Source organism: Sinohyriopsis cumingii, chromosome 2 (assembly GCF_028554795.1).
Source record: "Sinohyriopsis cumingii isolate HCF-2022 chromosome 2, ASM2855479v2, whole genome shotgun sequence".
NCBI classification, from domain to species: domain Eukaryota; kingdom Metazoa; phylum Mollusca; class Bivalvia; order Unionida; family Unionidae; genus Sinohyriopsis; species Sinohyriopsis cumingii.
The window spans coordinates 157,097,875-157,158,822 of record NC_142962.1 but is presented as its reverse complement, the minus strand read 5'-3'; the positions used below and the strand labels follow the sequence as shown (position 1 = coordinate 157,158,822).

Below are 60,948 nucleotides of genomic sequence, written 5' to 3'. Positions count from 1 at the left end.
ATAAATCAAGATGTTCTAGTGAAAAATAATAAATCGGATATAGACCTGTAAAATCTAGTTGTGATATTTGCAACCCGGTATCTATATTTTGATCACGTCCCATGAATGACATTAAACGATGATATGCGCGCGCTACATGATTTTGTGCATAATTTAGTTGTATATCCTCGGATGGTTCTTGATGTCCATTTATCCGTAAAGAAACTTCACTAACTCCAAGGTTATCAAATATCATATGTGATTGTTGTTGATCATTTATCCGAGCATTATCTTGTAGTGCAATAAAAATATGTCGTGGTGCAGAAACACCCTGTTGTGATGCTATATGCCATGTAAATAAACCATTAATATTGCTTTGAGCAGCATCTGTGGTTACTGTTAACCATGATAGCAATGATTTGCCGCCTTGATCCATAAAAGATAGTAATTTTTGTTCCTCAGTAATAGATGGTGTCATTACTGGCATCCACAATGAAAGTTTTGATATATTTACTTTACCAGCATCAGCAACACCAACACCTCGCCAGATTGCATCATTATCATCACCTTTTCTTACGAGCACAATTGTGTGTTTAGCTCCAAAGATGACCTTTCTAACATTTCTGCAAAATCCAAAGATGTGAGATAATGGAATTGCACACGAAAAATTTCTATCACCTCCCGACAGCGCCGCCCGGCGTGTTGCAAACCCTAAGTTGAAAGTCGGGGCAATATCTTTTATAATTTCAAATTCAGCAGCTGGTCTAGCTTCACGATCGGGGTTGGCAGCTTCTGCCTGTGGATCAACTGCAGTAGCCCTTGGAGTGAATACCTTGGTATACTGATTATGGTTAGCGTTGTCGGTGATATCTTTAGCGAACATCATTGTTGGACCAGCTGATCTTGTAAAGTCGTCAGAATATCTGGCTAGACCAATTATTGTTGTAGCAACATCGACATCCTTCTGAATTGATTCAATATTTTTTCCATCAATCATGTATGTGGCGCTATCAAACAGTGCCATAATCCCGTTGTTGACAAAACCAACACGCAAATTAGCATCATATGGCGTATTAGCTACAACATTCGTTACAAGTCTACCTTCTACTTCAATAAACGCCTCAGCGGGCAAGAAATATCTACTTGTATCATGAACCTGTAATTCGATTCTCCCCCGCTGATTTGGTAGTCTTGCGTCATAAGAATAAAATTGATAATCACGTACTGACTCGTACTTAAGGACAGGTGCCTCCATATCAAATGCTGGGTCTGATTCGCGCCTGAACATTTTTATTATAGTTACCATTTTTCCAAATGATGATCATCGTCGACGAAGACCACTTCCTGCTATTAAATTTGATGTTATATTTTTTTCTGCTTCTTCAGATATCGCCGCTAGTTTTTGATTTGCAGCCTGATTTATTATTTTACTAACATCTGCAGGCATCACCTCAGTACTTGCCAGTTTCACCGGTGGTTGTTGTTTTCGTCGCAATAATCGTGCTAGTCTTTCCTTGATCGCCGAGAACGCCTTACCAGCAACATTGACAATTGCACCAGGAGCTTTATCACGAACAATATCAATAGCCTTCATCGATAATTGTTTTGCAACTGGTGCTACTTTGGGAGCTATCCTCGTGAATAATCCCCGAATGACATCACCAAGTCCATTTCCGTAAATAACACTATAGATTGGTAATCGTGAGTTTACCGCTCTAACCTGTGTGGGTTTACGATGATTATCATGCACAATCATCTTATTTTATTTACCATTTATCTAACAACTAGTCATCAACGAGCTCATCAATAAGTTCTCGGTAAACGCCGATATCCATGATGCCACCTTGAAATAGTCGCCGACAAATATCAGCTGCTTCATTGGTTATTTCTGGTGAATTATTTCCAGCACGTTTTCCTCCTATGAGAACTTCTAACCGTGACACGTCATTGATGATATTATCAGGACATAAACCAGATCCTGTTTTAGGTTCATCTTGAGGTGGTGGTTGCATTACCGGAGTAGGTACTTCAGTGGTGTCCGGGGGTGAACCTTCTCGAAATCCATGTGGTGAACCTGTCGGTGTAAATGTCATTTCCGGTGCAGGAATTTTCCTCGAGGAGGGTGATTTAAGTGACTCTTTAGCCTTTTTAATTTCCGACATCAACCTTTGCTGCGGCGAAGAAGATTGTTGTTGTTCTATTTGTCGCAGAGGTGGAGGAAGCTGATACTGGGAGGACTCTCCTTGTTCTAGTTGTTCCCGTCTCCCTCTAAGTCTTTTTACTTCTTCTTTAAGTCTTTCAAATTCTTGACCTCTAGCTTGTTTTTTGTTGTAATATACGCGATATATCCATTTAATGAAATTATCATCATTTGTTTTTTCATGACCGTGTTTTAAAGAACTAGATTTATTAGATATATTTTTTGATATCATCTCAGGTAATCTCTCTCTTTCAGTGTTTCTAATTTCCTCAACAACTCCTTCGTTAAATCTTGCAATTAATCTTAAGCTCTCTTCTGCTGTTTTGGGTTCAGATGCAAGTTTTTTTCTCACATCGGCGACTTCAGCACGAAGTTCTTCAATACCTTCAAGTATTTCCTCATCAACAGGTGGAGGCTGAGCTGCGGCTATGTCAGTTGGAAGGTCTCGTAAAATCTTTTTTGTTTGTTTGGTTCTTCTTGCTGTTTTTTCAGCCTGCACTGCAGTTTGTTCTAATACCGGAAAAATACCCTTTTTCCTCTTCTCATCTTCCTCCGCAATATCTCCCCATATAGTTTTTTCAACAGCCGATGCAGCTTTCTTAGTAGCTACAGTGACGGGTTTAAATAGTTTTTTAGTGTCTTCTTCGTACTCAACTTTTGATTCTTGCTGCGCTTGCAGATTTTTTCTAAATGAGTCTCTGACAGGAAGAAATTTTTTAATTGTTTCTAATCGTTCTCGAGCTGTTCTTGCAGTATGAGATTCTGGATGTACCATTTTTATTATAACATAATAATTTAATTAATATCAGCAGAAGAGGAGCAGCAGAGAGGGTACCTACCAACGTTGGTCGTCAAAAAAATAAACAAGAAATAAATAAACACGTAGAGTACTTTATTTTTTCAGCTACTATTTCGAACTGAGGTTTTATTAGCACAATCGGTCATTGCAAAAATAAACATCTCAAGGAAAGTTCATTTGTAAAATCTGGACCTTTCTACGAGATGATTTATTTGTTTGTTTTATTTGTTTTGTCGGAATTTTATGGTCTGTTCACCCTCTCTGCTGCTTAAACAAATAATCTAGGAAGAATTGATGTGATCGTCTATGCCACGCGACGGAGTTTAAGTCGCAATGTCGGAGAAGTGAGTAGCAGCATACTAGAAGGCATGAGACTGGATCGAAATGGACTGATGATTGTAACGCCTTGTAGAAACTTCATTTGGGAAACTCACACGGCTTGCACTCTTGTGCACAAATTTCCGTGGGATAAAATTCATTTGAGGTCTAGAAGGGATTTCGGGATTTGTAACTGTGATTGGCCGTTACATCTCACACCTGAATTATGCTATTTCTAACATGTTAAAATGTCGTTTAACGTATATAATGAAGAATGCTTCTAATTTACAATTATAACAAGTTTAGCATGTTATTTAACTATACAGAAACAATGCTCCGGAATACTGATAATGACCTGTATACCTATTTTGAATTACATTGTGAATACAATTACTATTTTTCATATTTCCTGTCCATATCACGTTTGTTTTCTTTATTCACATTAAGACCAGAAATTTGAACACAGAATATTAATGTAGTAGCATCCCAAAAATAACGTATTACTGTCAGCATTTTTAAAGTTCATTTCCACCTATAATGCATTTACAAATGTATAGCCGAGTGGTCTAAAGCGCTCTCCGTCACGAATCACTGCCATCTCACCTCTGTCTGCGTGGGTTCGAGTCGCGGGCTCGGCCAATGTGGATATGTGAGAAAGCTTGCCGGTAGCTTCTCTTGGGTCGGTGGTTCTTTCAGGGGTTTTCCCGGGTTCTTCCTCACCATTAATACTGGCCGCCATGTATAGCTTATCCTGAACTAAAAAATGGCGTTAAACCCTATAACAACAACAACAACAACTAATGTATATGTTCTGTTTGACCTTTATTCACAATATTTCTGATCCCCATTAAAGAACCTGAAATAAACTGGCATTTATTTGAAACTGAACTTGAACATTTCGGATATCATCAAGTTCATTTTTTATAATATACAATCATCTTATTTTAGAAAAGAACACATCACGATATGCAATAGAGAACAACAATTGCACAAATGTTCATAATTGTATTAAGGCTCCGCTTTAGAGTTTCGAACTTTTATGACCTTTAAAGAAAAATAATGTTAATGGATTTTGTTTTCCTGGTTATTTTAAAAGAAGCTGCATATGGTGGATATTGTTTAAATAACTGTTAATTACCACTTTTCTGTTTATGGGTGATGGATGTAAATTGGGTTATTGAGTTTGGCCACACTTCATATACGCATCTCTCAAAGCCTGCTAGCTCCTCCTGGTCATTTTCATTGTTTGGATTTCAGAAGTAAATTAGAAAAGATGTTGATATTTTATTCTCAAAAGTTTCTTATTAATATTTGTATTTGAATATATTTGAATATTTTATAATAGACTTAATGTACTTTCAAAAGTTAGCATTTTCTCCTATTGTAAAATTAATTTTCATTATTTTAATTACTAAAAGTTAGTCTACTTTGAACTTGTTCAGTTTCATTTCTCGAGCTCAGTAGGACGCAGCCAGTTCCCTTAATTATCTGCTTTAGGCAGTGCGTCATTTTCCTGGTACCAACTATAAAGAAAATTCAGTCACCGTACATGAATGGCTAATATCAGTCCCACTTGGATCGCACTTTCCAAAAATGCATCCGTTGATCGCACTTTCATTTCCGTAACAGAACTCTAAAACCATACTTACCTATACGAAACTTTGTATTTAATTTAAATCCAGCCTTTATTCACACCTTTGTTTTGGGGGAAAAACTCCAAAATTGTTTAAGGTAACTCTCCAAAATTTATTACTATCAGCGATGTAGATGTACTTTTTGCCCTCACAATTCTTCAGTGACAATATCTTTAACGTTTTTGACCATTTTGTCGCTCATCCATCTATCTTTTGCACTTTTATTTTCAGAGCATCACTAGAAAGTTGTTCAAGATAACTTAACGGAGTTTGGTAGACATACTGGACTCGATGTGTCTTTATAAATTCTCCAGTTTCAATATATTGTACCTTTTTGTCAACAAGTCTGCCGATAAGTCCATCATTCATTCGTTTTTGTTTATGGAGCCATACCCCCCCAACAAAAAACAAAAATATAAAATCGAAACAATCCATATAGTACATCCCTGTGAGATTGGGTGTTTACAGTTTATATAGTATTTGTAATCAAGGTGTGCATTTTTCGATTGAGAATCAATGCCTTTAATATGATTTTCTTGGGGTGGAAAGGACAATAGTATCTACATACAGTGTATTGTATTTTTTTACTTACCAGAACACGAGAATTTTTGGGATTATGTCATATTGAAGTACAATAGAAATAACTGAAGCTGTTAATACAATTCGACCAGTTTCATTTAAACATTTGCAATTGATCAACCACAATTTGTTTAAATATGAAACTTACAATTATCACCTACAAATAGGAGCCTTTTAAAGCATGATAGAGTTATGGCCCTTCGCAATTAACTATATTTTCACATGAAATTTCATTTATAAAGAGCATAGGTCAAGAACCTTTCGACATAATTCTGATATAATTTAGTACCTACATTGTTTCATTCATTTGAATGTACCTATATAACTTTAGTCTGTTACCATTGGGCGCATGCATAAGTACGCGGGGGCCTCCAGTGGCCGAGTGATCGAAAGTGCATACCGTTATGGATTATTGTCGTCTCACCTGTCTGCGTGGGTTTGAATCTCAGGCTCGGCCAATGTGGGTTCGTGAGAAAGCTTGCCAGTGGCTTCTCGTGGGTCGGTGGTTCTTTCCGGGGTTTTCCCGGGTTCTTTCTCAACCATTTATACTGGCCGCCATGTATAGCATATCTTGTGCTGAAAAATGACGTTAAACCCTACAACAACAAAAACAACAACATAAGAACGCTTCAAACTGAGAGTGCTGGACCATGTCCTATTTTAGTACAAGTCTACAAAAATAAGGAAACGGGAATATATCATCTGTACATGACTCTAACTTAAAAAACATAACATAGGTCTGGAATTATATGCAATTAGTATATTGGATATTTGAAAAGTCAGAGAAAATCAGCATGCAAACAATTGCCTTTTCTTTTCGCTGTTGTATTAATTAAGAGCTGTTCATATTAATAAACCTGGTCCAACAAAACTCACTTTCAGTGAACTGACCAATACAAGGTTTTTACGGGTCAGAAAAAGCCAAGGGATTTTTTAGTTTTCAGGAAAGTCTGCGAAGCGTCTAGAAATGTTATAACTCTGGGAAAATTTAAGTTTACCTTGACGTCTAGAAGAAGTCTGTTAATTTTGTACTTATATTTACGGAGATATTAATATAGCAATTGTAGAAATGAGTTGCGTAATGACCTTGGCTATTCCTATCTTTGATTTCAAATTTATTTCTGTTGAAAATTTGTGGAGTAACCTCTGAATCTATGCAAGGGTAGTATTTCTGCTTCTACCTGTCCTGTAAATTTCTGGTTACTTCGGATAACAATATTGTACAGGAATAAAAATAAAAAAACAAAAGAACATAAAGGTTATTGCTCCATGTTCTTGCTTCCAAAACATAAATTCATTGAAAAATTGGGGGGGGGGGTAGGCACTACATAGGAAACTGGTTAAGGTTTTATGTGGAGCGAAATGGACCATTGACTGTTGCCTAGCAAATATGTAGATGATGCTGCAAGATTGTGATTGGCCGTGTCTATCTGTTCATTCCCGCATTCACGTGTCCATATCTTGCTGTGCTTGCAGTTAACGCTATCTGATAGTGATCATATTTAGTATACTTTGCGAGGATCAATAGACAATATTGCAGGTTTGGAATCCTTGATGTTGATCGAAGATGTATTTAGGAGTTGATAACAGTGGATATTTGTATTTACTTCCATCTGTAGCTGTTTTACTGTACTGTCCCATCCTTAGCTTACTTTTTCATAGTCAGTGTTATGGCAAAAATATTGCAGCCACAAGTAGAACTGCAGGTACTGAGGAAAGTCAGAAGCATTTTTCCATAAACAAACATGGTCCTTGTTTAGATTGTGCAGTCTTGATAATAGTTTCTTTTTGAATGCCTTTCTCCGTGTGGAAGGAATATCTTGTACAGAATTATTGTCTGATTTGTGACCGAGTTTTATTGACAGTGCCTTGCACACGTAGTAGTCACTATGAAATGTGACAGTATATAATTGACAATCTTTCATCTCTGAGACCATAGTCCATGGTATTGAGATGGAGTTTCTTTTCAGGTTCATTTTCTGGTGATAGCATTTTATTGGGTAACATTTTCTAACAAACTTCACAAATTTAATCAGCAACTCAAAACTAATCCAGATTAAGAGTGCTGAATTGGCAAAGGCTATCAAATCTTGGTGTGCATCAAGTAAAGCCTCATGCAAAATAAGCAATCCAATATAAACTGAACACAGGACATAGAACAAGACATCCACAATATTAATTTCAAATGTTGTAAATCCTAGAATAAGGAGGAATACGTAAAAAACAATGTTACAAATATTAAGTTCAACTGGAGTAAACCCCAGTGATTCTGTCAAAACCTCCTCCATAATTTCATCTATTTGTCTTCTTATCCTTTTCTCTGGTCTTGTTATTTCTTGCCAAAGCGAAAATGACCTCCCAAATAATGAGGACTTTAGTACAGATAAAGCATCCAAGGGGGGCTTTTCTATGATATCATGTAGTCGATCAATTTCATATCTCTCTAATTCTTTGAATGAATCAGTGCCCAGGGATTCGCATGATAAAATGTTTAGAGAATTTGAATTCAGTGTGTTTGTTGCAGATAAAACGCCACTATATGCATTCTTTATATTTGAAAATTTAGAATGCTCTACAGCTGGACTCGCTTCAAATCTATCCATTACCATGAATGATTTTGGTTTATCTAACGTGTAGACAGCCACTGTGGTCCCCATATCAGAAGGTCCCACTGAATTAACAGCTTGAACTGAAAATCTGTACAATGTTCCAGCCTTTAAGTTCTTCATCGTGTATTTCCCTTTGTTTGATAAGTTAACTTTCCCACTGTTGTCCGTACAGATTATATATCCAGTTATTTGACTTCCATTGTTCCTTGGTTCTTTCCACCTCAACGAAATTGTGGTTGATGTACTGTTGGATGCTATGACCTTCACTGGGGATGGTTTATCAGCCAGCGTCACACATGATTTTGACTCACAACATTTTCCATTGCCAATCTTGTTTACTGCCTGAACCGAGAAGCTATACCTTGTTCTTGGTACAAGGTTATTAATTTCCTTTTGACATGATGAAGAACATGTGTGAATGCTATGTTTGAGCTTCAATCCCCGATAAACTGAAATAATGTATCTGGTTATTTCTGCTCCATTGCATTCTGGCTCTTTCCAGCCGAGGACGACACTAGTGGATGAAATCTCCTCAAAGGTTAAGTCTTTAGGTTCTTCTGGTGGATATGGGTCAATGATAACCTCCAGAGAATCCGACCATGGTCCACAACCGGCAGCATTTTGTGCCCTCACTGCAAACAGGTTTAACCTCCCCCAACATAAATCATCTACTTTGCAAGAAGGAATGTCTCCATTATGTACCTCATATTTGGCTTTGTCAGAGATCATTATTTTAGTGATGTAGTTTGTGATGGGAGACCCTCCATCGTCCTGTGGAATCTCCCATGACAGCTGAATAGAATTTCCACTGGGCTTTCCAATCAGGAGGGGAGGGGGACACTTCCCAGGTGTAGTGTAATGCACAGTTACAACACATCTTTTTATGAGATTACCAGATTCACAGCCAGAGAGCAAAACATTGTAGGTTTCTCCAGGTACAGGGTTTATGTGATCATGGTTAGTTGCATTTCCTACACATAGTGTCATTGCCTGTGATGGAATATCAGTGACGTAAAAGTTTGTTTGAAACCCATCAACACCATTCTCTGATATCTGAATAACTTTTCTACAAAGAGGACAATAGAAGTTTCCTGATTTTCCTGTAGATATTATAATATCTTGAAGACACTTTGCACAGAATGTGTGAAAACATTGCAGGATTTTAGGGTCTTTATACGGCTCTAGGCAAATCGTACATGTGTTTCTAAAAAGTACACTTTTGTCAGACATCATACTTCTTTTGGAACTCTCTTCTTCTTACTCTGAAAATTTAAATGAAGAAATTTCTTCAAAAATGTTTAAACGTGTTAAAATAATTCATTTAAATATTTTATGGCTATTAGATTGATGCATATCAATCCTTATCACTTGTATTAAACAGGTACAAGAAAACAGCAGACTTTAGACTAAAATACTGCATTAAACAGACACAAGTAACCGCAGACTTTAGACTACAATACTGTATTAAACAGACACAAGGAACCGCATACTTTAGACTACAATACTGTATTAAACAGACACAAGGAACCGCATACTTTAGACTAAAATACTGTATTAAACAGACACAAGGAACCGCATACTTTAGACTAAAATACTGTATTAAACAGATACAAGGAACCGCATACTTTATACTAAAGTACTGTACTAAACAGACACAATGAACCGCATACTTTAGACTAAAATACTGTATTAAACAGATACAAGGAACCGCATACTTTAGACTACAATACTGTAATAAACTGGTACAAGGAACCGCAGACTTTATACTACAATACTGTATTAAACAGACACAAGGAACCGCATACTTTAGACTAAAATACTGTATTAAACAGACACAAGGAACCGTATATATTAGACTAAAATACTGTATTAAACAGATACAAGGAACCGCATACTTTAGAATAAAATACCGTATTAAACAGACACAAGGAACCACATACTTTAGACTAAAATACTGTATTAAACAGATACAAGGAACCACATACTTTAGACTAAAATACTGTATTAAACACATACAAGGAACCGCATACTTCAGACTAAAATACTGTATTAAACAGATACAAGGAACAGCATACTTTAGACTAAAATACTGTATTAAACAGATACAAGGAACCGCATACTTTAGACTAAAATACTGTATTAAACAGACACAAGGAAACCGCAGACTTTAGACTACAATACTGTATTAAACAGATACAAGGAAACCGCAGACTTTATACTACTATACTGTATTAAACAGATACAAGGAAACCGCAGACTTTAGACTACAATACTGTATTAAACAGATGCAAGGAACCGCAGAGTCTAGACTAAAATACTGTATTAAACAGGTGCAAGGAAACCGCAGACTTTATACTACAATACTGTATTAAACAGGAACAAGGAAACTGCAGACTTTATACTATAATACTGTATTAAACGGGTACAAGGAAACCGCAGACTTTAGACTATAGTACTGTATTAAACAGGTACAAGGAAACCACAGACTTTAGACTACAATACTGTATTAAGCAAGTACAAGGAAACCGCAGACTTTATACTACAATACTGTATTAAGCAGGTACAAGGAAACCGCAGACTTTAGACTACAATATTGTATTAAGCAAGTACAAAAAAACCGCAGACTTTATACTACTATACTGTATTAAGCAAGTACAAGGAAACCGCAGACTTTATACTACTATACTGTATTAAGCAAGTACAAGGAAACCGCAGACTTTATACTACTATACTGTATTAAGCAAGTACAAGGAACCGCATACTTTATACTAAAATACTGTATTAAGCAAGTACAAGGAAACCGCAGATTTTATACTACTATACTGTATTAAGCAAGTACAAGGAAACCGCAGACTTTATACTACTATACTGTATTAAGCAAGTACAAGGAAACCGCAGACTTTATACTACTATACTGTATTAAGCAAGTACAAGGAAACCGCAGACTTTATACTACTATACTGTATTAAGCAACTACAAGGAAACTGCAGACTTTATACTACTATACTGTATTAAGCAAGTACAAGGAAACCGCAGACTTTAGACAACAATACTGTATTAAGCAAGTACAAGGAAACCGCAGACTTTATACTACTATACTGTATTAAGCAAGTACAAGGAAACCGCAGACTTTATACTACTATACTGTATTAAGCAAGTACAAGGAAACCTCAGACTTTATACTACTATACTGTATTAAGCAAGTACAAGGAAACCACAGACTTTATACTACTATACTGTATTAAACAGATGCAAGGAAACCCTAGACTTTATACTACTATACTGAAACCGCTAATGCTCATCATTATGAGGCAAATGATTATAAAGAAAGGTTAGCTCAGCTAGATAGATTTGAAACTCCTGAAATAAGTTTAACATTTGTTTTAAAATATTTGCAAAACATTAAGAAAGAGTAAATCTGCAGGACCCGAAATGCGAGTTACAACGCTTTTTAAAACAGCAGCAACTGCTATTGCAGGAACAATCACATTCATATTTTATTCAAACTCTAAAAACTGATAAATTTACCAACTGATTGACAAATGCAACAGCTACTCCGTTCCACAAGGTAGGAGCAAAATTATCAATTTCTGTTCTTCGAGCTCTTTCAAAATTAATTGACAAACACATGAACGACTCATTTATGGCTTATCCCGATGACCACAAAATTAATTGACAAACATATGAACGACTCATTTATGGATTATCACGATGACCACAAAATTAATTGACAAACACATGAACGACTCATTTATGGATTATCCCGATGACCACAAAACGAATTGACAAACACATGAACGACTCATTTATGGATTATCCCGATGACCACAAAATTAATTGACAAACACATGAACGACTCATTTATGGATTATCCCGATGACCACAAAACGAATTGACAAACACATGAACGACTCATTTATGGATTATCCCGATGACCACAAGATTCTTCGTGATAATCAGTCTGGTTTTAAGCAACAACAACAACAACCAAAAACAAAACAGCAACCTGTAAAATGGCACTCGTACCAATGGCTGATATATTGTTTCAGGCTTTAGATTAAGGAAAGTTAGCATTATGGTATATCTCATAGCAGTGTTTGATCTTGTAGATCCTAACAAAACAAAACATTGATTAGCTGAACGATACAAAGCCCAATCGTTTGCTTCATACTTAGTGACACATTTAAAAAACAGATTCTGAATAGACTCATATTTTGCAAGTAAAAATAATAAACTGTGTTCCACAATGTATATATACCAGGACCAGTACTTATATTTGTTCCATTTTTTTATACAAGCGACACTAGTCTTGAGTATCGCGATTCACTTTGTATCGCAATAACATGACCATAATTATTCATGATACAGTGATTATCACGATAGTAGCGCGCACATAGCAACAAAATATACAAGTTGGCTCAACTATCGTAAGCAACGTATCTAGTATCATTGTAAAAATCCGTATGATCATTGCCATTGTTTTTTCTTCATTCGTACCTTTCTTTTAAATATTCCCTAAGCGTTCATTAGGTACTATACAGTAAAATTATTGTGAAGCACGTGATACAAAGTATCATGCGAGTAGACGCACATGACAAGTGCCAACATGTTGAGAAAGGTGTATCTGTTTAAAGAACATTATGTATCTTGTTCTCTCAGTGTGCACTCGTAAGTTCATGTTCTTTACAGTTATCTCTTGTTGATTTGACATCCAGTTTTCAGTGTCCTTTGCTATACTGACTTTGGGAAAGAAATTACTTAAGTTTAGCAACCGATATAAAGTGTCCAAAGTAACCCAGGCTAATAATAGAGGGTTCATGCTACACTATAATACTAAGACTTTCACCTTTCAGCCACAATATTGCATTGTTGCAGAAAATACTGAGAAGCGTTTATAGAAAATATATAATTGTAATTGTTCAATCATGTCACTTTAATCTTCTATCTTTTGCACGTTTTCATCTACGATGCCTAAACCGCTGATGATCGTACTAATTACAAACTTAGTGTAGTCATATGACATAATCATTACAAACTTAGTGTGGTCATGTGACTCTTAACGCGTAATTACCAGCTTAGTCGGTGCAGTCATATGACACTGAAAAATTCAAACTTTGCCAGTGTAGTTATATGACACTGATAATTACAAGCTTTGTCAGTGTAGTCATATGACACTGATAACTACAACCTAGTCAGTGATGTCATATTACGCTCAAATCATAAACTTAGTGTAGACATATGACTTGACACACTTTCAAACCAGTATTTTTCTTCTTTTTTAATTCATTCATTATTCCTGATTATTTAATTCATTTATTACTTCTTTATTATTCCACTATTTTCTAATAAGTACCTTATTGCAGAAATCCAACTGAAAATTTTGTACTGAAACCATCTTAAACTAAAAATATATACTTGAATCGGTAGTCATTTTATCTGAAAGCAAAACAAAAACCAATCATATTGATCTGGTTAGATTCAGTTGCGCTTAACGTTTATTAAATGTCTTCATTACTTTGTATATATGTGTGCCAAAATATATATTTTCTAACAGACTTCAGTATGACAAAGAAACTCTGACACATTTGTTGGATACTGCTTTTATCCTAAATTTCGTTTTTGGGCTCAGTCTTTAATCGATTCATATATCATTTCACATACATGCTGTAAAAATACTGGTCCGAACAATATGGAATTGGTTTATTTTTCGGCAACAAATTAATTTTCCTGCTTCTTAGAATATCATTAATAAAGAATAAATCATTTTCAGACAATTTCTTCACATAACTTAATTACGCAAACGAGTTTCTCTAAGAAAATCAATACATGTCCTTGGAAAAACCTTTTCCGTACTTTTTAGATACGTGGTAAATTATATTTCTCAAAAATTATTATAAACAATTTTTTCTAATGTTTCTCTATTTGTGTATATTATACCACCAATATTTTGTTATATTGTAAAATAGTAAATGAATAAAACATTAATTTAATCCAATTAGTGTCGTTCATAGGTATCTTTAGGATCGAAGATATTTTAAGACAATATGTGATTATTTTTGGATGGGTCATTTTAAGCCCGACATCTTAATAACTTTTGATTATTACTTTTCTTTTGGTCTTACTACTAATCCATTCCACGGCAAGTTGTGCATCTATTACAATTCCATAAATTCTGTACAGTAAGCTATTTAATATATTACGGAACGTTTCTGAAGGTTAGGTATACTAATAAGTAAATAATCTATTAAGTAATCCTGTATGTAATGATTCCTTTAAAATAAAGACAAGTATATAATGATTCCTTTAAAATGAAGGCATGTAGGTAATGATTCATTTAAAAAAGATATGCATGTAATGATTCATTTAAAATAAAGGCATGTATGCAACGATTGCTTTAAAACAACGACATGTATGTAATGATTCATTTAAAAAAGACATGCATGTAATAATTCATTTAAAATAAAGGCATGTATGTAATGATTATATTAAAACAAAGACACGTATGTAATGGTTCCTTTGAAACAAAAGCATGTCAGTATTGATTTCTTTAAAATAAAGACATGTATGTAATGATTTCATTGAAATAAAGACATGTATGTAACGACTCCTTTAAAAAAAAGACATGCATGCAATGATTTCTTTAAAATAAAGGCATGTATGTGATGATTCCTTTAAAATAAAGGCATGTATGTAATGATTCCTTTAAAATAAAGACATGCATGCAATGAATCCTTTAATATAAATGCATGTTTGTAATGATTCCTTTAATATAAAGGCATGTATGTAATGATTCCTTTAAAATAAAGGCATGTATGTAATGATTCCTTTAAAATAAAGGCATGTATGTGATGATTCCTTTAAAATAAAGGCGTGTATGTAACGATTCCTTTTAAAAAAAAAGACATGCATGCAATGATTTCTTTAAAATAAAGGCATGTATGTGATGATTCCTTTAAAATAAAGGCATGTATGTAATGATTCCTTTAAAATAAAGACATGCATGCAATGAATCCTTTAATATAAATGCATGTTTGTAATGATTCCATTGAAATAAAGACATGTATGTAATGATTTCTTTAAAAAAAAAGACATGCATGCAATGATTTCTTTAAAATAAAGGCATGTATGTGATGATTCCTTTAAAATAAAGGCATGTATTTAACGATTCCTTTAAAAAAAAAGACATGCATGCAATGATTTCTTTAAAATAAAGGCATGTATGTGATGATTCCTTTAAAATAAAGGCATGTATGTAATGATTTCTTTAAAATAAAGACATGCATGCAATGAATCCTTTAAAAAAAGACATTTATGCAATGTTTCCTTTAAAACAAAGACATGTATGTAATGATTCCTTCAAAATAAAGGCTTTGAAATAAAGACGTGTATGTAATGATTCATTTAAAAGAAATACATGTATGCAATTATTCCTTTAAAATAAAGGCATGTATGTAATGATTCCTTTAAAATAAAGACATGCATGCAATGAATCCTTTAATATAAATGCATGTTTGTAATGATTCCATTGAAATAAACACATGCATCTAATGATTCCTTTAAAATAAAGACATGTATGTAATGATTCCTTTAATATAAAGGCATGTATGTAATGATTCCTTTAATATAAAGGCATGTATATAATGATTCCTTTAAAATAAAGGCTTTAAAATAAAGACATATCTGTAAGGATTATTTTAAAAAAAACATGTATGTGAGGATTCCTTTATAAAAACAAAATGTATGTAAGGATTCTTTTAAAATAAAGGCATGTATGTAATGATTCCTTTAAAAAAAGACATGTATGTATGGATTCCTTTAAAATAAGGACATGTATGTAATGATCCCTTTACAATAAAGGCATTTATGCAATGTTTCCTTTAAAACAAAGACATGTATGTAATGATTCCTTTAAAATAAAGACATATATGCAATGATTTCTTTAAAATAAAGGAATTATGTAATGATTCCTTGGAAATAAAGACATGTATGTAATGATTCATTTAAAATAAAGACATGTACGTAATGAGACCTTTAAGATAAAGACATGTTTGTAATGATTCCTTTAAAATAAAGGCATGTATGAAATGATTCCTGTAAAAGACATGTATGTAATGATTCTTTTAAAAAATACATGTATGTAATGATTCCTTCAAAATAAAGGCTTTGAAATAAAGACGAGTATGTAATGATTCATTTAAAAGAAATACATGTATGCAATGATTCCTTTAAAATAAAGATATGCATCTAATGATTCCTTTAAAATAAAGACAATTATGTAATGATTCCTTTAAAATAAAGACATGTATGTAATGATTCCTTTAAAATATAGACATGTATGTAATGAGATCTTTAAAATAAAGACATGTATGTAATGATTCCTTTAAAAACAGAATACGTTTTTGTATAGGTAGCCATTGTATATCCGCAAACATAACATTCAAGGGAGTCAAAACAGGAAGTTTCATAATTATTCGGGCGGCCCATTTCTGGAGTTTGTCAATTCTGGATACATTATAATTTGATGGCTCCCTACCCAGTACAGCCGTAGTCTATCAATGCTATTATATACCCCAAAATATAAAGTTAAAGTGACAGGGGAGGTAGAACTTTTTGAATGTGATGTTAAGAGTTATTCTTATGTGATTACTTGTGTATTCCTTATGAGATGTTGATCGATGTAAATACCGAGAAGTTTTTATTTTTAGCACTATACATGTCTTACCCATTTTAAGTTAGAAGTATATCCATGTTTCTGGATAGGATCTGCCTTGTTCTAATTGTCATAATTGTTGCGCTAGAGGCATTTATATGTATTCTGTTTTTTTGACACCAAACAGGTATATTGTTGAGGTCGATTTGAAGTTTATTTTCAATGGAGTCAAAAGATTTACCAGATAAATGCAGTGTAGAGTAGTCAGTTAAAAGATCTGTGTTAGAGTGCGCTGGATACAATGGAAAGTCGTTGATAAAAATGGAAAAAAGAAGAGGCCCAAATGGAGATCCTTGAGGAACACCACTTACAATATGAAATATATCGGAAGTAAATTCGTCTGATTTGATCGCTTTAAGTTCATCAGTTCGTAACTGTTTGAATGCTGCTGATGCAATTCAGTTCCGTAGCTTCGCAGTTCATTAAGTTCAAGTATTCTTCAACAACGTGCGATTTTCAAGAATTTGTTCTATAAAAGAAACTGGGCATTAGTATTATACAGTAGCCAAAAAAACTAATTCAAACTATGCTTATTGAGATAATAATAAACCTTGCTCTTCCTATTCAAGCCATGAATGTCATCTTTATCATTCCATACCGAAAAGAAATATTACATTTTGTTTCATTCTTTCCTTAAGGGGGTATTTTCCTCCGATTGTTTGTCAAACTTGGCAATTCTCTATCCATACTCTAATAATAATTTAGACGTAACTGTATTTTGATCAGCCATTATTATGGATTGGAAATTGTTTCAAAGAGGAGTTTAAAGTCAAAAGATTTTGTCATTCATTATTACATATATTAAAAATTTATTGGTTATTCGTTATTATATAAATCAATAACTTATTGGTCATTCGTTATTACGTGAATCAATAACTAATTGGTCATTCTTTATCACATGAATCCATAACTTATATGTCATTCATTATTACATGAATCAACCACTGACTTATTTGGTAATTCGTTAGTACATGAATCAATAACTCATCGATCATTCATTATTATGTGAATCAATAACTAATTGGTCATTCTTTATTACGTGAATCAATAACTTATTGGTCATTCATTATCAAGCGAATCAATAACTAATTGGTCATTCTTTATCACATGAACCCATAACTTCTTGGTCATTCATTATTACATGAATCAATAACTTATATGTCATTCATTATTACATGAATCAACCACTGACTTATTTGGTAATTCGTTATTACATAAACCAATAACTTATTGGTCATTCGCTATTACATGAATCAATAACTTATTGGTCATTCGTTTATACATGAATCAATAACTTATTGGTCATTCGTTATTACGTAAACCAATAACTTATTGGTCATTCTTTAATACATGAATCAATAACTTACTGGTAATTCATTATTACATGAATCAATAACTTATTGGTCATTCATTAATACATGAATCAAGAACTTATTGGTAATTCGTTATTACATGAATCAATAACTTATTGGTAATTCGTTATTACATGAATCAATAACTTATTGGTCATTCATTAATACATGAATCAAGAACTTATTGGTAATTCGTTATTACATGAATCAACAATTTATTGCTCATTCGTTTATACATGAATCAAGAACTTATTGGTAATTCGTTATTACATGAATCAATAACTTAATGGTAATTCATTAGTACACGAATCAATAATATATTGGTCATTCGTTAGCAGATGAATCAATAACTTATTGGTCATTCGTTAATACATGAATCAATAACTTATTGGACATTCGTTAGTACATAAATCAATAACCTATTGATAATTCATTATTGCATGAATCAATAACTTATTGATCATTCGTTAATACATGAATCAAAATAACTTATTGGTCATTCGTTAGTACATGAATCAATAACTTATTGGTCATTTGCTAATACATGAATCAATAACTTATTGGTTATTCGTTATTATATGAATCAATAACTTATTGGTAATTCGTTTATACATGAATCAAGAACTTATTGGTAATTCGTTATTACATGAATCAATAACTTAATGGTAATTCATTAGTACACGAATCAATAATATATTGGTCATTCGTTAGCAAATGAATCAATAACTTATTGGTCATTCGTTAGTACATAAATCAATAACCTAATGATAATTCATTATTGCATGAATCAATAACTTATTGGTCATTCGTTAATACATGAATCAAAATAACTTATTGGTCATTCGTTAGTACATGAATCAATAACTTATTGGTCATTTGCTCATACATGAATCAATAACTTATTGGTTATTCGTTATTACATGAATCAATAACTTATTGGTCATTCGTTAATACATGAATCAATAACTTATTGGTCATTCGCTATTACATGAATAAATAGCTTACTGGTCATTCTTTAGTACATGAATCAATAACTTATTGGTCATTCGTTAGTACATAAATCAATAACTTATTGGTCATTCGCTATTACATGAATCAATAACATATTGGTCATTTACTATAGAATGAATCAATAACCTACTGATAATTCATAATTGCATGAATCTACAACATATTGGTCATTCGTTATTACATGAATCAAGAACGTATTGGTCATTCGTTAGTACATGAATCAATAAATAATTGGTCATTCGTTATTACATGAATCAATAACTTATTGGTCATTCGTTTATCCATGAATCAATAACGTATTGGTCATTCGTTATTAGATGAATCAATAACTCATTTGGTCATTGGTTTATACATGAATCAATAACTTATAGGTCTTTCGTTAATACATGAATCAATAATTTATTGGTCATTCGTTTATCCATGAATCAATAACTTATTGGTCACATAGACTATCCTCATTTTTGGACCTTATTTCTCATTAATTTTAATATAAATATATATATACACACATAGACTATTATCCGCATTTTTGGACCTTATTTCTCACTAATTTTAATATAAATATACATACACACATAGACTATCCTCATTTCTGGACCTTATTTCTCACTAATTTTAATATAAATATACATACACACATAGACTATCCTCATTTCTGGACCTTATTTCTCACTAATTTTAATATAAATATACATACACACATAGACTATCCTCATTTCTGGACCTTATTTCTCACTAATTTTAATATAAATATACATACACACATAGACTATCCGCATTTTTGGACCTTATTTCTCATTAATTTTAATATAAATATACATACACACATAGACTATCCCTATTTCTGGACCTTTTTTCTCATTATTTTTAATATAAATAAACATACACACATAGACTATCCTCATTTTTGGACCTTATTTCTCACTAATTTTAATATAAATATTCATACACACATAGACTATCCCTATTACTGGACCTTTTCTCTCATTATTTTTAATATAAATAAACATACACACATAGACTATCCTCATTTTTGGACCTTATTTCTCACTAATTTTGATAAAAATATACATACACACATAGACTATCCTCATTTCTGGACCTTATTCCTCATTAATTTTAATATAAATATACATACACACATAGACTATCCTCATTTCTGGACCTTATTTCTCACTTATTTTAATATAAATATACATACACACATAGACTATCCTCATTTCTGGACCTTATTTCTCACTAATTTTGATATAAATATACATACACACATAGACTATCCTCATTTTTGGACCTTATTTCTCATTAATTTTAATATAAATATACATACACACATAGACTATCCTCATTTTTGGACCTTATTTCTCACTTATTTTAATATAAATATACATACACACATAGACTATCCTCATTTCTGGACCTTATTTCTCACTTATTTTAATATAAATATACATACACACATAGACTATCCTCATTTTTGGACCTTATTTCTCATTAATTTTAATATAAATATACATACACACATAGACTATCCTCATTTTTGGACCTTATTTCTCACTTATTTTAATATAAATATACATACACACATAGACTATCCTCATTTCTGGACCTTATTTCTCACTTATTTTAATATAAATATACATACACACATAGACTATCCTCATTTTTGGACCTTATTTCTCACTAATTTTGATATAAATATACACACACACATAGACTATCCTCATTTCTGGACCTTATTTCTCATTAATTTTAATATAAATATACATACACACATAGACTATCCGCATTTTTGGACCTTATTTCTCACTAATTTTGATATAAATATACATACACACATAGACTATCCTCATTTTTGGACCTTATTTCTCACTTATTTTAATATAAATATACATACACACATAGACTATCCGCATTTTTGGACCTTATTTCTCACTAATTTTGATATAAATATACATACACACATAGACTATCCTCATTTTTGGACCTTATTTCTCACTTATTTTAATATAAATATACATACACACATAGACTATCCTCATTTCTGGACCTTATTTCTCACTAATTTTAATATAAATATACATACACACATAGACTATCCTCATTTTTGGACCTTATTTCTCACTAATTTTAATATAAATATACATACACACATAGACTAACCTCATTCCTGGACCTTATTTCTCACTAATTTTAATATAAATATGCATACACACATAGACTATCCCTATTTCTGGACCTTTTTTCTCATTATTTTTAATATAAATATACATACACACATAGACCATCCGCATTTTTGGACCTTATTTCTCATTAATTTTAATATAAATATACATACACACATAGACTATCCCTATTTCTGGACCTTTTTTCTCATTATTTTTAATATAAATAAACATAGACACATAGACTATCCTCATTTTTGGACCTTTTTTCTTATTAATTTTAATATAAATATGCATACACACATAGACTATCCATATTTCTGGACCTTTTTTCTCATTAATTTTAATATAAGTATACATACACACATAGACTATCCGCATTTTCTGGACCTTTTTTCTCATTAATTTTAATATAAATATACATACACACATAATCTAATATATGCATTTTCTGGACTTTATTTCTCACTAATTTTAATATAGATATACACACACACATAGACTATCCGCATTTTCTGGACCTTATTTCTCATTAATTTTAATATAAATATACATACACACATAGACTATTATCTGCATTTTCTGGACCTTATTTCTCATTAATTTTAATAAGAAATATACATACACACACATATACTATCCGCATTTCAGGACCTTATTTTTATCATTAATTTTAATATAAAGTATATAAGCTAAACTGTGATTGAACGTTTTTGTTGTTTGTTTTTTTATATATAAAAACTTCAGTCAAATTATAGCTACGAAACGAAATTCTAATATTACTATACAAGTAGTACTTGATCAAAGAAATGGTATGGCATAGTCATGTGATCTCGTAACTAAGCATAGTGTATATCTCAAACCTTAATTCTTGTCACTGGTTTATGAACATGGTTAAATTCAGTCTTTAAAAAACTGGTCGTATAACAAATGTATACACAATTTATAGAAAAATAAATTGTAATTATACGAAGAGAAGACAGCACAATAACCGTAGGAGAATTATATTTACATTTCATCTTTTACTAAAATGAAGAAAGACAACCAATCAACAATATAAAGCAAATTAAATTAATAAGCAAAGTCAACTTCAAGCTGGCACAAAAACGAAAGCTTAAAAAATATTTCAAACTTTGTATCGAGCGAAGCGATTGTTTATTAGCAAAAACCTCTTGACACTAAATGAAACCGAGAATACGCGAAACTAAGGATATGTGTACATTGATGGAAAATCAGAAATTAAGAAAACGCACCCGCATGTTTTGATTTCATTATTCAAGTGTAAAAACACATCTCACCCTTTAAAATATAATTTCTCAAGCCAAAGCAGAAATGATTCTACATCATTAGCACCCTTATTAATATACTTACTATATTCCTCCTTCCGTTGCCTGTAGAGAAAAGCAGAATAGGCATATGATATTTTATGGTCATTAAGTGTATCTCGTCATTAAAAAAAGAGTTATTTTAATACACTTCGCTCGTTTGTTCATTTATTTGGCCGTCAGGGCCTCTGACCTGAAGCAAATCTCATTTATGAGTAGTTACAAAGTAAATAAAGAATGTCATTATATATGTTTTAAACAGGTAAAATAATATCCATTCCAATGTTCTGTTTTTAGTATTTATTTCACCTTTGCCTGGAAAGAAGACAAAATAGGGTTGGAAATCTAAATCAGTATGTTTATTCAGTTATAAAATTTACATACGCATGTATGTTAATGACAATACATGCATACTGTGATTGACTACTCTTATTACGACTCTGTGGTCTTAAACTAAGTAATAGACAAGAGCAAAAACCAACACGTTTTGCAAAATTCAACAAATAATTTATTTCTCTTCAATACACAGTGAAGATGTAAAAAGAACTTACGGTATTGCAAATTAAATCCCAAATAAACATATAATATCTAACACAAGTCCCAGTGATTATAGTTCTGAATAAACTTTAGTGGTATTCCACAATAAATCCAACGCTGTAAGTCTTGATGTTCCTGTGATGGTCAGTTTCGTAGTGATGTGCCAACAGCCTTTTGTTGAATCACAATAATACAATCGTTATTTGAATTTCACTATAAATCCAAGACTCTATTTCAAAGAATGTTGTTTTTTTTTTGAGCACTCTGTATTTCCAGAGAAGAATAATGACCCACTGAAAACAACAATAATACAACTGATTCTGCTCAGATCTTACACATCATCAATGAATAAATTTTAGATAAACAAGATTATATAGTCCTCTACTTGACCTCAGGTCACAATTAAGAGCTTAAAAAACCCCAAACCCCAAACTATTACCTAATGGAAAATTTCATTCTGGAAGGTTTCAAATGTTTTAAAATCTTAGTATCAGAAGGTCTGTTACTAAAATTATAATATAAAATATGATAAACAACAGGTAGACTCGGCATTTCATAGGGAATTTCCAATTTTCTGGACTGAGATAAACATGTTGTTTACAAAACCAAAATCAATGATTCAGGTCTTGTAGAAAATGAACATGATTTTGGACAACCTCAAGGCCAAAACAAAATTATCCATAGCATACAATGAGTAAAAACAAACAAAAAAGAATGCAAATTAAATATACATAACACTCTAAACAGGTTAATTTTGTATTGTACAAGCGAATGAAAATAATAATAATAATAATAATAATAATAACAACAACAACAACTTTATTTTAAAGTCATATTAACAGTATTACTACTAATTATAATGCTCTATATTAAATGGGTGACACGATTAGCTGCAGTCCTAATCTAATTTGAGATCATCAAAGGAATATATATATATATATATATATATATATATATATATATATATATATATATATATATATATATATAACCATCTATCCCTGGAAGGGAGGGACGTTATACTGGCTGGAGAGAGAGAGGAAATTAAATGCATAATCTTATATATTCTCTCAGATTAAGTCATTGAGACAACATTCAAGAGTGTGTGAAAGCATTTAAGTTTTTGAACGGTTCCAAGCAAACAATGTATTAAGTTTTGCTTACTATTCCATCGTCATAGATGCATGTACTTGCATATATGTATGTACGTGTCACACTTGTAAATAAATATCACCATCTTGAGAAGGGAAATATGATATTTCCAATTTATATTGGTGTCGTACAGCTGAGAGTGAATCACGCTGATGATTACTCCTGAAAGTTGACATATATGAGAAAGAAAGAGTTGGATTTGATTACAGCGTTATATGCGGGTATGGACGGCATGACAATATTGACAGGATTATTATTATTCACCCAATAGAAAATTATTTAATAGAGTGTATATTGTACGGGGAAGATGGTACACGTCACTTTAAAACGCATTTCATTAAGGGATACTTCGATTCTGCTAAAGGGTAGGGTTGTTTAAAAAAGGGTAAATATTCGTGTAGCAAAATCACGAGTTGATGACTAAACGTGATGGAATTACCTCCCTTAGAATGAAGTACAATGACGATGTGACATAAGTTATCAGGCTATATTTATGATTGGCTGTATTGTCTGCCAGTGATCCTAGTTATTGCATCTTAAAATGAATAGTTTCTCTCCTTGCTATACATCCCCCACCCCCAAACTCCTGTCTTATGCATGCACATCGCGACGAAAACCATCAAATTTTATTTTTCTGCCTCAGAAACCCGGAAGTCTGCTGAGTCTGTAGAACAAATCCGTTTGCTCTGTCGTTTAATGGCGTGGTAAAATATTAAATACAAAACGATCGGACTTACATCTCGAACTTTACAGTAGCACATGGTTGAGACAGAAATAACAGTGGCAGTTGTGTCCAGATTAAGTCTCTGGTACTTGGCCAAATTAATTCGCATGTTTGAGACAGAAATAACACTGGTAGTTGTATCCAGTGCAAATTTCTGATAGCAAAATTAAATTCGCTTCTTAAATGACATCAATCTCCATCAATACATCTAAAACTATTGTCAGGTCTGAGTTGTATAGCAGCAACGTGCCAGGGATGATTCTAATATGCTAATTAGAGACGCATGACGGTCCTTGTTTTTGTCCGCAGACTATTTTTTTTTATTTTTTATTTTTAAGCATCCCAAGAGAAATTAGTAAATCTTACTTTCCAAAACTTTCATAGCACAAGTCCAATTTTTATAATGATTCCTTTAAATTATTAATAGTGGACCTGGATATGTTCATTAAGTCCTAATATGTTTCCAAAAGGGCTACAAAGATTCTATGCTTCAATTGTTTTTTAAAGGATCATATGTGAGTTATGTAGATTGCAGCGTAATTTGTAGTAATTACGATCAAGAAACTAGAGCCAAAATGTAATGCAGAACATAATACTTCTTTTTCCATCTTTCCATCTTCATGTTTTAAGTGAAAACTGACACAAAAAGACGACATTTAACCTTGGTTATTAATGCATTGTATCAAAGTGCGACGTGGTACGGGTGAGTCGGTAATGTCATGAAATCAATGCAAAGTGAACTTCGCCTTTTGGGACTTTATAGGTGAAATGTCAGACTCTAAGGTGACTATTTCGCACCAATCACTCCTAACGAGGGCCATGTAAGTATTTTGTTCTTGAATACTTGACATGTGTAATGGCTGATACACACATTTTGTGGCTTGATTAGCTGACACTGGTAAAGGTTGATACACACATTTTGTGCAACGATACACTACAATATACAATGCAACTTCTCTACAAAACATGAATACAATTAAATAACTCATTGTGAGTTATAATATTAATGTTTTAATCTGCTATAAATGAACAATTGAAAAGAAAATGCAACAAGAAGTGATGAGGTTAAGAGGTTAGAAACCATAAGCCTATGTGTTAAAAATTTCCAAAAATACTCGTATAACGATGAAATATTCCGATGTCAGGGGATACGGCCCAAAATTTTATTGCAATAATCATCATTGTACGCCGACTTGGCATCTTTGTACCCATAGTGTCCATTCCAGAATGGCGGAGATTGCACTAGTGAACTACTGATCTGTTTAATTTCTGCCATTATTAAAGTTTCTTTCAACAAAAACGACCACGTTATGAGTCTATGACAACAAATATGTTGTTGAAGGTACTAGATATATGCAGGGGACGACAATCACCCAGCCCCACCAATTACTAGACATATGCAGGGGACGACAATCACCAAGCCCCACCAAGTACTATACATATGCAGGGGACAACAATCACCAAGTCCCACCAAGTACTAGACATATTACTAGACATATGCAGGGGACGATAGTCACCAAGCCCCACCAAGTACTACACATATGCAGGGGACGACAATCACCCAGCCCCACCAAGTACTAGACATATGCAGGGCACGACGATCACCCAGCCCCACCAACCTGGATCCGTATGATTCATTGTGGGGCACATTACATCTCATGTCATTACCATAAAGTGACATGTAAACATAACATGCTAGTTTCTATATCGTTTCTTGTTCACCTTTGCCATGTTAGTAGATTAATATTTATACTGGTGAGTGGTGACCCATGTAGACCCCCAGTTGCACTATATCGCCTTCTCCTATCTTGCCTTCTAAAAGGAGTCCATGTATTTGCAAATTACTATACTGTGCAACAATACAAACTACTTTATCCAGAACTCAAATGCCATACTAAACATTATCAATAACTATGTATCACAAATACCGAAAAATGTCGCTAAACGAACACCAATATTATATAACTAATGGCACAAAAGGTGTCAACTCTTGTCATATATACATGGCGGCCAGTATTAATGGTGGAGGAAGAACCCGGGAAAACCCCGGAAAGAACCACCGACACACGAGAAGCTACTGGCAAGCTTTCTCACATACCCACACTGGCCGAATCCGAGACTCGAACCCATGCAAACAGAGGTGAGATGGCAATAGATCCGTAACAGAGCGCTTTAGACCACTCGGGGGCTCCTCTCTCTCTGTTTGTGTGTGTGTGTGTGTGTGTGTAAGTGAGCTATTCGATACACTTTATAAATCCACTGTTGAAAAATACGTATACACAGTGGTAGCGCGAGGATCTGAGAAGCCCGGGGAAATGTACTTTGCTGGTGCCCATACTTTACCACAAGGAACAGTTTTTATGTGAGTTGCTAACCTTCTCACCACCCCAATCCTAAATATAATTTTTGTCAAGACTTGCCCCGGTACGGCAATGTGCGGTAAAACACTAGGAAAATTTCAGCTTAATAAAAAAACACTTCCAACTGCGTCCCACCTATGTCTTATGCCCAGGGGCAATTGCATCCCCCCCCCCACGACCTCCGCACCGCCACTGTGTATACGTGTCATATTCACCGCGACAATGCATAATGCGCCATGCTATGTTTAACATTAACGATTAGTGCCAATCGTAACATACAACAAAACTAAAGGAAGTCCTTTCTTCTAAAGTATGCAGCTACAAATTAATTCTTACCTGATTAGTTTGTAAATTTCTTAAAATTTGTGTTTTCTTATTTTGATTCACACTCTCACCTACGGAAGTTTCTTCCCACACCCTCGCGCATGCACACACTACGGTATTTCTCATAAACAAAGAGCTTCCTCACACACTAGCGGATACAATAGTCTACAATCTGCAACAGTTCTCATAATTCTAGAAAAAAATCAATGTCCTATTTATGCATAAATATTAGCTACATTTTAAGTACTTTCATGATCTTTAAACGGGTATTGAGAACTGATATACCGGAATATATAAACTTGGACGGATTATAATAATCAGAACGGTGAAATAAAGGGAGGACAGGAAGTGAAGTGTAAATAAGGAAATTATGTCGTTTAAATAGTATTTATTTCAGAATGTTTAGGAATTTTCTTATCTATTCACAGTACCGACCACAGCTGTACGTTTTAATATGACTGTCAGTCATGGGGACTGCTTGACTAGGAGAAGACAATATGGTAACCCCCAATTACATTGGCATAGTGATATTTGCAACCGGCAATATACGCACTTCCCAGCTTACGTGTGCATGCAAAATGTAAGGCTTGTTAGGCCTGGCTTGGTCTTTGTGCATCATGATAATTACAACGTAATAGTTCACTACGATCTTACTGCCGTTATCTATTGCGCGTATAATAATAATTTCTAATTTTCATTTATTACATACTGTACGTGATGTTTGGCTGTACTACACCAACCCACCAGATGAAACCTATTTCCAATTCATATTACCAATAACCCTTAAATGTGCTGTAAAACAGCAAAAGAAACAACAAAAGAAAATACCTTTGAACCCAACCACCAGATTAAGCCATTTAAAACCACTCGACTTAGAAATCCTTTGATCCGCTATTGCTATGTGTCGCTTTAAGCTTCTTAGGCTGTTGATATCTAATCTGCAGGAAAATAGGCTAATAATTAAACATACATGTACAACCAACGTGAACTAGCATATATTATCTGTGTGGCTGAGGTGTTAATAACATTAAATACCGTATCTCCTTTTCTTAAGGCATACTTGCAATGGACACTTCGTAAAGCATCACTGTTAAACAGATTTCATCCAGCTGAATGAACTCCATCACGCATACTTTCATAAAACAGTATCACTATGTATGACTAGATCATTTTAGCGGTTTAGATGAGGCGGAGCGAGCGACAACGAGCGATCCCTTTCGTATCTTCAAAAATTCACTTATATAAACTGACATAGAACATGACCTAATCTGCCATTGGTTGTTGTCTGTGTGCGTTATTCGAAACTCACGAATCTCGATATTCTGATTTTTTTTTAACCTTTATTTAGACATTTTGAATGAAGATTTTTAAAATAAAAAAGGTCTGACACTTTTAGAAATTCATACACAGCAGAATCTGTAAAACCCAGAATAGCGTAGCAGACAGCTTGTTTGCCTTTTGAGTGTCAGTTGCAGAAATACAGGTACATTACCTATGTTTGATTATAGAGGTTTGCGCTCGGAATACGCTCTTCCGAGCGCAAACCTCTATAATCCAAAATAGATACCTCTGATTTGTGTCCACATGGTAGGCTATTCCTATAGGAAGGAATTGGAGCCAGGCATTTATGTGCTCAGGGAGCACTTTTTAATTGAAGCCGTCAGGCAGTGGACCTAATAGAGGTCCTAACTGTCTGAATGGAGGGCTTGAAAGCGAGTGGGAATAGACCCAGCATACACTCAATTTATTCAGTCGGTACTACTTAGCTGCATTTAGGTATGTATGAGTGGGAATGGACCCATCACACACTCATGCTTGGTACTGAGTTTTCAGTGGCATTATGGGCATGCACTGCACGCTGGTTGTTTTTGATGTCCGGCCGTGGTAAGGGAGGACAGGGCGGAAAGGCGGATCCAAGGTCACATGTCGGTGCTCCTAGACTTCAGAGTATCGGGTCTAAATTGTCGTCCTACACAATTTTGAAAAAACTATGTGCTGTTTTGAACTAGAGTTTTGCTAAGTTGAGGTATTTTAGGTGACAGATTTTAGTAAAGTTTGCCACCTTGTGTTGCTGATCCTGATGGTCTTGGACTTTTGAGACCACCTTATATGTTGGATTCGGTTTTTAGGGTCTTGCGTGTCTAAGTTATCGTGGCTTTATTTACGGCATTGTGCTGCTGGTGTGTTGATGTTTTAGACCACATTATTTAAGCTAATTTGAGGTCTTTCTTTCCTAAAGTTATTTATTGGTTGGCCATTTTGTGCGGTGGGCGGTGATGGTCTTGGGTGTTGGACCACCTTATATTCTCTAATTATAGTGACCTAGAATTTTTCGTGCTGTAGATATTACTGTCACCTTCGGCTAGAATGTTAGATTGTCAGAGGTATTAATGGTGTTACGTAGATGCTGGACAGTCAGGTAGAGTTTAGATAAAGGGGGTAAAGAAGGGGTTTGTTTGGTGGTATAAGAGAGAAGTAACTATAAGAATTGTGTTTTGGTATAAAATAAAACGAAAAGTTTTCTTTCTCTTCCCTTCTTCGAAGAAAAAGGGAGAAAAACAACAAGTTCCCCCTTTTCCCCCTTCCCCCATTTATGTTCCTAGTTGCGTTATTTATCAGGTGTTATTTTATGTCAGGTTAAATTAGTTTGGTGTTATTTTATTTTCAAGGTAAGTGTTTTTGTTTAAGACAGATATCTTTGTCGAATACTCGGGTCGCTAAGACATGTCATAGACATCTGATCTTATTTATTCCCTAATTTTAAGTTTGTTAACCTGTCTACTATTAATGGTAAATTTGGACACATTTTGCTTTGATTTTTTTCTAGCTTGTGGATAGAGTTTTTCTTAATGTGATGTTATTTTTAGGCTAAATCTATTTTAATAAGACAGATATCTTTGCCGAATACTCGGGTCGCTGAGATGTGTCAAAGACATCTGATCTTATTGCTCTTTACATTTAGTTTGTTAGCCTGTCTCCTTGTTGTTGTGGGGTTTAACGCCATTTTTCAGCACACGATATGCTATGCATGGCGGCCAGTATTAATGGTGGAGGAAGAACCCGGGAAGAACCACCAACCCACGAGAAGCTACTGGTAAGTTTTCTCACATACCCACATTGGCCAAATCCTAGACTCGAACCGACGCAGACAGAGGTGAGATGGCAGTGATCCGTAACGGAGAGCGCTTTAGACCACTCTGCCACTCAGGGCCCCTTGTAATTAATTGAATGATATTTATTTATTGTTTAGCGGGTCATACATCTGGATACCCCAGAGTGCTGCAGTGGGTGATAGCTGCAGGTGCAGCATCAACCCGTGCTTGGCGGTACACACCCCTGCTTGGGTGGTAAACCGTATGCTACCCCCAAACCAAATTCCCACCCAGTTACACTAGGAGGGGATTCCGGTGGTGGATGACCCACTGTATTTCGGGTTGTTTAATAATGGAATTTTAGTTTTATATTTTGTTTTGTATCCCACATTCTTGTGTAAAGTTAATTATATTTATATATGTAAGATTAATGTTGGGGTTGTTATTCGTTGAAAACTCTTGGCATGTTTCCAGGAATCCAATCTTATTTTTCTCCATTCTTAGTTTGGTTCGTTCATTCTTTAGTTTGTGGCAGGTGTTGAATATATGTGTTAGGCCTTCTGGAACCCGGCAGTGGTAGCAGTTTTGGTTGTACGGTTGAGGTCCTATGTACTGCCCAAAGCTGCTGGAAAATTTAGTTTTTCCGATATAGATTCTAGTTATGTTTTTTTAATCAGTGTTGTTGATTCTGGGTGGTTTCTTTTTCCTGTTAATATCTTTTAGAATGGAATATTTTTTCCTGTCTTTGGTGTTTTGTTTCCAGGATTCCTGCCGTTTGCTATCAATAAAGTTTTTCGTTATGCTTTCGAGTTCGCTGACACTGTAATTAATGGCTATATGAGTTGGTTCATTTAGTTTTTGTTTCGCTCTTTGGTCAGCTAACTCATTTCCTTGAATGTCAATGTGAGATGGTATTCACATGAATTCGATTTATTTCTTGTTATATAATTCTTTAGTTAGTAAATATGTTTGCCTGAGGAAATTTTCTCTTGATTTAATATTTTTATTTAGTATAGTTGATATGACCCTCAGCGAGTCACTTATAATCACTGCCTTAGGTATGTTGTTGTCCTTAATCCATTTGATGGCTTCTAGGATGGCCCAGAATTATGCTGTGCAAATAGAGCAGTGGTTAGGAAGCCTTCTGCCCGTTTTAATGTTCAGTCCGGGTATTACCACTGCTGCTGCTGTTCGGGGGGGGGGGGAGCTCTCTGATATTTTGGATCCATCAGTGCATATTTTAATTGGATTAGGGTATTTTGTCATAATTTATGTTGTGATAATTGTTTTAAGTTTGAGTACCTAATCTTTTTTATTGCCAAATTCCATGTGTTGTGTGTAGCTTCACGGATGGTGTGTGTGTTAAGGTAATCTTCAGTTGGTAGTTGGTTAATCAATTGATACATGTTTTCCTGCAGGGATGGTAGTTACTAGTTTGTTATTGATGGTGTGTTGCATTTATTGATGGCTATACGGATGGTGTGTGTGTGTCAAGGTGGATAGTTACTCTAACTGCATATCTTAAGGTTAACTCCTGCCTTCTTAGGTGTAGGGGTAGTTCTCCAGTTAGTATTTGGAATTCAGCTAGGGATACAGACGGCAGAGCACCGGTACAGGTGATTAGCGCTTTTCATTGAATCAGGTTTAATTATTTAAGTGTCTGTGTGGAGCTGAATTATATATTTGACACCCATAGTACAATTTTGACCTTAATGAATACCCTGTATAATGTTAAGAGTGTTTCTTGATTGGATCCCCATGTGGTCCCTTTAAGTATCCTTAATAGGTTTATGTCTTTATTGCATCTATTTACTAGGTCGTTTATGTGGTGTCCCCAGTTAAGATGTTCACCATAATACATGCCTGGGAATCGTGCTAATTTTACGAATTTGATGATTTTATTTTTTATGGTGAGTTCTGGGTACTTGAATTTATAACTACGTTTGGTTGTAAAGAGGACTGCAATAGTTTTTCATGTGATAGTTTAAATCTCCATTTATCTGCCCATCTCCCTATATTGTTTAAGCTATCTTGGACTTCACTGATGATTTTGTGACTTTTAAGGTTACCTGCTCTCCATATTCCACTGTCATTTGCAAATTGTGACATTTTTACTAGGTTTGAAGTTATGTTTTGATCCAAGTCATTAATCATAATGTTAAAGAGTGTGGGGCCGAGTACGCTTCCTTGTGGGGTACCATTCTCGAGTGAGTATATATCAGAGTAAGTATCCCAGACTCTAGTTATTATTTTGCGGTCAGTTAAGAAGTTCTCGATGAAGCTGAATATTCGTCCATTGATTCCGAAGTGGTTAAGTGTGGCTAATAAGCTTTTTGTCCAAACGAGGTCGAATGCTTCTTCAAAGTCTATGAATACTGCAATTAGGTTTCTGTCTATCTTTCGTTTGGAGTTAAATACCAGTTTAGTTGTTGATTCCAATCGTATGAGTTGATCCGTAGTGGACCCTTTTGTTTCTAAATCCGCATTGGTTTTCGTATATTAAGTTGTTACTTTCCAAGTGGTTTTAAGTCGATTAGTTATTATTGTTTCCATAATTTTGGGTCTATAAGAATGTATGTCATTGGGGTCTTTACCTTGTCTGGTTATTGGGATTACTATTGCATGTTTCCATTTGTCAGGTAGTTTGCCTACATCCCAGATCTTGTTAAGCAGCTTTATTATGGTATACGTAATGTTTTCAGGCAAGCTTTTGTATATTGTATAGCCTATTTGATCTGCACCTGGGGATGTTTCCGTTTATGATGTCATTGCTTTCTCCCTTTCAGATAATGTTATTTCGCTTTTTATGTTGGATTCTTTAGGACCTAGATCATTAAAGAGGTGTATATGTGTATTTTTCCACATTATCCCTGTGTTGTTGAAAGACTGGGGTGTGTTTTAGATTGCTACTCATAGCTAAGAAATGTTTGGCTAGTTGGTCTGCCTTTTCCTTATTTGTGAGTGCACCTGCTATTTTGGGAGTGGTATTAACTGTTTTTACTCTAATTGATTTGATCTTATCCCAAACTTGTTTAGAACTGATCCTAATATTGATTTTTTACCAGTAATATTGCCAAGTTTTTTCTTTAGCTTGCTTAATTGTACTTTTTAAAGTTTCTTTCCTTTTCCGTATAAGTTGTAAAGTCTGTGGAATTGCCTGATCGTTTAAATTTTTCAAGTGCCTGGCTTTTTTCTTTATGAACCTGTTTGCATAGATGGTTCCAGCAGGGTACTGTTTGTTTAGTTTTTGTGCCACTAGTTTTGGGTATGTAGGTAGTTGCTGCTGTTTGTATAGCATTAATTTATTTTCATAGAAATTATTAATATCCTCATTTTCTAAGCTTTTGGTGTTTATTTTTATTATTTGTTCCCTAAATGTTCCCCAATCAGCACTGTCGTATTTCCATAGTGGATGTTTTTTGATGTAGTTTTGTTGGACTGTCATTTGCAGAGTGATAACGATTGGAAAGTGGTCATTGCCAAGCGAGTCAGTTTGATCCACCCCCAGTCGATCAGCTGTTCTAAATTTGGCGAGCATATGGTTAGGTCGATGGCAGACAGAGTTCCATCCACCGGACTGAAATTTGTTTTTGTCCCATTTTTGAGGATGGTCCTGTTGGATTCGGCAATCCGCCTCTTTTGTCTGTCCTACTCCTCCACAGTTCGTTGTGAGCATTAAAGTCTCCGAAGATGACAATATGATCTAATTTGTGTTTAGTTATTTGTCTATAGGTGGTCAGATTGGATACCTTAGTGTTTCCCCCCGGTTCGTATATATTAAAGATTTGAATATTACCCCTTTCCGTTTGAACTATTAAGGACTGAATTTCAAATGCCTCATTGCTGCCTGGTGTTGGTGTTATATCAACTAGTATTATATTTTGGCAGGCAATAATAGCGGAGTGTTCACAAATACAACGCCTCCATGTGAATAATTGGATGCATTCGCCATGGAAGGGATGCATTAAGTTTTGGTTAGACTGTTTGTGAGACACCACACGTCGTACGGCGACGAAAAATGGCATTGGTAGAGAAATGGATGACTCGTTAGTGCCGAGTTTCTGTTGTAATAACTCTGATATAGCAGCCAGTATAACTGGTAGAGGAAAAACACGAGAAACCCCGGTAATAACCACCGACCCAATGGAAGCTACTGGCAAGCTTTCTCACAGACCCACATGGGCTAATGGCGAAACTCTAACCCACGTAGACCGAGGCGAGATGTCAGTGATCGATAAGGCTCTTTACACCGCTCCACCACTCAGTGAGCTCCGCTGTATACCTAATGGTAGGATACATGTTATTGTTTGTAAAGAAAATGTTTTTGCGTTTGTTGAAAATAGAAGAAGAAAAAAATTGACGACAACGTGAGTAACTTGTTACTTGAAACAAAATGACATCGTTACATCATCCGATGAGAAAAGATTTGTGTGGAAAATACTGTTTCGGTTTTTACATGAACTTCTAAGGAATCAAGTAATGCTATATTCTTTTTCAATGAGAAATCATTTACTTTTCGAGGCATGGAAAAACATAGGCAACATCAGGCAGAACAGTTCGAAGCTGGATACTCTCAGATCGTAAGTACATGAAAGTTACATCTAGCGTAACAAAAACGTGCAGATGAATTTTAAACACAGGAAATTCAGTTTGTATTTCTGAGGCGTTTGATGAAGCCGCATGAAAATACTTTTCAATTATTACCTTTAAATGATATATTTACAGTAAACCACTTGAACGTCTTTTCAAATCCTATCCAAGGCCTAGAGCTAACATTATTCCCGCACACCATGCTAGCCAACTTGTTTAAAATCTTTTATTTTCGTGCAGGGATGGACACACAAGGTCGAAATATATCCAACTATTCTAACCGTATGACTTGTTGCGTCACATTGTAGCATGGAGGATTTTGTGAGGAAGCAGAAGCTAACACAGGAACATTAAGTCCTTTTATATCAAAGACAGCAATCTAAAACCTTCAATACATCAGCAATGTGCTCGGCCCCACTTGCAGACGCAAACGACGAACAAAACGGAAAAGAATACAATTTATGGATAATATAACCGACATAGGCCGAAAACAGAGAAATCAGATGTCTATAAAGACACGTATGCAGTCAAACAGACACATGTAGTTGGGAAAGGTTGTCTTGATAAAACTGAAAACAAAGTTGTTCTCTCTCTCTCTCATATTTTCGGTACATTTGTAGATACTTTTCGCATATTAATTACCATCTCTTTGCTTAAAGTCTGATTGGTGAACACAGGCCCGGCCCTCATATATGCGGGGCCCAAAACAGCAAGCGATGAGCACGGGGCCCCAAGCAAACAAATTGCATTGCGTCGATTTCTTGAAAGCGCGGGTCCCAAGGCGGTTGCCTCGTTTGCCTTGTCCTAGGGCCTGGCCTAGCCTGTTTGAACAACAGATAATAAGCACCTCTCTTTGGCTGTAGTCTAATTGAAAAACTTAAACAATATCACGTGTACTTTAATGAGGGAAATCTAGATAAATTATTGGCTTGAACGTTAGGTTATGTTCTCAGTTATAGAGTTCTTTGTGTGAAGAGAGTCTGACGTGCATTTTAAAAGGCTTACAATATATTCTTATTACTTTTTAAGTATGCTGTAAGCTTGTGTACTTCCTTGCAAGCAACAACAGCAACAGCAACAACAACAACAGCAACAAAATAATAATAATAATAATAATAATAATAATAATAATAATAATAATAATAATAATAATTTATCAACTCGGGGACAGTACTGCTAGATTATGTACTTGAAACCCCTGCGGGCTGGGGATATTTGGAATAGGTATGATGTACTGTTCCTCATCTTATAAGGGCCTACTATAAAAATGTAACATGTTTTCTGTGAGGTGCAGCCTGTAATGATGTTCTAACTGAAAAGGACCAGGACAATTAAAACTTTACTGTTGATGCAGAATATTGTTGACCTGATATTTAGTGAATATTGCCCTTGTTGTGCCCTTATGCTTGTTTTGTATGCCTTTGAAAGAGTTTTAGCAACGTATTTAGATTTATGTCTTGTCGTATGGTGGATATTTGCTTTAGGTTGGGGGGGGGGAGGGGCTCTTCTTTTGGATTTTGGCAAGGTGTTTAAGATATTTGCTAACTAGTGAGAGTAAGAGGAATCAGGGGAAAGCTAGTTACTATGAGTGGTGGATTCTCGCGACACATCACGAGTAGCAGTTCAGTTGAGCCGACGTCTCTATTCTAGTCATCTCTTGTGGTGTTGATGTTAGATCGGTCATGATGATTTCTACTGGAGACGTTAGGTCTGATGGTCTATCATTTTCCTTCTTGCTAATCAGCAGATTAATGTTACTACTCTCTATATGTGAAGAATCAGAAGAATGATCGGCAAGTTTGAAATTACTGGTTTAGTAGAAATACCTTTACAAGTTTTCTGTTGGACCGGAATAAGGTAGTGTATTAAAAGGAAGGAGAATGTTCCTATGTAATGCTCTGTTTACTCCTTTCTTGTCTTTTCTTTGAACACAATTTACTGGTATATCTTGGTTTGGTTGTGAAACTACATAATAAAGATTTTGATCCCATCTATCCGCCAGCTTATGTTTCTCTTGATACACTACTTTACGACCGAGGACCCGGTCTCCTTGCTCTAATTTGGAGTCACGGACTCTAGGTCATAATCTTCTTGTTTATTGTCACGGCTAATCTCCTACATTCCTGGCAAGTCCATTTACAGTGATAATTTCACGTGGTTTCACATATTTTGATTCCCCTCCCTCAAACTTTGACTTTAAGTGACTTAGGATCTAAAGCATCCAAGGCAGTTTTCCAGTTTGATAGGATGTTTTCAAAAGTGTCTGGAGACATATTAGTAGAAGCTAAAATTGTTCTACAACACCTTAAAACGCTGGTTCCTACGATAACAGAACATGACCATCTAAGTTCGTTATCAAGCATAAACATGACTGGTACGTATAAATTAAAAGATGACAACAAATGGGTCAGATATGTTGGCCTAAATCAAACTAGATAATCCATGGCTTTCCATGATGGTATAGTTGGTGTGTGATTGTATGTTTGTGAGATTACACCTCCTTCATTGAGATTCTAAGCTAACACAGGAAGGTTTGGATAGTATACGTGTGGTATGTTGGATGGCTTAAGTAGTTTGTTGGATTTTTTTTGCGGTGTGATGGATTGTATGGTTGTCAACGTTAATCTCCTTCAATTAAATCCTAAGCTAACAATTGGCGTTTTGAATAGTGTGTATGGGATATTGAATAGTATAGATAGTGTGATGGATAGTATTTTGGTAGTGTAAGGGAAAGTAAGTACGTGATATTTTATCTCCTTTTCTTAATCACTAAGCTACAACAAGGTGTTTGGATAGTGTATGTATGTGTGTGGGATAGTATAGTTGTGGGGTGTTGGAAGGCATACATTTTGTAATGGATAGTAAGTTTATCAATGTAGGCTAAGTAAAGGGTTTGGAAAGTATGTGTGCTGGAGGGTATAAATGGTGTGATGGATAGTAGGTTTGTATTGTAAGGAAGAGTAGGTTTGTAAGATTGCATCTCCTTCTCGTACATTCTAAGCTGCCAAAATGTGTTTTGGATAGTGTGTATATGGGGCCTGGGATGGTATTGTTGTGGGGTATAAATGGATAGCAGTTTTGGTAGATATGATTTTGATTCTTTAACTCAAAATCTACGAGAAGGGTTTTGGGATAGTACAGTGTGTATGTGAAGGGGTTGCGTTTGATGGTATAGTTGTGGGGTATTGGATAGCATAGATGGTGTAATGTATGCTATGTTTTGTGGTGACATGGATAGTAGGATTGTGAGATTAGATGTAGTTTGTTGTATTAAAAATCCTTCCCCGTTTGGTTTGACAGTTGGTGTGTGGGGACTATACCAGGCGTTTTGGGTTGTGAATATATGTGTTTGCATGCTGTCTATATTTGTTTGTTTGTCCCATTAAATCATTTAGCCCCATACAAATCTCAACGCCATACATTTATCTATTCTATAAATCCCGTTGAGGTTAACAATCGATACTAGGGTGTGTTATAAGTATGATTTAACCCTAAATGCTGCATCAGATTCTAGCTGCTAGCAGTGACAGTTGGCCAGAACATTAATCCCAGCATTCTTGATATTTGATACCAGAGACTGTCAACAAGTTCCGTTCTGTTTTTTTTTTTTTTTTATATCTTCCTATGGCTAATTGATCCTGGACTAGTCCATGCCCTTGGATGAGGCACAAATGTTAAATTAATTAAGATCTCTTATCTCTAACCCTTACTACAACAATAGCAGAGTGGTAGAGCAGGCAGTTTTTAGTTGGGTTTGGTACTGTAAGCAACACTGTTTTTTTTTAGTTTTTATGATGATTTTATCTTTATATTTAACATAAAGTTGTAAGACCCTTACTTGGTGTTTGTGTGTCCTTTGAACCCGAATGTAACAGGGTGGTTCCATATAATTTTCCGACAAGTGTAGGCCATACATATATACGAGGGCTTTTCCTTAGGTCCTACCTATAGGTTGTGTCTATCCATAGATATTAAGGTTTTTCTATATGATTTTCCCACAAGTTGAGGCTATAAATTTATGCTAAGGTCTTTCCCTAGGATTTCCCCACAAGAGATGAACTCCAAACGGCCCTTTTCAGGGCCACTCAGTTGCCTAGAGGAGATATACTCTTACACTATTGCTGAAAAAAATTATTGTCTTTGTAGTGCATAAGTATTTGTTTCTTTGTGTATGTTTTGTTTGTCGCCATAAACCCATTTGTCCCAATAAATCCCTTGTCCCTATATACTCTTTTGTCCCTACAAACCTTTTATGTCCCTATAAACCCTTTTGTCCGTATAAACCCTTTTGTCCGTGTAAACATTTCACATAGCCTTTTCCATACATACCTAGAGTAGTGCGTATTGAGGTTACTAAATCACTGCCCGATTGAGGGTAGCCACTTGTAATACTATTCCTATTTTTCCCTGGTGTCCAGTGTCGTGACGTCACCCATGTTGAATTTGTATTGTCCTCCAAGTGCCATTTTGTTCCTATTTCATCACACATAATTACTCACATGAGACGACCTCCACATTCCACCACACACAGTCCAGCAGACCGCACACGCAGGCAAGACAACACACAACAGGTTTTACACTCAAGTCCAATACAACAATGGCTACAGATGGGAATAAGAACATTTTGCCTGGACTATAGAGTTCTGAATTCGGTTACTGAGATATATGCATGTCCTAAAGTATGCGCATTCTGTCGATTTGATGATGGTCTTGATTCATTTTCGGGAATTAGCTTGTGCTCGACATCAGATTCGAGTTACTATTACGCCGAACACCATGCTAATGTTTATTTTGTAATTATTTTATTTGATTCTGAGCAGACACGAAGACATCTGCCGAGTTTGTGCAAACTGTGCAGTATTCAAATAGCTTTCAAATTAAAGGATTTCACATCCTAGCTAAACAAATAAATCCAACAAAATTAAGATTTGTATCAAAGGGAAATGATGCATAAAATTAAGACACAGTACCTTTTAGCATTGAGGTGCACTCTCTTTCCCATTACGGGAACCGTCTCCTTACACTACAGGTTACATATCTCTCATAGAGTCTCAATTCCACGTCCCTTAGACAACCTTTACCCCCGGTGTCAAGACCATTAGTCTTGCGCAAAAATACTCGAGTAAGTCATTTTTAAACTCGAGACTTTGCCAGGGAAACTCCCCAAACTATTAAATACCCATCAGATTTTAAGTTTATCTAACGCCATTATTAACACAATCCCCTTCAGGGTTTGGAATCCCATATTCCCCGCTCTCCTTAATATATCGATCACTGCAAAGTTTAAACTTATAACAAGTATTTCAACATATACAAACACTGTTTCTGTAACAGAACAACCCTGGGTCATTTCGATAAAAAAAACCCGAACTTCACCTTTGTCCAGTTTCGCCTGATATAGTTCTCAAAAAGAACCTTATTATCAAACGGAACCTTATTAATAAAGAATTAAGTTCCATCAGATGCACTCAAGTACTAGTCTCCTTAATCAAAAATCCTTCAAATTATCCCGGTGCGAAATCGGAAGCATCACTTTGAAAGTATTATTGTTAAAGTGACATCTGCAAAATTCAAATTAGATGTGGAGTAAAACAGAAACTCACAAAAGAAAACCATCAGCTTATCAATATGCAAAGGTGATTGTGAATAGCCACAAAAGGAATAGAACTACAATTTATAGCGGACACACTCGGAGATGTGAGGAGTTCATTCACTCGGTCAATACAAAGTTGCTTGTAGTAAATTTGAACTGCATTCAAACGGCAAATATATGTATTTGTATGTGATATAAATAAAATATATGTACAGTATGTAGGTTGTATCAATGATATACCACTTGTATATATTTATCATTAAACGGAAATTCGGCAAGGCTTGTTTCCCTTTTAATGAAAAATGTATACATCTCGTGGTATATCATTGATACAGCGTACATACTGTACATATATTAGTGGTGTCTAACCTTTTTGTGTGAGAGATCATGCTGCGATTGTTTCTTACTCACGGTGCCATTTGTAACTTTTTTCTACAGTTTCCACTACCAGTCGGCATAAGTTATGAAAGTCTGTCAGGCAATATACAAATCTATGGTGGGACTGATATTCTGGGCCGCTTGTCGTATGTACGAGACCCATGATATATGTTTCTGACAGACAACGCCGCTGTTGTTAATATGTGTCGGTCATACCATTTCCTCATTAACTAAGTCCATCTGCTCATTCTTTGTGTCACATCCTTCGCAAGGATGGTTTCAAGTTGGAATTTATATAAACTACAAGTGACGCAAACTTCCGGTACACGATAATAAATAGTGGCAGTTGGCTTCACTTTAACCTGGCTAATAGTCAAGTACGTAATTTGAACAATTAATATGGGGAAAAAAGCAATACGAGGACGGTTTTCAGTATAATTGTCTTCAAGGATTGACACATCAGAGCGATTACACAGAGATGTGTACTATTTATTGGACAACAATATGCACTGACTCACGTTTGACTTAAAAATTCCCCTTTAGAAACCCTGACTTATAATGCTGAACAGTGCCGGCCTTAGGCCGATTAGACCAATTTGGCCCAATTGGGGTCCCGTGCTCACAGGGACCCCACCCTCATAGGGGCCCCGCGCGTTAGTAATTTTTAAAACTACATTTATAGAGAGTAAGTAGTTTTAAATCGATGTAAGACAATTTTAAGTTTAATATCAAATAAAACTTGTTTAAAAGTTTATTTGGAAATGCCGTGCTCACAGAGGGTCCCGCGCGTAAATCAAAGGGGCCTCGCCAAAATAACCAAGATTGGTCCCCGCGTTTGCTAAGACCGCTGCTGATGCTGAATTAATGTTTTCATTTAGGGCAGGGGGCTCAAGCTCAAATCACCACGAGGGCTACATGAGGAGTAGTACAGTCACTCAAGGGCCGCATCACTTAAACCTTTCCATCCAGCACAAGTTTCTCATACAACAGGTAGCTAGTTGGAAACAATAGTAAACGATGTAACAATCTAACTTTTATCAAAACTGGCTGGCTGTAAAGACACAATTTGCATAATTAATCATTTTAAAACTTGCGCGTGTCATTGCAGGCCGCATGAAATAACCCCACGTCTTTGAGACCCCTGATTTAGAGCCCTAACTTACAGTACGGATGTTACGTCTTGATTTAGAGCCCTGACTCAACAGTATCGATGTTACGTATTGATTTAGAACCCTGACTTAAAAGTACCGATATTACTTCTTGATTTAGAGCCCTGAATTAACAGTACCGATGTTACTTCTTGATTTATAGCACAGACTTAACAGTGCTCATGTTACATCTTGATTTAGAGCCATGACTTAACAGTGCTCATGTTACATCTTGATTTAGAGCCATGACTTAAAAGTACCGATGTTACTTCTTGATTTATAGCACAGACTTAACAGTGCTCATGTTACATCTTGATTTAGAGCCATGACTTAAAAGTACCGATGTTACTTCTTGATTTAGAGCCAAGACTAAACAGTACTCATGTTACGTCTTGATTTAGAGCCCTGACTCAACAGTATCGATGTTACGTATTGATTTAGAACCCTGACTTAAAAGTACCGATATTACTTCTTGATTTAGAGCCCTGAATTAACAGTACCGATGTTACTTCTTGATTTAAAGCACAGACTTAACAGTGCTCATGTTACGTCTTGATTTAGAGCCCTGAATTAACAGTACCGATGTTACTTCTTGATTTAAAGCACAGACTTAACAGTGCTCATGTTACATCTTGATTTAGAGCCCTGAATTAACAGTACCGATGTTACTTCTTGATTTAAAGCACAGACTTAACAGTGCTCATGTTACATCTTGATTTAGAGCCATGACTTAACAGTGCTCATGTTACATCTTGATTTAGAGCCATGACTTAAAAGTACCGATGTTACTTCTTGATTTATAGCACAGACTTAACAGTGCTCATGTTACATCTTGATTTAGAGCCATGACTTAAAAGTACCGATGTTACTTCTTGATTTAGAGCCAAGACTAAACAGTACTCATGTTACGTCTTGATTTAGAGCCCTGACTCAACAGTATCGATGTTACGTATTGATTTAGAACCCTGACTTAAAAGTACCGATATTACTTCTTGATTTAGAGCCCTGAATTAACAGTACCGATGTTACTTCTTGATTTAAAGCACAGACTTAACAGTGCTCATGTTACGTCTTGATTTAGAGCCCTGAATTAACAGTACCGATGTTACTTCTTGATTTAAAGCACAGACTTAACAGTGCTCATGTTACATCTTGATTTAGAGCCCTGAATTAACAGTACCGATGTTACTTCTTGATTTAAAGCACAGACTTAACAGTGCTCATGTTACATCTTGATTTAGAGCCATGACTTAACAGTGCTCATGTTACATCTTGATTTAGAGCCATGACTTAAAAGTACCGATGCTACTTCTTGATTTATAGCACAGACTTAACAGTGCTCATGTTACATCTTGATTTAGAGCCATGACTTAAAAGTACCGATGTTACTTCTTGATTTAGAGCCAAGACTAAACAGTACTCATGTTACGTCTTGATTTAGAGCCCTGACTCAACAGTATCGATGCTACGTATTGATTTAGAACCCTGACTTAAAAGTACCGATATTACTTCTTGATTTAGAGCCATGAATTAACAGTACCGATGTTACTTCTTGATTTAAAGCACAGACTTAACAGTGCTCATGTTACGTCTTGATTTAGAGCCCTGAATTAACAGTACCGATGTTACTTCTTGATTTAAAGCACAGACTTAACAGTGCTCATGTTACATCTTGATTTAGAGCCCTGAATTAACAGTACCGATGTTACTTCTTGATTTATAGCACAGACTTAACAGTGCTCATGTTACATCTTGATTTAGAGCCAAGACTAAACAGTACTCATGTTACGTCTTGATTAAGAGCCCTGACTCAACAGTCATAATGTTACATCTTGATTTAGAGAACCGATTTATAGTACAGGTGTTACGTCTTGATTTAGAGATCCGACCTATAACAGGTGTTACGTCTTGATTTAGAGATCCGACCTATAACAGGTGTTACGTCTTGATTTAGAACCCTGCCATACAGTACAGATGTTGCATCTTGATTTAGAGTCCTGCCTTACAGCCAGTTTTTGAGTCTTGATATTAGAGTCCTGCCTTACATTACAGATGTTGAGTCTTGATTTAGAGTCCTGCCTTACATTACGGATGGGGGCCCCGAGTGGCCGAGTGGTCTAAAGCGCTCTCCGTCACGGATCACTGCCATCTCACCTCTGTCTGCGTAGGTTCGAGTCTCGGGCTCGGCCAATGTGGATATGTGAGAAAGCTTGCTGGTAGCTTCTCGTGGGTCGGTGGTTCTTTCCGGGGTTTTCCCGGGTTCTTCCTCCACCATTAATACTGGCCGCCATGTATAACCTATCTTGTGCTGAAAAATGGCGTTAAACCCTATAACAACAACAACTACATTACAGATGCTGAGTCTTCATTTAGAGTCCTGACATATTCTATTTATGTTACATCTTAATTTAGAACATTGCTTACTTGTTATCATTCGCTGAAGGTCATAGTTCAGCAGAGTCTCTAACATACCTGTACAAGTACCGCATAAAGCAGAGTAATAGTAACATGAACTGATTATATATAACCTGGCAAACTCAAAATTAATTCCGGTAAAGATTAGAAAACATACTCTCTCTCTCTCTCTCTCTCTCTGGATCTTCGTACAAAGGTACCAGCGAAAATCCGTTAAAAAAATGAACGTGGCGTATTTTTGTTTGTGTCATGCGACGATGTCTCTGCACCTATCGATAAAGGAAAAATTTACTTAAATGAAGCAACGGAAAGGGGGAAGTTAGAAACGGAGGAGAGAAACAATTATATGGTTTGTAACAATGCTAAATAAATCACAATGTTGACTTAAATGAAATGTAAATACATTTAAATGTTGTGTGCTGAAAAATGGCGTTAAACCCCACAACAACAACAACAACAACATTTAAATGTTTGAATTAGCTCTTGCTGGTTCCTCACTTTGCATAGTTTTTATATCCAGCTCGTTTGTGTAAGCCAGCGGGTTCAATGTTCAATTAGTTTACCATTCTGTATTTGTAGTGTCCCACTTTCTCCATTTAAAGTATCTTTCTTGTTTAAATCAAAAGGGCATCTTATATTTATTTAATCAGTATGAATAAAAATAGAAGTTCAATCAGCATGAATGAAAATAGAAGTTAAAAAAGTAAAAGAAGATACTTATCAATTTGCAAAGTAGATTGCGATTATTCGTAAAAGGTTAAGAACTACATTTTGTGGCGGACACACTGGACAAGGCTGTGCAGAGTTCATTCATTCCGTCAATACACAATTACATGCGGTCAATCATAATTGCGTTGGAAATGCAAGTATGTACGCTGCGGATACCACTCGTTTCATTTTAATGAAAAATTTATACATCTCGTGATAATTTAACAAATAGTTTTCCACATTTTCAGCAATTGAACTTACATAACCTATTGCTGCTATTCGATTGTTTGTATTACTCAAACATTATCGTCTACCTTTGCACATACAAAGACAAACGGTACATATCTTTAAGAAACATTCTTGATTGCATATAGCAATACAATTGTTTAAGTATCAATTCTACTGTCATCACAATCATAACATTGTCGGAAAAACGACGGAGATAACGGGCATTGAAATGTCGATTGCAAAATGAAATTAAATGACATCCTAAATTTGGGTGTAGCGCCGATTACCGAAATAACTGTAAGCTTGACAAGACAAAAATGTACGTGTAATACCGAAATAAACAAAAATTGAAACCATAATACCTATAAGCAAAGTCACAATCATTAAAATCTGTTGTTTAATGATGTCACGCTCTAAAGTCTCTTTGACCGTTGTGTCATGTTTCTTCAGCTACTCTGACCGCTCCGGTGGCCTAGCGGTTAGAGCGTCCGCCTCGGATGCGGGGGTCGTGGGTTCGATCCCCGGCCGAGTCATACCAAATACTTACAAAAATAGTACTAACAGTTGCCTCGCTTGGCGCTCAGCATTAAGAGGTTAGTGTTAGGACTGGTCGGCCTGGTGTCAGGATAATGTGACTGGGTGGGACATCATGCTACATGTCTGCGGCATGATACCCCAGTGCTAGACATCACTATAAACTGCCACCCTGCAGACATCGTAGTAGTCTGGTTCCCTGCTTAGTATGCTCACGGCGTTGCACTCCGCTATACTAATTCAGGCGAACGCCCAAGCCGTATTGTCACGTGATCAAAACAAACGACCTCACATGGAGAGATCTAATTAATCTAACCGTGGCACATTTATTCCTTTAATATTTTCTTTCTTAATGACACAATATCAACTTTACTAATACTTTTGATTTTAAGTATAGCAGTCGTTATCTTGTGTTCAAGCTTAACCACCAATTCGTTATATAATTATTTTTACAAATATTTTTACTAAAAGGCGAAAATGAAGGAAAAGGGTACACCATGTTTATGGATCTTATATTTTCTTTGTTTCCTCCAGAGTAGATGGGTGGGATCGGTGCCCCGGTCCGCATTTGCGTAGCGCCCCTCCTTGGACGTTATACAAGTGCCTCTTTCCCACCTTCTCCACTGTTAGGTAGCCCTGGCAGGTTATCGACCTAATGTGACAACCTGCCCACAGGCCATCATAGTAGCGTTATGTAATTTGTTATTTTATATAAGTTTTTTTACCAAAATTTCCGTCTAGATAGAGTATATGGTTCCTCCGGTACCTTTCTCTTTTTTTATTTCCAAAATGACTTCTGTCCTATGCTTTTGCGTCTTTTCACATAGCACCATTGTATGTATTTTACTAAAGGGTTCTTTTTTACACAGTGGACATTTTGGCGATACTCTGATCATATGCCGTCGCACTGCCACCTCTCCTGTCAACCACGCATTGTGCACGTATTTGAAGCAGAGGCTTTGAATTTTTAGGGAGCCTAGTTTCGCCCAGTGCCCCCATGCTCTATCCCAATTTATATGTATATTTTCTTGCTCCACCTTAGATCTTACCAGTTTTGTATTTTATTCCCTTAACCATTTATACGTCGGTCTTTCATCTTGTTCCCATAGTTCCCTCTCATTCCTGTATTTAATTAGCAAGTCTTTAATATATCTAAATTTGTTTGGTATTTCCAGCTATTTTACTAGTTTATTATTCTTATAGACATCCCCCTATTTCACATTGTAAACCCAAACCAGTATATGTATAAAATTCCCAGGCCGATTTTGGTTCTGAGCTTAGTCTTTTGAATCTATTTATACAATTTACACATTTAATTAATATCGGGTTCGGTAATCATAGGCCCTCCCCCTTTCCTTTGCTCCATACAGAGCATATATAGTTTATAATATTGTTATCTATTTTATCTAGTTTCTTGTTGTTTATATCTATGGATTTTAAAATAAAATTAATGTTCGCATACATATAACTTTTGGCCAATTGGGTTCGCTCCATGAGACAAAGTGGCGTAAGCGCCCAGATATCTACATTCTTTTCTACTTTGTTTCCTATATTTTTGCAGTTTTCTTGTTCCTCTCCTTTTCGAAAAAAATCCCTAATGCTTTCACTCGATTTTTTATTAAATGCGGGGTAGTCTGGGGTGATTCCCCCGCCAGTTGCCTATTTTTAATATTTCACTTTTATCATGGTTGATTTTTGACTATGATGCTTTACCGAATTTCTCATATTTCTTTTCAAGGTGCTTAATTGAGTTTGGGTCTCTTATAAAGTTTGTACAATCATCAGTGTGTTGGAGCGTTGTTATATTTTGCATTATATTTGGGATTTGGATATCATCTATATTTTTGTTTATCCTTATTTTTATGCTCAGAATTTCAATTCCTATTACGTATAATAGCATTGATAGTGGGCAACCTTGCCTCACCGATCTTTTAATGTCAAATTTTCCCGTGGTAGCGCCATTTACCTGTACTTTTTCAGTGATTTCTTTGAACAGGATTTCAGTACACGTTTGGAAATTTTTTCCAAAACCAAATTTATCTAGTACTTTTTGTACATAGTTTTGTTCCAATCTGTCAAAGGCTTTTTCTAGGTCAAAAAGTACCATAGCACCTTTTTGGCCCGTTTCTTGTAGTAATCAATAACGGTTCTTATGCTTGGAATATTATTTTGTATGTCTCTACCTTCCGCCCCGCATTCTGATCATAATTAATTATTTTACCCATTCTCTTTTTAACTCTATTAGCTAGAACTATACTGAAAATTTTATAATCTATATTTAGAAGGGAGATGGGCCTCCAATTTTTATATCCTGCCTCTCCCCCTTCCCTTTGTGTATTAATGTAATGATTCCCTCCCTCAATGATTGAGTCATTGTTTCATTTCGTAAGAGTATATTATTATATAACCATTCTAGAATGGACGACAACTCACTTTGGAATTTTTGATAGAATTCCGCAGTGAGTCCATCTCCACATGGGGATTTCTTCTTAGATAGTTGGTTTATAGTCTGTTTAATTTCTTGTGTGGAGATGAAATCATCACATAGGAGTTTATGTTCTGGCGATATCATCTCACATGGTATTCCTTTATGGGCATCGTGGAGATGAGTTGGATATCCAAGATCAACTTCGATGAAGTAGCCCCAGTCGTCATGGTATCCCGCTTGTCTTTCTTGAGGGAATGGTCACCGGTGATCCACTGAAAATCTCAGTTGTGACATGGCCCATGGCGTGAAGGTAGAGGATGTACGCGGATGGCTTTGTGGGATCGTACGATGAGATGTATTTGTTGTTGGCAATGACATGTTTTTTGGTGATGACTGATATTCCTCCGCGAATCATTTGCTCGGTGAACATGAACATGTCAGGATCGGAAAAGTGTTCGAGATGGACTCGATTCGTCTTGAGGAGTTCATCCCATGAGGTACTTGGCACTGAGAAATACCAGAGTGGATCGAGTTGGTGATGATCTAAGCACGTTTGTCTGAAGTGGTCGAGCACATACGCGAGCAGGAGTACATCCGTTTTCAAGTACAGGTCGTGATGATCTCCGAGCGTTTAGCATCCAAAGGCTTCCCACACATCGATCGTTAGCTGATATTCCTCATCGGTGATGTCAGAGAGATGTAAGTTTGATTAAAAGGTGTCTTGTGGCGGCAACGAGGTTTCATTGAATCTCGACCAAGCATCGATTTACTCGTACGGGTAAAAAAAATATTTGTTGGAGAAGATATAAGTTTTTAGGATCGTCTTCATGGAGTTGAGTAAAGGTTGGGCATGTTTTTGCGAAGTCTTCCAGTGATGCCGACATGAACGGGAAGATGATGAATCGAAAAATTCCAATCGAGAACAAAATGTACTTTTTAAAAATGTTGAGGATGCATTTGATTTGGCAGGAACGTTTGGTTCGCGCGACGTCAGCTAGAAGTTGCTTGACGCGCGATTGACTCAGCGCTGCGATGATGAAATGTCCATCGTATCCTCGTAGATTATGAGCGATCATCGGTCTAGATCTTTGAAGCTTAGATTGCGATCCGCATGAGTGGGTTCATCAATATAGACCGGTCACATGGCAATCATCTCTGACTTTTTTATTGTGTGGCTGAAAGTACTCTTCGCAGATGTGGCATTGCTACGCTGAATTTTGCCGTCGTAGTTGTGACGGTGTGAGTGGAATCATCGGTGTTGAATTTTTTCGGAGGTGTGATTTCGATTCAGCCACACGTTGTCCAGAGAACCATGGGATGCATGGGATGCAATGCTCACCTCAATGCTGTCGATACGGAGAAGACAAACCTTTATCGTGTGAGCAGTATGTGTTATATCTGATCGCGCAACTGACGTGCTTTTGTTCCCCTTGGGTAAAAGAGTGTTCTGTATCAGACGAGGTTCCTTGTACCTTTCCAAGGATCGTTTCCGAGTCAAAGACGGTATGAAACAGATGCGCGTAATTTTTGCAGTGGTTTACGAACTGTAGTATTACCTCGCGTGACATCTGAACGGTTTGTAGTTCTTGACAGCATCCCGACGTGACGTGGTCATGTGCTTTTCTCTGCTGAGGAAAGCATTGTAAGCAACGATAACAGAAATATCCATGATTTGTATGTTACAGCAGCAGAGAGGGTGAACAGACCATATAATTCCGACAAAACAAAATAAAACAAACAAATAAAATCATCTCGTAGAAAGGTCCAGATTTTTACAAATTAACGTTTCCTTGAGATGTTTTATTTCTGTAATGGCCAATTATACTAATAAAACCTTAATTCGAAATAGTAGCTGAAAAAATAAAGTACTCTACGTGTTTATTTATTTATTTTTGTTTATTTTTTTGACGACCAACGTTGGTAGGTACCCTCTCTGCTGCTATTAATTTATGTAAATTTACCACCATACCAAGTTTGATGAATATTTCTCAACGCGTTCTCGCTGTCGTTTCTCCTCATCTGTTTTATCTTTATTTGTTCTATGTTTCAAGTAGTATTCAAGTTCTGATGGTGGTTTTTCTATTTTTGGATTTATATTCTTTCTGTGTTTATAATATATCATCAAACACTTCTGTATCGATCTCCACCGCAATTTTTGCAAATCTGATATAATCCTCTAACGCCGTTGTTACATCCAACACAACTTCGTGGACCAGCATGAGGATTTTTCTTTATAAGATAATTATGTTTTTTGCAATATTCTCCACGACATTTTTTATCACATTTGTTAGTGGTTCCTTGACGCAGCCACGCACAGTTGTTCATTATATGAATGATATCTTTTTAATTAAATTTACACCCCTTCTGCTGATATTAATTAAATCATTATGTTATAATAAAATGGTACATCCGGAATCTCATACTGCAAGAATAGCTCGAGAACGATTAGAAGCAATTAAAAAATTTCTTCCTGTCAGAGACTCATTCAGAAAAAATCTGCAAGCGCAGCAAGAAGCACAAGTTGAATACGAAGAGGACACTAAAAAACTGTTTAAGCCCGTCACTGCAGCTACTAAGAAAGTTACAACTGTCATCAAAAAAGATCTTCTTCCGGTATCAAAACAAACTGCAGCGCAGACTGAGGAGATAGCAAGAATAACTGGACAGACAGGGGAGATTTTACGAAATCTTCCAACTAATATAGCTGCGGCTCAGCCTCCACCTGTTGGTGAGGAAATACTTGAAGAAATTGGACAACTTCGTGCTGAGATAGGTGATATGAAAGATCGTGAATTAATAAAACCAAAAGAAAAGAAAGATGATGAAAAGAAAATGATTATGCTGAGCAATAAATTTACCGAGGAGGGTATCAATTTCATAAAAAAGAAATTAGGGATATTGATACGTTATCAAAACTTGCAGTTGAAAGTTTTGATAAAAAGGAAAAACTTTTAAGACCTGAATATAGTTCCTATCGTATTAGTAATCCTGAAATCTGGTATAAATGGATATATCGTATACATTACGATAAAGACAGAGTTTACTCCAATGATGAGGTATATGATGATTATCGCAGAAAAATAGACATGTATCTTGCACAAAAAGAACCAAAAGTATCACAATCTCTCAGAACAATAAGTGAGGAAGAAGAAGAAGAAGTATCACCCTCAAGACTATTTAAGAAAACAACAGAAAAAAGATCACCCTTAAGACTATTTAAGAAATCAGAAGAAGAAGGAGCAACGGGAAGTGGTCTGGGAAATAATTTTGTTTGTCCTGATAATATCATTAATGACGTGTCACGGTTAGAGGTTCTCATAGGAGGAAAACGTGCCGGAAATAATTCACCAGAATTAATTAATGAAGCATCTGATATTTGTCGGCGATTATTTCAAGGTGGTATCATGGATATCGGCGTTTACCGAGAACTTATCGATGAACTTGTTGATGACTAGTTGTTAGATAAATGGTAAATAAAAATAAGATGATAATACATAATAATCATCGCAAACCTGTACAGGTCAGAGCGTAAACTCACGATTACCAATCTACAGAGCTACTTACGGAGATGGACTTGGTAATGTTATTCAGGGATTATTTACAAGGATAGCTCCAAAAGTAGCACCCGTTGCAAAACAATTATCGATGAAAGCTATTGATATTGTTCGTGATAAAGCTCCTGGTGCAATTGTCAATGTTGCTGGTAAGGCGTTCTCGGCGATCAAAGAAAGACTAGCACGATTATTGCGACGAAAACGACAACCACCAGTAAAATTACAAAGTACTGAGGTGATGCCTGCAGATGTCAGTAAAATAATAAATCAAGCTGCAAATCAAAAACTAGCGGCGATATCTGAAGAAGCAAAGAAAAATATAACAGCGAATTTAATGGCAGGAAGCGGTCTTCGTCGACGATGATCACCATTTGAAAAATGGTAATTATAATAAAAATGTTCAAGCGCGAATCAGACCCAGCATTTGATATGGAGGCACCTGTCCTTAAGTATGAATCGGTACGTGATTATCAATTTTATTCCTATGACGCAAGACAACCAGATCAGCGGGGGAGAATCGAATTACAGGTTCAAGATACAAGTAGATATTTTTTACCCGCTGAGCCGTTGATTGAAGTAGAAGGTGAACTTGTAAAGGGGGATAATACGGCATATGGTGCCAATTTGCGTATTGGTTTTGTCAGCAACGGAATTATGGCACTGTTTGATAGCGCCACATACATGATTGATGGAAAAAATATTGAATCAATTCAGAAGGATGTTGATGTTGCTACAACAATAATTGGTCTAGCGAGATATTCTGACGACTTTACAAGATCAGCCGGTCCAACAATGATGTTTGCCAAGGATATTACTGACAACGCTGATCATATCAGGTATGCCAAAATACGAACACCAGTAAATACTGCAGTTAATCCACAACCGGTTGATGAAGGTCCTGAATACGCAGCCAGACCAGCTGCTGATTTTGATATTGTACGAGGCGATAGCGCGACTTTCAACCTAGGATTTGCAACACGCCAAGCAGCGTTGTCAGGAAATAATAGAAATTTCTCATGCGCAATTCCATTATCTCACATCTTTGGATTTTGCAGAAATGTTAGAAAGGTCATCTTTGGAGCTAAACACACAATTGTGCTCGTAAGAAAAGGTGATGATAATGATGCAATCTGGCGAGGTGTTGGTGTTGATGATGCTGGTAAAGTAAATATATCAAAACTTTCATTGTGGATGCCAGTAATGACACCATCAATTACTGAAGAACAAAAATTACTATCTTTTATGGATCAAGGCGGTAAATCATTGCTATCATGGTTAACGGTAACCACAGATGCTACTCAAAGCAGTGTTAATGGTTTATTTACATGGCATATAGCATCACAACAGGGTGTTTCTTCACCACGACATATTTTTATTGCGCTGCAAGATAATACTCGGACGAATAATCAAGAACGTTCACATATGATATTTGATAACCTTGGAGTTAATGAAGTTTCCTTGCGGATAAATGGACATCAAGAACCGGCTGAGGATATATTGTTAAATTTTGATCAAAATCATGTAGCGCGTGCATATCATCGTTTAATGTCATTTATGGGACGTGATCAAAATATAGATACTGGGTTGCAAATATCACAATTAGATTTCAGAACTTTATATCCGATTTATTATTTTTCGCTGGAGCATCTTGATTTATCCAAGCAATCTGTCGTTGATATACACTTTCGAGCTCGTGTTACTAGACCTCCTCCTGATATAGCTGGTCCACCACTTGTTCGCGGCTTCTACAGAGCAATCGCGGTCATACTTAGCGATAAAGCCATGCTACTTGAAGGCGGTAGTGGTCGAATGAGAGTCGTTGATGCACCAGTGGAAAATCTTTAATTATTCAGAAAAATATTATTTATATAAAAATGTCGTATAGTCATGTTAATGTTACTCTGACTCCTGGTCAGGTAAAAAAGCTTCAATCAAAAACCGCCAACAAATGCGGAACTAAAATATCACTAAAACGAGATCAGATTAGTGGTGGTCCAAACAAATTGTCGTTGACAAATAATCAGATTAAACATTTCAATAAAGCCCTGGAATCAAAAACTGGAGTTCAATTTCATCTTTCCCCGAGCGCTATCAAAGACATGGTTAAAATAGGTGGTATATTTCCACTTCTTGCGGCTATTCCAGCGTTAATAGCTGCTGCTGCTCCATCCGTAGAAAAAGCAGCCGCGTTAGGTGCTGTTGGAACAGCTGCTGGAATGGCTCTAAAGAAAGCAACAGGAAATGGATACAAAAAAGGGACGCGGCTTGAGATTGCCAGGATCTCGTTGGGGGAGAGGTCTAAGGCTTCCACGTTAGACGTTCCAGCATCAAATTTTGATTTACTTGATGCTGCTAAAAATTAAAAATAAAAGCCTTTAGAGGTGTTTTTATGCGAGATCAATTACCGAAACAACCAAACAAACTCGAAACAGGTATTATTAATCTAGACTCGAATTCAGGACCCGGTATTCATTGGGTATCATACGCGGTTGATCCACGTGGAATCGTTTATTTTGATTCGTACGGGTTAGCTCCACCTGTTGAATTTATCAAGTATGTCGCACCACTTCACGCAGGAACCTCTGGTTATAAAGTTTGGTATTCAACGCTACCCACACAGACAATGACAGATCCGCCAATATGTGGCCGTGAAGTAATTAATGTACTCGACGCTATATCAAAATCATCCAAACCACCACATAAAGTTGTGCATGATTATACATGTAACCGATTCGTTGCGCGTAAAGCGTTTTAAACAACAGGTCTTATTATAATGGTTGATATTTACGGAAGAAGATCCTCACGCGTTAAGAAAAAGTTCCATGACGTTGATCTGTCGAAGTATGCGACTAAAGATGACCTTGCTGATATCATGAACCTGGCTGGAGTTGACCCAGATGAGGTTGTTATTTTTCAAGATCGATATGGTAAACTAAAAACGAGCAATATCAAATGGAATGATATAGTTCGACGAGTACTCGGTGCAGTTACGGATAATATTCCCGTGTTTACTGACGGTGGTAGAATCAGAGATTCAAGTATATCATTTGCAACAATTAGAAATGAAATTGCAAGAAGCTTTGCTAATCGCATGAAAAACACCGGCGACATAATGACGGGTGAACTCAGCATGAACGGAAATAAAATAGTAGTTTTAAGAGATCCAACATCTGACGAAGACGCAGCAACAAAAAAAAATACGTCGACAACGTGGATGGAAAACTATCCACGCTGCGGGCTGAGTATGACGTTCACGTGGGCGCTTTTGCAAGATTTCGAAGAAATTTTCAAAAAACCGCAGAAGAATTCTTTGGCACTCCGCACACCATTGATATAAAACTCGTTGATATCAAAACTAACCTAGACACGATCAAACAAACACAGCAAGACATCGTAGCGGGAATTCCTGAGATCGTCAACAAAACCAATTTGATTAAAATTTCAGCTGGAATAACTCCCGGACATATCACAAACATCGTATACACGGTATCATCGGGATTTGCAACACGGTCACAGCAAAATAAAACTATCGAATATACCGCAACAGTAACTGGCGTGTACAGGTTGTCCGTGTTCAGTGCTGCAAAATTTGAAATATTTACAACGTTTCCATGGCGTCATTCAACGGATAGGTTTTCCGGGGTTGTATCTATTATATTAAATAGCGGAACCGAAGAAATATTTATCCTGGAAGCAGCTGATGAGAAATTAATCGCAACATCTTACTTGTGGTGTTTGGAATTTGTAGCTGAAACACCTCAATTGCTTACTGCATAAAAATATATGGACGGTGCACAATACAGGTACAATCAAGCGCGTGAATGGCAGGCGGCGCTAAAAGATCAAGTCGATCAATATACAGTAAAAGTAAAAAAATATCGACGACGATTAGTTATCGTTGATGTAATTGTTTATTCAGTATCCGCTGTTGTTGCTGGAACGGGTGTCATATTATCAGCAGTGACAATGATGGCACCAGTAGCTGTAACTATTTGTATTTCAGCAGCAACAACTATTGCAGGTGTGCTTAATATCATCGCAAAAAAAATGTGTACTTGTACGAACGAAAAATTATCCGATTACATAATAAAATTACACACAGCGACGGTAGCATACTCGAAATTATCCTCGTTGTTATCAGCGAGTCTCAGTGATGGAATTATATCTGATTTCGAGTTTTCAATGATGACTAAAATATACGACGAAGGTATCGGTATTAAAGATTCAAGTATTAATAATGACAGAATTACTCCAGCAGATCGTGACCAACACAACTCCGCCAAAGATAACGATGATCTCAGTAAGTTCGTCTAATCCTGAATTTAGTGTTAACTTTCCTACTGCAATTCCAGTAAAAAAAATAGCACTAGCGCAATTACGGGTATATTACAGCTGGCCAAATATCAGATCAAAATCATTTCATGGTACACCAGCAAATAATTCGCTTGTATTTGCTAATAAAAACAAACCCGATGGAACACCTGACTGGGTTGTTGTTGGAATACCAACTGGCAGTTATGAGGTCGAACAAATCAATGAGGAATTTCAGCGCAGAATAAAATCAATAACCGGAAAAGAAGCAAAAATATCAATTAATGTTCATGAACCGACCCTGTCCTTGACGGTTGAAATACATTCTCCCGATTACGTCGTTGATATTTATCAATCCACGATAAGATCCGTACTAGGCTGGCCTGAAATTCCCCCGGTGTATGAAGGACCACCAGAACCAACGAGGGGTGATTTTACGTCAAAGAACAGTTTTCGTCATGATATTAAAATGAATTCAGATTGGTTAGATTACATAGAAGTAAAACCAGAATGGGGGGGGGGGGGGAGGAGGGGATATCCTATATATGATCCTAAAGCTCCTTTTTATAATCTTAATGAACGTGTTATTGCTTTGAATATTGATTCTATATTTGCTTCAATAAACTCAGACCATGAAATACAGGTAAATAATTTACGTGATAGTTTTCAAGAGTATTTATCTGATTTGACATCTGCGCGCGATAATATTATTAGGTACATAGAAGTTTTAAATTATATAGTTAATTCTTCTGAAGTTATCTATAATAGAATTAGAGATATACTTCTTAAGTCATCAAGCTATTATAAAAAATCTTTCACAGCCAAATACAAAACACCCGAAGCTGACATTGCAACGTTTAAGTTCCCTGATTATAATCCAGGTAAATTAAGAAAATCTGTCAATGATGTCATTGATGAATATTTTCCTAAAATACTCGATGCGTGGAAAAAACTAGCACCACTAGCAACTGTTCTTAGATATGATAATAATCCACATGGCGGCGGAAGACACGTATCTCCGGGAATCGTTAATATAACATCGACAATCGTGGTCAATCTGGTTTGTGACGTAGTCGATGGCAGCTATCAAATAGATCTCGGAAAATCAAATCAGGCTCAACAAGGATATATTTTATACACATTTACACCACAAGTTTCCCCCGGAAGTTTAATCGTGCAGGAACCAACTAATCCTGTGTATCTGCGGTGTCACAATAATATATTAACACGAATAAATTTTAAGCTCACAGACCACCTTAATCGCTTAATTGACATACGTGGAGAAGAACTTGTGATAAATCTGTATGTGAAATCTTAAATATTATGTAATGTACCAGCACGTGAGGGTTTTTATACATGACAAAGAAGTACTTGAAAACGCCATCATAACAGTGTTTTCACAAAACACAGAGCAATTTAACGTTAATTTAGTTATTGATGAACACGGACACGAGGATTTCTTGACAGTTAGATGAGCTCCGTCGAGAACATTTGTAACAGAGATCAGACTCACTGCTGTATTAAATTCGATCAACTTAAAAAAAATTTCAAAATAAATAAAATATTTTTTTATTAATGATATGGTGATTGGTACAAAATAATCAGCCTTGCAAAAAAAATTATTCTGAAATATGTTTTTATTCAGAAATATTTTATTTTTTTTTCTGAAAATTTGATCATTTTACATAATTATAGCCCATCATTTTCTGATCAAAGATCTGCACGTGGTCAGCTTTGACAGGGACCCCAGTTACCAAAACTTTCATTTTCATTTTCACCAGAATTATTACTTTGGATCGCTTCACCAGTAACGGGTTACTCGCTAACATAATTTTTCTTAATAGTCTTATGCGAGTACTAATTGTTTTCTTTTCCTCGTACTCGTGGGATAACAGCGATCTAATTCTTTCTACTGCGGCAGAGAGAGGAACGAATTCCTTCACCTGATTATCTTCTACGGTAGCTAGCGACTGAAACATTGCCGCCTGAATCCGTTTCATGAGCTTGTATTCAGATGATAGTGTGTGTGTTCCCTGGTTTTTACGTTCTTGTAAAATCTCAAAATCAGAAATTATTTTTTCAGCATTTAGTTCATCAGATATATTAATTCCATCTTTTTTCAATTTTTTAATAGCAGAAATAATGTCATTGATATTTTCATGGTTCATTATGTAATATATAAATCTTTAAAATAAAAAAAAATATCCCTATAGAACCCTTATCGAGTCTTTAGCGAGTTCGTCGGGATGTTTCAAGGACAGTACAACATATACAATGAATGAAGAGCCCCTATCGAGTGTATTAGCGAGCTCAGATTATGAATGACGAGCCCCTATCGAGTGTATTAGCGAGCTTAGATTATGCATTGGACGGCACAAACATATAACTTAACTAAGGAAATGTATATATACAATGAAATGGATATATACAATGAATATATGCAAGGACAGTACAAACATATACACTCAGCAAAATCCCACCCACAATAATCAATCCCGTGGGCGATACGAAAATATGTATCAACCACCGGTCGATATGATGGTTGAATTTTGCTGAGCGGGGGGTTTTGCGGTTCCCCCATTATTATAAAAATCGCAATTATGCGCACCACCGACAAGTTGTCAGCCATTGGGATTCGATCCTGGACCGCGAGCGTCACAGTCCAATACGATACTGATTGAGCCATCGAATCTTGTTACAAACATATGTTTCGGAAGTTAATATATAGCTAAGGAACTAATTTCAAATATACTTGCTCAAAATACAATTCTGAATTCAAGAAATACGTTTTCACCAAACAAGTTAGATTTATAAAAGCTGGATTAAGGAATTTCCTATTTACTATACCACGCCATCTATGATAGATCATCTAACTGTTAGATGTTTTCATCCTTCCTATCATAACTGCTAGATTTTTTCATCCTTCCTATGACTATTACGAGATTTTCAGTCCTCTCTATATCTGTTCTATGGAGAAATATATATTACGAGATTTCCCACTCGTAAATCTGTATCCATGAACATATGGTCAAGGGAGTATTTAGTTGTTAATATTACTCGATAAAAAAAGTAACCACACATACGCACACAAATACATAATCACACATACGCACACACATACGTATACAAATATATTTTGCTCTGAACAAGGAAAATGCAACTGATTTTTAATTCCAAACACTATATACACGTATTTCTGTAATCGAGTAAATACATGCAGGATCCCTGTACTGTAGATCTAAAATTAACCCCCCACGATCGATACAGACTAGACGCTGGATTCTACACTCAGTAAGCTGGAATATAAATGTCGGTTTTCTGTAGTTTAGATGTAAAGTATATGCTGTCTATGTGTTGTGTTGTTCTAAATGTTTCACGAACAGTACAGAAAAATACACGAACTGCATATTTTTGTAAGTTAGAAACCGTTGATAATTATGACCATATACCGAGGATCATAAAATTACCTCCCTTTCATGAGTCAAAAAAATAAGTAGTGTATGGGGGAAGTTCTGTGACATAAATTAAAAAATTAATTCGAGGTGGTAATGATAATTATTGATATCGGAAGGTGATTCTCTGTTTATATTTTTTCGAGAAAGCGGTTTTATATATATTTTCTGCTACTTTTTGTACTGAATGCGGGGTAATATCAAAATATTTCGCAGCTGAATGCATCGAACGAAATATAATTACTTCGCCAGTTTCCGTGTTTGTGGAATTTACCGCCCTCTTTCCGATTGTTTTACATCTTCCTGTATTACCACATGCAGAGTTCACGCTTTGCGTGACAACACGAAGGTTGGATAAATTATTGTTTTTAGGATCCCCATCAATATGATCAATAACAAGCCCGTCATTGATCATCCCATTATGACATTCATAAGTGAATCGATGACACAGATAATGTTTCTTTCCTCCCTCGTATGTGAACATTAGATAACCATGATTATTAATATAACCAACTGGTTTTTTTTTAACCTGCAGTGTCTGATGACACCATTAATATCTGATTCATAGTTTGTTATTGTGGGATGTGGGACAAATTTATTTTGCTCCATATATACAATAATATTATTTGTTTAAATCATTGTTTGTCTGAAATCTTGATATATAATCCTCCACGGATTTTATACCGTTTTCACCATTGTTATTTTCTTTTTTGTCATAATATCTTTTATTTTCTCTGAACCG

General features: G+C 35.6%; 1 protein-coding gene across 4 annotated transcripts; it reads right to left on the bottom strand.

Moving 5' to 3' along the window:
* Positions 1 to 5,495: 5,495 nt before the first annotated feature.
* Positions 5,496 to 28,719, bottom strand: LOC149806170 (uncharacterized). 4 transcript variants are annotated; one of them, XM_089951084.1, is made up of 4 exons: positions 28,604 to 28,719; positions 22,725 to 22,744; positions 17,140 to 17,297; positions 5,496 to 9,380 (listed from the first exon to the last, which is right to left on the bottom strand). In XM_089951084.1, the coding sequence occupies exon 4, from the start codon at positions 9,349 to 9,351 to the stop codon at positions 7,153 to 7,155; it is 2,199 nt and encodes a 732-aa protein (XP_089807210.1). In that variant the 5' UTR covers positions 9,352 to 9,380; positions 17,140 to 17,297; positions 22,725 to 22,744; positions 28,604 to 28,719; the 3' UTR covers positions 5,496 to 7,152. The 4 variants fall into 4 exon arrangements, with proteins under 4 accessions (XP_089807210.1, XP_089807209.1, XP_089807212.1 ...); XM_089951083.1 differs by lacking the exon at positions 28,604 to 28,719 and adding an exon at positions 27,788 to 27,873; XM_089951086.1 differs by lacking the exon at positions 17,140 to 17,297.
* Between the last annotated feature and the right edge of the window lie 32,229 nt (positions 28,720 to 60,948).

Excerpts from the sequence above, each read along its gene's own strand:
- LOC149806170 (XM_089951084.1), bottom strand. The coding sequence starts at position 9,351 with ATGATGTCTGACAAAAGTGTACTTTTTAGAAACACATGTACGATTTGC.